General features: G+C 32.3%; 3 protein-coding genes across 4 annotated transcripts in view; 1 reads left to right on the top strand and 2 right to left on the bottom strand.

Annotated features, from left to right (window-relative positions):
• The window catches only part of LOC129968656 (carboxypeptidase inhibitor SmCI-like), a 40,517-nt gene extending 37,998 nt beyond the window's left edge, over window positions 1-2,519 (bottom strand). The window contains exon 1 of the mRNA XM_056082810.1: window positions 2,381-2,519. Coding sequence (XP_055938785.1) covers window positions 2,381-2,465 — 85 coding nt within the window. The 5' untranslated portion in view covers window positions 2,466-2,519. The remainder of the gene's footprint in view (window positions 1-2,380) is intronic.
• A 15,273-nt stretch (window positions 2,520-17,792) lies between these two features.
• On the bottom strand, window positions 17,793-43,450 carry LOC129978899 (venom peptide SjAPI-2-like). Of its 2 annotated transcripts, none has more exons than XM_056090671.1 (2): window positions 43,355-43,450; window positions 17,793-18,044 (listed from the first exon to the last, which is right to left on the bottom strand). In XM_056090671.1, exons 1-2 carry the CDS (start codon window positions 43,407-43,409, stop codon window positions 17,860-17,862), a joined length of 240 nt encoding a protein of 79 aa, XP_055946646.1. In that variant the 5' UTR covers window positions 43,410-43,450; the 3' UTR covers window positions 17,793-17,859. The 2 variants fall into 2 exon arrangements, with proteins under 2 accessions (XP_055946646.1, XP_055946645.1); XM_056090670.1 differs by lacking the exon at window positions 43,355-43,450 and adding an exon at window positions 29,190-29,388.
• A 21,170-nt stretch (window positions 43,451-64,620) lies between these two features.
• The window catches only part of LOC129969671 (kunitz-type protease inhibitor 1-like), a 14,113-nt gene continuing 12,022 nt past the window's right edge, over window positions 64,621-66,711 (top strand). Inside the window, exon 1 of the mRNA XM_056084332.1 lies at window positions 64,621-64,861. Coding sequence (XP_055940307.1) covers window positions 64,795-64,861 — 67 coding nt within the window. The 5' untranslated portion in view covers window positions 64,621-64,794. The remainder of the gene's footprint in view (window positions 64,862-66,711) is intronic.

Genomic DNA, 66,711 nt, shown 5'->3' with positions numbered 1-66,711 from the left:
AAATTAAATTGATAACATAAATGGCGGAAAGCGGATAAAATCTTAAAAATCTGAGGGAAAATTCAGTTTCTGATTTCCAAAAAGGAACCATGTAAAAGGGTAGAGTTGGGAGCATCTGGATCATTTTGCAATACATGGTGTTTTATAAATTTTGTAATCGTTCGGACTTTATTTTTAAAAAAACTACCTAATTGATCAATAATTCATATTAAAACCTAGATGTGATTGTAATTTTTTAAAAGCGAGCATCCACTAATTGATAACTGAATGCTAAAATTGGCGATTGATATTAAAACCAAATTCGATTGGCAATTTCCTTTTTTTTATCTAAGTGTTGAATGATCAATGCTTTATGTATTAAACGAGAAAAGTCCTCAAAGTATTTAAAAAAGATTGTAAAGAGCTCTGAAAAGTTAATAACTTTTTTTATGATTTCAAAAAATTTCACTTTTAACCTTTATAATGTTTCTTTAGGCCGGGATAGCCTGGTTGGTAGAGCGTCGGATTCGGGTCCCTTAGGTTGCGAGTTTGAACCCCACCGGCCGAAGATTCCCCGCGTGCTTGGTGGTTGACGCGCATTAAATCTGTCGTGGTCACAAAGTCCTCCATGTCGAGAGTAATACCACTGGGGGTACTGGATCAGGGGTGATCGTTCTCTGATTCAGGTCTAAATTGCGATCTGTGTTTGAGTGAATGAAATGCGTGAATGAAGTCCGCCCCGTAAAAAGGGTTGTGACGTGTGTGTAGGTAAGTCGTTCTCTTGGCCCTAGATGGCGCTACTATAGAAACAAGAGGCGCTCCCCCTCAGGCTAAAATCGGCTGTCTTCGAACAGCGGGCAGTAACATAAGAACAGTGCCATAAGAAACAACAATAATGTTTCTTACTTTTAGCACTCTGTAACTGTATGGCTTTAATTTTCTTTTATTGAAAACAAATGAATGCATATTAGTCCAAAATTCCCTATAATTCAGGACGAAACTTCTGAAGGTCGACAGGGTATAAAAAACTTCTCTTCACTCAAAAAACATTTTCCTATTCAACAAATTTTATATAACAACTTATTTCATATTTTTAATAAAGTTTTACAATAATTTGCTGAATTTTTTAACATTATTAAATTTTCTAATCCATATTTTTACATTCTTTGATACGCCAGGTTTTAAAATTTTATTCTGTTGTAACATTATCGATGCCAATATATTATTTTAATAGTACAAGAATTTAATTTTCATTTTTTCTATTCATTTGAATTGAATTTTGATTCTGTATATATGGCACCACCTGGTAGTTAATTTTAAAAAGATGGTTTACAAAATTCAATAACTTTTATAATACTTCATTATCAAATATAATAAAAGATAATATAAAAAAATATCAGAAATACAAAACAAGAACATTTTATTCGATTTGCTGAAAAGCAGGAATTAGCTTTTTGATCCCACCACTGGATCCAAAACAAAAACATAAAAATGTCAGAAGCTGAAAACGACTCGATACAAAAATCTCAGTTGCAAAAACTATCAGAAAAAATTTCTTATTCATAAAAATCTAAATATATTATGAAAATTTTTATATTTCTGTTTATTTCATTTATTTATTTTTTTCTTTTCTTTTAAAACATGAAATTTAAAAAAATTCAAGTTTTAAACAAATTAATATTCCTTAAAACCTTTCATGTTTCTTTTTATTAAAGAATGTATGTATTATAATACCCATTAAACATAATGTTCAACAATCCTGAACAACATGCATTGGGAAAGGTAATATCAAAATCAATTAAATATAGAAATTAGAAAGAATCTGATATATATTTTGCAGCATTCCTATTATATATATTTTTGTAATTATTAAAGATTTTTCTCAATTTTAAAAATTTGTTAAAAATTAAATATGTGGCAACGCTATGAGGGTTCTTGAACCATTGCATCTCATAGAAATAAAGAAAATTAAGGATTTGCTTTGAAGACTTGTTAGATGCGAACAAGATGCTTTGAGATATATGGTTGATTTTACACTAATCAAGAAATTTGAGGCTTTAAATAGTTAGCAATGCCACTGGCAATACTAAAAAGCGCAATTAAATTTTCTTTGCAGTGAAAAGAGTAAGCAGGGAAAACAATTCAAATTTTATCCATTTAAAATTTAAAATTATTTTATCTTTAAAAAAAATTTGTTTTATTTATCCCCTTATGGCTATAGTTATATTCAGTATATATTAAATTTGCATACAAATTAAAGGTAATTTATGAAATTTTTTTAAAAAGGACTGTAATGATAAAGAAAACAGATTATATAGAAAATTTCATGTCAGATATTGAAGTTGAGAAGCAACCACATCAAACAGAAAACTTAAATAGCTGCAATAAAAAATAGATTTACCTTGCAGAGCAAATGCACCAGCAACAAACGCTAGAAATACCACAATCATCATGGTGTATTTTTTAAAAATTGTTTTATAGTACATCTCTGTCGGAATGTCGACTTTTTATACTGTTTTATCAGTACGTTCTTAGTTCACAGTGATACTATGCTAATCATATTTCAAATCTATGGGAATCGGCACATGTTAGAAATTATCAATCAAAGTCAGGTTCGTAGCCAAGTTAATACTCGTGTAACCTTGAATTTTTCGTACTGTGAAAAATCTTTTTTGTTTGATAAAGGAATACAAATTGAAGATAGAAAAAAATAGATAAATTACTTTAAAACATTAAATAATGATGCAATAAGTTTAGTAATTCATGAATTGGGATTTCAAATTAAGTAATACGAAAGTGACCACGAAATTTTTTATGTTCTTTTCTGAAAACTCTCACATTTATAACGCTAAGTTTGAAAAAATAATTTTGAGTTGCATTTTATTGATTAAAGTTGAAGAAAAACTCTTTTAAATAGATAATATTTTTATTTATAAGGGCCGCGTAATCGAAAAGTGAAATGAGTCGTTCCTAAAGGATTTGAAAAGAAACTCTTTTATCCATTCTAAGTCGCTCGTCAAATGATTTTTAAATTGGGATTTGAAATTTCACTTCCTTCTGAGGAGAGGGATTTACAATATTCTCTTAGTTCTAAGGAATATCCTTATCGTATACGTTTCACATTTTAATATTTTTGTAATTTTAAATTATGTTTCTTAAAGGGTATTTATTGCTTGTCAGCAGCCTCTCTTAGAATGTGTGGCATTAAAAAATACAGAATTGAAATGGGTTTGAACGAAGAATTAGTACATACAATCTATTTCTACCTCCCATGCTTCCGAATTTCATCCTGATTCAAGTCCACAACCTCTTAATATCATAACTAAATATCAAATGCTTTAGTATATATTGTTTGAATCTGTCGGATAAGATAATGAAAATTAATTTTTTTTTTAAGTTCACACGATTAATTTTTTAAAAAGTTTTCGAAATTATTGTAGAAAATACTGAAGTTTCACTTGATTTAAAAAAAATGAATGTCTCTTTGAGGTACACATTCAATCCCAACAAAGTATATATGTACCAAGTTTGGTATCTTTAGGTCACCTGTATTTCCTTTAGAGCTTCACCACATACTCACATATTCATCTTTATTATTTGTAGATATAAAAATGTTCTTTCTGGAAACCAGGATTCTAAGAATCCGAAATTTCAGAATAATTAGTCCAATGATGTATTTCTAAAATTGATTTAAGCAAAATATTTCTTTTCTAAGTTTTTACATAATTTTCTTTGAAACAAGTTTAAACATCAAAATGTTCATTCAAAATTACGAAATAAAAAAAGTGATTACTTGTCATTGAAAAAGGTGATTATAACAAATTTTTAAGAATACTAACAATTGAGCACGTTTGAGTGCTTAAAAGTTTTTTAGTACTTAGTTTGAGTGCTTAGTGTGAGTGCTTAAAGTTTCTTAGTGCTTAGTTTGAGTGCTTGAAATTGCTTAATATTTAGCTTGATTGCTTAAAGTGCTTTGAGTCATCTATATCTTTAATATCTTCGTAACCCGAGCTTGACGTAAATATTTGCCAAACAGATTACAAATTCATACTCACAATAATTTTAATTGCATTTTTAAAAAGTATCCCAATCTGGAATACTTGAATAGATAAAGAAATAATAGTATATTTTTAATGGAGATGGTGTTACAAATGTTTAAATTAGTCTGTTGTATTTTGTATCTACTTGTGATTATTATACATGATTTCATCAATATTTTATAATATTTCATCAATCCCATCGTTCATTTTGCATTTAAAATGTTAAAAATTTAAGATGATAGCATAATTCTTGAACCATTACCCCATACTAAAAAGCCGAGATTTTACATATTAATCAAGCATATCCTATTATTTATATCATCAATTTGTCTTCCAAAAATGATATATATTGTTGCGAAATTTCCGGGGTTCGTTTGGATAGTGGATGTTATATGGTGTGAAGAAAGCTCAATCACCAGGCGGCAGTAGAAAATAAAACAACGACGTTTATTTACACGAAGACACACAGGACAGCAGAAAGACGACAACTATATACAGCACAGAAGACGATTATCTTCAGCCGAGACGTGCAGCATACAACAGTATACACAGCAGCTCTACTTCGTCGCTGCTCCGCTAGTTCCTGGAAGACGAGTTCTTCACCGTCGCTTCCGACTACTCTTCGACTCCACCGGTCCACGACTACTCAATTCACCACTCCCCGGCAGCTGCAGCTCCTTTTATAGGTCTCAGGAGGCGGGGCTAGAAGCCTCTCAACCAATCAGGAACGTTCGAGGCGTATCTCCGTTCCTACTGGACGGAGCGGGAAAATTCTCGATGCTTCGGATATAATCTATTTTGGCGCCAAAGTCGTCAAATGATCGCCAAGTTTGTCGCAAAGCTCTGGGACCTCCTATGGAACCAACTATGCTGGGAAGCGGCATCATAGGTTCGTAACAATACATTGAAAAAATACTTAAGGCAAGCATCAACAGAACACTTTTTTACCTCTATGGTAGTAAAAAAAATCTTGCTTGAATTATAGAATTTTTGAAATAATTTCACCTTAATAAGACTGAGGAGTAATAATGGGGGAATTCTCGTATGACGCTCGACACAACAATTAAGAGGTAAATAAGATGCTTTATGGGCACAAGTTGCTTTATGAGCAACCGAATGTCTTGAAGAGACAGAGAATATAGATTTAGGTTTCAGTTCATTTGTCAAAATCGCCTGATTAAATAGATATTTTAAAATTTCTTTTGTTGTTACAGTACAGGTAAAAGAACGGAAAACATTTTTTGAATTGTTTTATGCTGCATAAGAAAATTTTTAAACCAACAAACATACATCATATTGGACATCGGTAATGGACACTATTTTTGCCTAAAACACTAGGCAGATTTTTTTTTTTTTTTTTTTTTTTTTTTTTCATAATTTGTAGAAGGAGAAATTTTGAAGCAAGGACTCTGAAGAACTCCTGGAGAGATGCCATGAAATCAAAGAACTAATAGACTATAGATTAAAACTTCGTTGAATAGGCTATCAAAAAATAAAAAATATATTAACGTTTTACATCAAAATAACACTCTTAATACAGCATTCTTCCTGCAAATGTGTGCAGAAAAATCTTAACATATACTTGATATACCAAAATCAATCATCTATAGGATATATAGTTCTATTTATAGCTACCGAATTTGGCCAATAATTACTTATTGTACAGTATGTGATCACTAAAATTCAATTTTGCAGAATTTTAATTTGAAATTTGATTTATTACAATGGTCATTATACGATTTTACTTTAATAAATCAGGAATATGTCATTGAGCAGAAACTATTTTTGCTCTATTTCACAATTGAAAAATATTTTTTCGTTGATAGCAATTTTATTTCTGTATAGTTTGCTATAAATTTTCAAAAAAATTCCGCTTTAACAATACTTTCAAAGGCACTTCAACAGTTATTGTTAGAATGAAATTCAAAATATTATTTCAATGGCAACTTGCCTAATCATCAATCAACATTCTTACTTCATGAGATTATTTGTCTTTCATCAATCATGAGTTATCATCCTTCTTAAAACTGTGAGGAAAAAAAAATTTTTTTTTTGACATCGAATTCAAAGCAATATTTTCATTTCCTCCTTTATTTTCATGATAATGCTTTATGGTCAATAATATTTCAGAAAACTGCATAATGTAACCACCAAGAATGGTCTTCCCAAAACTTTCTTGCTTATGCTATGATAAAGGTGAATTATTATTTTAGACACATTGATCAGATTGATATTATTTTAGACGCATTCGTTTCACGTAATTTTGGTTCAAACCAAAATTGATAGAAACTAATAGAAACAAGATTACAGGAGTAGTTATATCATCCCGAACCAAATTTGACTTATTTTAAGTTATTGCGTTTTGGATTATCACATTTATATGTTTCTAAAGGTACATACAGACGGTCAACCTATCGTTGTATTTAGTTCAAGATTTGATTGGATTTTACATTATAAAAGCTCAACCTGTGTAACGAATTTCATTTATTTAGCTCTCTTCATTTTGTAGTTACAGTTAACTTAAATTCGAACAGCCATACAGACTTCTTTTGAATGGATTTTGTTCAAAAAATTTTATAGAAATCTACAAATTTAGTGAGAAGACTATACACCGAATTTCATCCGTCTAGCTGAAAGAGTTACTGAGTTATTTTTGTCATGGACGGGCAGGCATAATGCTAAAAATGTGTTTTTTGAATGTGGTGGTCTGAAACGGGGTGATTAGTCAAAATCTCGAGCTCTAATTTTTTGACAGTTAAAATGATTTCTCTATATTTAGTATACGTGTAAGTAAAAATCATAACCATTAGGATGCAACAGTTAATGCAATTAATCCATATGAATATAAAAAGGAAGAAACAATCCCAAAACATTATTTAGTTAGAGGTGTTTTTATTAATTAGAATTTCGTGTTTTTTTTTTAAATTTCAATTTCAATTTTTATTTTGATGTTATTTTTTTTAATACTAATGAAAAATATTCACAGCAGTATGTAAATTTAGCTTTATTATGGATAAAACAAACTGAAATATAATTATAGTTAAACTAATGAGTCTTAATATCATGATGGCACAAAATTTTGTTTCTTTGAAAGGTTATTCAAACGTATCGTAAAACACATATTTGAGAATACTAATTACATTGAAGATTTATAATTTTTTTAGGGACAGACAAAAATAAGTTACTCATGGGGAGGTCCCCCCGGGGGCAGCACTTCGAAATGAGGATGAGAATTTTCCGGCATGGTAGTTGGTTCTCGCCATACTGGAGGGTACACAAAAAAGTGGGGAATCTGGCTCCTCCCATCGATGACGGGACGTACTTCCTTAGGGAAGGGTTGTACCGTAGCCGATGGCAGCCTTTGAGACTCAACCACAGTGTTGCTGTAGCTGTGGTCCGGTCATTCAGCAATTTTTATCCGTGTGCCTTCTGGCGGGTCGGAGAATCAGTGGTAGGAGAGAGTAAACAAAACTTTGTAATAAGAAAACGAAGAAAGAGACATATTTATAAATTTTTCATTTTTTTCCCTTGAAATTCATGTTTAAATAGAAGATACTAACATTTCGTTCAAAATATTGTAAAAGAAGACGATGACGGGACATATTTTCCAATTTTTGACTTAAAACCTGTATTTCAATAGAAGAAATCAATATCTCATCCAAAACACTGTAAGAAGAAAACAAAAAGCGCTACATATCTACGCCTTTTCCAGTTTTTATCTTGAAATCTGTATTTGAATGGAAGATAATAATATTTTGACAATTTCTGATCTAAAGATGACATTCTGACCCAAATTTTAAAATAAAATTCTGATTCTGAGAAGAGGGCAAATGCATTTTGAATTAAATTTTATTATGTTTTATTTTTTAGCCAAAATCAAAGATTATTAGCCAAGAGTTTGGTTATTATGGACATTCTTCGGGCTTCACACATTTGCCGCTTTTGCCACTCTTGAAGATGTAACCTGTTTTGCAATCACATCTCATGAGGCACTGCTGAGTACAGAATCTCGGAGGGTTGGAACGGTTTTGGCAGTTCACTGGACAGGCGGTTCCACACCCGTTATAAAACTGATTGTCATCACAGGCGCCTGAAATGAATAAAAAAATTATTGGAAAGAAATATTAGAAGAAAACATTTAATAACATTACAAGGAAATTGCAACGTTCTCATTTTGTAAACATTTTACTAACTGCTTATACAGTCTTGGGGGAAAGCGATATCGATGTCAGTGGTACATAATTTTTAACTTTGCTTACCACAAAGTAACCGTTGCCACGAAAAAGTGAAGAAATTTGCTAAAATGAGATACAAGATATCAATCAAGTTTCTAACACTATGCTTTTATTCTGGTAATCGCAGGTCACTGCATGTTTGTAAACATGCCACTCTTAATTTGGATAATACAGGGTGTTCATTAATTATTGTCGGAGTTTCCGTGCCTCATAACTTTCGAATAAAAAATATTACGCAAAAACCGATTACGTATTCGTAAATTACAACTCAAAGAATTTTACGTGGCAACAATGCGATCTTAGCGCATTTGCAGTCTGGGTAATTATGACGTCATAAATAAAAGCGATCGTGCAAGAAAAAGCAATGTGTGTATTGAGGTTTTTCGAAACTAAATCAGTCATAATTACTCAACGTCGCTTCAGGATCACGTATAAGAAAGATCCTCCTTCGGATAATTCTATCACAATTTCAGGAAACTGGTAGCGTTCTACACCGAAAGGGAGCGGGAAGACCGAGCACCAGGTATAACACCACTGGACTTCTTTCTATGGGGGTTTGTCAAGAACATTGTGTACAAGACCCCTGTGCCCTCCCTTGATGAACTGAAGCGCAGAATTGTTACTGCGATTCAAAATGTTACCCCACAAATCCTGGAGAACACGTGGAGGGAAATCGAATTTCGTCTGGATGTGTTACGAGCCACGAAGGGCAGTCATGTGCTTAATCTTCATTAATCTTTTTAATATCATTAATAAAATTCTTTGAGTTGTAATTTACGAATACGTAATCGGTTTTTGCGTAATATTTTTTATTCGAAAGTTATGAGGTACGGAAACCCCGACAATAATTACTGAACACCCTGTATGTTGCACTGGCAACAAGATACTTACGATTTCCTTCTCCAATAAAGAGTTTAAATTTGAAATTTTTCAAGGACAGAATTGCGTTAATAGATTACTTATTCTTTCAAAATTTCTTTTGTCCATTTTAACAAACCCCATCAATAATGAGGGAGAAATAATGAAGGAAAAATCCCCAAACCGTTAGAACTATCGAAAGATGCTACAAATTACTAAACGTTTTTTTTTTTTTTAAAGAATGTTTTTTTTTATTCTAAAATTTATTAGAAAACTAGCTGGAGTAGTCTCTCCAAAACTTTCTCGCGTACTCTCTACTAAAGGGGTTATCCCAGTTATGCCATGCATGACATTCATGACTATTGAATGTCATGCATGGCATTCAATAGTCATGAAATACTACTTTGGCGTAAATTTGGCATTTTTATTGAGTTTATTTTGTTATCCTTTGGCAGATTTTTTGCATTTAATCCCTGGCATGTATTGATAATATCGAAAAATAAAATTTGTATTTTAGACACGTTTTTCTCAAACGATTCAAACAAAAAATTTCACACAAAACTGCATTATTTGTCACTAAATCCCATGCCATATTTGAAATACTTAAGCCATTGAATTTTTGAGTTATCGCGTTTGCATGCTTTTGAAAGTACAAACCGACAAACTGTCAACACCTTGTTGGATTCGAATGAAAATTTGAAAGGTGTCTACAATATAAAAGTTAAATATGTGTACCAAATTTTGTCTGTCTACCACTCTTCGTTTTGAAATTTTCGTGTTAACTTCTATTCGAAAAGACTTCTTCAGAATAGACGTCCTCCCTCTGGCGTGGTGTGGTGTGGAGAGGGGGGTGCCAGTTCAAGTGTCGTCCTCGTCATCTGACCGCGGTTCAAAATGACTAGGTTCGTTCCAAAATAGCCCTAGTGTTGTTTTAAACGGGACGTTAATATAACTACACTAAACTAAATCTTCAAAAAAGATTTCGCCCAAAATTCGAGAGAAATCTACAAATTTGAAGTAAAGATCGCATAGCAAATTTCAGTCATCTAGCTCAAGGTGTTTTTAAGTTATATTTGTCACAGACAGACAGAGGAACATTTTCAAAGATGTGTCTTTTGAGCTCAAGGAGATCTAAAACGTGAAATCTCGTAAAAATCTTGAGTTTGAATTTTTTTTTACGACTAAAATGCTTTTTCTATACTTAGTACATGAGAAAGAAAAAAAGTAAGAATTGATACCGTATATTTGTCATTCTTTCATAGAAATATTTCAAATGAATTCATTTTCCTTTAGGAAAATTCAGATTTTTATCAAATTTTCATTTCTTATTTTTATCGAATGTATCAGGGAATCGAAAAGAAACATTAGTACGACACAAGGAAAAGAATTCCTCTTATTTAAAAAGTTGTCTTGTAAAAGATTATGAAAAAAACCCATCTACATAAATAAAAAAGTATTTTTAGAAAGAAATCTTGTACTATAATGACAATAAGTAAATTTATATTAACATTTAATTTATGCATTTCAATATCAACTTTTATTGTTTGCCGATATGGAAACAGATTTAAAAAAATATATTTCTCAACGTATTTTTTATTTATGGAAAGAATCATGGGATTTGCAGATTTCTAATAAGCTGCATTCTATTCAGCCTGACATCACTTTGTGGCCGGTAGTTCCAGTACGCGAGTTGGACGTGAAATTGACTCGGCTTCGCATTGGCCATACTCGCCTCACACATAAACATCTTCTATTTGGTGAGCGATGTCCAGTCTGTAATGCGTGTGATGTTAATTTAACTGTTATTCATATTTTATCAGAATGTCCAATTTTTAATTCTCATCGATTACGTTTATTCGGTAAATCATCTTCAAACATTCGTGACTTGGTGGGAGAACATCCCCACCCAAATATTTTTGCTTTCTTGAAAGAAATTGGTGTTTTCCATTTTATTTAACTTGTTCAATTTTATCTCCACATTTCATGGTTTTTGCAAATTTTACTTTAACTTTTTAGAACTTCACTGAATATTTTTTAATCTTCAACCATATGTTTGGCGCAGCATAGCCAGATATGGCTCTTGTGCCACAAAATCAGAAATAACCTAACCTTGCCGATATGGAAAAACCTATGAAGTTTATTATGAATTCTCTGATTTTTAAACTCCAAATCTTATTACCTGAAAAAGTAATTAGGCAAAATTAAATTTTTAAGGCAGCTTGGAACTTTTATTAAAAAAATAAAATTAAGATTATTCACTTTCCGAAAATTTGCCTTCTTCGAATCATAACATATATAATACTCTACTTTGCTTAATGAACAGGTGATGAATAATATCTTGAAATTTTTTTACGTATAATTCAGATAATTCTACTAAAAACAAATATTTTAAAAGTATCTTTTTTTCTATATTAAACTCTAATTTACAACTTTAAAACCGCTATTTCATGATGAAGAATTTTCCAAGATCAAGTTTTATCTTAATAATCATGTAAATATCTCCACACTAGGGATTGCAATATCGGACCAAAATTTCAATACCGGTATTTGGTATTTTTTAGATCTTAATACCGGTATTAGAAATTTTAGAAAAAGAAAGAAAACACAGGTGTTTCTTTGTTTTATTTGCCAGTTTTATTAGAGAGTGTAAATATTACAAAAATAATTTATAACCTATAAATTATAACAGTATATAAAGAATCACAAAAAAGTAAAGGAACATCTTATTTATTTAAATCCCAAGAAAGTGCAAATATCACTATTCAGTCTGTGGTACTATAACAAATTTTTGAAAAGTGATCTTAAAAAACACAATGCATCAATTGTACTGTCATTAAGCCTGAAAAGTAATTTTATGCACAAATTACCAGCTGTCGAAAACGCTCTTTCGGCATCAACGCTAGTTGGTGGAACTGTTAGCAATGCGCGATATACTTTTTCTAAGTATTTACCTCTAAATCCCGCATCTTCAAATAAATCGATTTCTCGTCGGATGGTTTTGGATATAGCTGATTTCTGTATTGTATTTTGGTTCGTTGAAATTTTTTATTTTATTTATCGCGAATTCTATTATTTCTTCAAGAGACAAACAGCTCTGGATATTAAGTCGAATTCACTATCTGAAAAATTAATTTGCAGGTTTAAGTCGATTATTGCTTTTTGGATTGGATTTCTCAATTTCAAAAATCGTTCCAACATTAGGAGTAAACTGTTCCAACGTGTTTTAGAGCCTAATATTAAAATGTATTCTGTTTTACTTTCAGTTAGTATATATTTTAGTAATATGCCATTTTTTATAGGGGAACGTTTAAATATCTTAAAAATTTTTCGAATTTTATAAATTATAGAAAACAATTCTTGAAGGGTTGATATTTCATTCTCATTAGCAATATCTTCTTCAACAATTACATTGTCATTATCTTCATTGTCAATATCACTCACACTCTTACTCTCTTCAAAGTTGGAATCCGAAATTTCTATATCCACAGTATTTGGATTCTTCTGTTCTTTATTTTTTTGGTATAATGCATCTATTACTCCTAATTGAATTCCATGAGTGTAGTACAATTTCTGATTTGCACCAATCAACTTTCCAACTTTTTTCATATCTGTTGCTCCATCAGTCGTTATGGATACAATATCTTTCTGGGATAATCCATGCTTTGCTAATTTAGATTTAAGCAATTAATTAAGCCATTAATTAGCTAATTAATCTCGCCCGTTAGGGAGACATAAAAACAAAAACGTATACTATATTGCTATGTTCGCGATACCTGAACATATAGTGGAGACAATTTTAAAAATTTCTAGTAAATACCGAAAAACCGGTATTTAAACTTGTGAATACCGGTATTACGAAATTGTATAAATGGCTCAAAATACCGGTATTCGGTATCCCTGTATACCGGTATTGCAATCCCTACTCCACACGTAATCTGTACTTCATAAAAATGGAACTGGATATTGTAATTTATCAAATACCACTTACTAAATCAAGTTTCAAATGATTCGGCTCAGATAATTTAATTTTTATTAGTAAATAGTAATGATGAATATTTTTCTAAACAGATCATAAGCAAAATGGTGATATACTTCTTATAACTAATTACTTTTAGCAGAGATTATTTGTTTAATCCATTTCCAGTCTTCGATACATTCTTTAATTTTTTTTTCTTCAAATGAAAAAAACGCAACTAGTAAATAAATATCGGAATGTTCAGTACTATTTTGAAAAGTTTTCAGTCGTTATTAATGTTTGCAATAAAGCGAGATGAAGAAACAAAATTACCTAAACAATGGTGATGTAAAACAGTAAACTATACAAAAAAAGAGGGATTCTTTCTTCAAACCCTTTCCAGAAGTTTCTTTTAACAATGCTACATTATGAAACTGCATAAATACGTCCTAAATTGGTTTAAGTAGTATATAAAATATTAATTTTTATTGCTATAATATTATATTTACTTACAAAAATGACATTAATTATATTTTTAATTACAAAAAATAGCATAATAATATTCTTTATGTCATTTTCTGTAAATTAATAGATGCATAATGTAAGATGCATATAAACATTCTGCAGTGCATTCCTACAGAAATAGAATATTAAAGCGGCATAATAAAATTTTAGAGAATATGATGTTACTAAAAATTTTAATTAGAGATTTCTCAAAGACAGAAATTTCTAGATTTCTCTAAAAATTTGAGTTTTTTATTAATTAAAAGTGAATCAAAATTTTAGTGTTTTTCCACATCATCTTAAAAACATAGATTCCATTTTCGCTTCAATTTAAAGTTTAAAAGATTAGCTTTTCAGTCATGCCAATTTTCTCCGAAATTTTTCCTTTGCTTTTACTAATATTTCCAAGACAATTTAACTGCTTAATATTTAGTAATGCAACCTCTGATGCAACATGTTTTCAATATTTATCTAAAATAATCAGTAATATGTTTAATTGTGCTGTCGGCTTTCATATATGGTACCTAATTCAAAAAGTAACGGAATCCACATTTCAAGCATATTTTATTTTCAAGGCTTACTTGTGCATTTTTGTTTCCAGTTTAATAGAAAATATCTCACATTTTGTGTTATTTTGAAGAAAAAAAAATTAGCATTTCCAAACTTTATTTGGAATGGATGAAATGACGTCACATAATCGCAAATGATAAAAATTTGTAATGATTATAAACATAAAAATTTTATCTAACATTATAAATTTGTGAACTTGAACGCTGGTAGAACGGTGAAATAGAATTATAAATAAGCAAATGAACAGGCAAATAGTGCTTTTTAGCATGCTAACACTTTTAGGAAGATATTTTATCACCCAGGGGATCACTTCAGATGTGATGGATGTGAACCTTCCGGTATAGTGGTTGGTTCTCGCTGCCCTAGTGGGTTTAAAAACTGTGTGAAATCTGTTATGACTACCGATGCTGGGAAGTGCCCTTCTATTGGGGGAGGGGTTCCGTAACCGATGATGGCCTTTAGAACTCATTAAATTCTCTCATTGTGTTCTTTAGATGATTTCGCGGCGTCCAGTCCTGCCCTTTAAGGCAGGTAGAAATAATTATTTGTGATTAGAAAAGCATTATTTTGTAAATAGAATTATATAAAAGTCACAATAGAAAAGACATTAGCCAATGTAAAGAAATGAATTGCATCTAAAATATTACAATTCTAACATAATTTGAACCATGTTTCTGGCTTGGAATTCAAATTTCACTCATTGTGTGACATCATTTTCAACAAATATATTTATATGCTGCTCGTATATACAAGATAGTACATACTATGAATCATGTCAATAATCTAAACTTTTTATCTCATTTTACCATATGCTTGGCGCAGTATAGCCAAACCTGGCTCTTGCGCCATAAACATCAAACTCAAACTCAAAGTCAATAATCTAAATTCCTAATATTGCAGCATATGAAGAGTTTTCTTTTTTTTTTTTTCCTTATTAATTCTTTAATAATGATGCGTTTGAAGCAGTTTGGAATATAATTCAATTGCAGTTTCCATGCAACTGTCTAAATACAGGGTGTTACAGGAGTAACTTTAAGGGGTGATAGATAGTACACATCAAGACGAGTAATAGTAAATAGGAAACCAAGTGTCCCAAACGTCTTCCGAAGGAGGTAGGCGCCATCAAAGTTTAGGGCCCTAAATTTCAAATGATGATAAAAAACGGAAAATGGATCGATTCATTTGCGGTTTTCGCTAAAATCATTCTTTAAATTAGTATTTTCTTTAAAAAAATTTTTAAAGCCAAAGTTTAAAAAATGCCGATAGAGGGCGCTCTAGACTTTGAAGTACTGAACAACTACTTTTTACCAGTATTTTTTTTATTTTGTTAAATGTTTACTAAAGATTAGACTTAAATTTTGAGCGCAAAATTGAAACCGTCGGGAGCGGTTAAGTGGCGCAAATTTAACCGCGTTCAGGGGGTTAAATTTTAAACGCTTGTATCTAATGACCATCTACTTGGACCTTATCTTCTGCCAGAACGCCTGGATGGAAAAAAATATCTTACCTTTCTGCTACAGTTGCTGCCAGAAATAATGACAGATGTTCCCCCTCGTATCCGGCGTGTAATGTGGTTCCAGCAGGATGGAGCACCAGCTTATTATGCGCCAGAGGTGCGAAATTATCTAAACGCAACCTTTCCAAATCAATGGATTGGGCGAGGTGGTCCTATCCCTTGGCCAGCGCGATCGCCCGATCTTTCATGCCTGGATTTCTTTTTGTGGGGGCACCTGAAGAGTCTTATGTATGAGACTCCTATCGAATCTGCAGAAGAACTCGTCGCCAGACTTTGCCGCTGCAGGGGAGGTGCGCGATACTCCTGGCGTGTTTCAAAGGGTTCGTGAATCCCTTCTTCGCCGTTGTACAGCATGCATCGCCTCTAATGGTCAGTGTTTCGAAACAGCTATTGTAATCATTTATAATTAAACTTTTTTTATAACGTAAATGTTCTTTGTTTTATTTTTTGTCTCTTAAAACGAAATCTCTTTCAGCGCCCTCTATCACCTTCGGGTTAAAATTACGATTATGATTTCTTTGATGAATGTTGTTTGTTTTGGTGTTTTACTATCACCTATTAAAGTTTGCTTCATCATTTATTATTTTGCTCATTGGATACAAGCGTTTAAAATTTAACCCCCTGAACGCGGTTAAATTTGCGCCACTTATCCGCTCCCGGTGGTTTCAGTTTTGCGCTCAAAATTTAAGTTAAAGACTAAGCTTTAGTAAACATTTAACAAAATAAAAAAAATACTGGTAAAAAGTAGTTGTTCGGTACTCCAAAGTCTAGAGCGCCCTATATCGGCATTTTTTAAACTTTGTCTTAAAAAAAATTTTAAGAAAATATTAATTTAAAGAATAATTTTAGCGAAAACCGCAAATGAATCGATCCATTTTTCCGTTTTTTATCATCGTTTGAAATTTAGGGCCCTAAACTTTGATAGCGCCTATCTCCTTGGGAAGACGTTTAGGACACTTGGTTTCCTATTTAATATTACTCGTCTTGATGTGTACTATCCCCCCTTAAAGTTATTCCCATCATTTATGAAACACCCTGTATAATCTGTACTCTCGGATTAAAAAGGAAAAATGTTATTTTTAGTTTGTCTAGACTCAAATGGTAAAGGAAAGAAGACTTAAAGAAGAAACCAAACTCTAAATCGCATTAACTTTCAGGCTTGATAGGTCAGTTTTAATAAAACTTAAAAATTTATTCTTTAGTCTTTAAAGCATAGAGATACATTTCCTTAAGCATTTCTATCAAAGTATTTAATCCGTGTTAGTTCAATTACTAAACAATTTAATAAAGAAAGTATATATTTTAAGTTTAAAAATAGGCTTTTGTATTAAGTAGTTGGAAAACTAAAACACCAACAAGCTTTTTTATTAAATTCATTTTTTATATACAGTTTTAGCAGTTCTCTTTATTGTTGTGATGAAATTCAAACAAATATTATTTTTCTATCAAAACTTTTAATCACAAGTTAGTACCTCTATTAAAATTCGGATAAGAAATTGTTTCTTTCGTCATTTTAAAAAATTCCTGTCCCTTTAACATTTATACAATCAAAATTTCTATTTATATTGTCTACATTACTTTGTCTGCTTTCTGTCTGTAAGTTACCTGTTATAAAAATTATCTCACACAGAATTCTACGGTTGATTCAATAAGGTTAGGCAAAAGCGAAACAAGTGAATTCTAAAATACTTATTATTTTATGTGCCGAACTATAATTTCGATATTTTCCATTGTTTCATACCATTAATTTATTCAGTATAAATAGGACATATTTATATTAGTGTTTAAATTTAGTTTCATTAAAATAAGATATATAAATTTAATTGTAACAATATGGGTGTAAAAGTTATAAGCACATTCATTTACTAAATTTTTTTACGGTTATTGGAACATATCGTGAAATAAATATTCACGATGTGAAGAATTTCGGTATCTGTCCTTCATTATTACACTATTTCTATTGTCTAAATTTATAAATTTTAAGAGAGAGACAATAATAATAACTGTAACAATATTGTAAAAAGGGAACATATTTTCCAATTTTAATATTAAAATCTGTATTTGAATAGGATGTGTACAGTATGTTGTCCATTTCTGATTTCTAACTCGATAAAACCCTCATTTTCAAGAAAACATTCATTGTTATTGTATATTTTATTTTTCAGCCAAAATTAAATGAAGATTTAAGCAGCAGTTTTATTATCATGGGCAATCTCGGGGTTTCACACATTGGCCACTTTTGCCGCTCTTGAAGATGTAACCTTTTTTACAATCACATCTATTGACACACTGCTGAGTACAGAAACTCGGAGGGCTGTGGCGGTTTTGGCAATTCACTGGACAGGCGGTTCCACACTCATTAGGATACTGGTTGTCGTCACAGGCACCTGAAATAAACGCAGAAAATTAATATTAAAAGAAATAGCATGCTACATACGAAATCAGCAAAAATGCTCCCCTCAAAATTTTCTCTCAGACTTCCTAATAAGGAAGTAATATCCTTTCCCTCCTCCTTCTCCTGCAAAAACATACAGTGGCTCCCAAAACTGAGTATACACTATACACTTTCTTTTTTAATTTTATTCTTTTCAATCTTAACATTCCTATTTATGGCTAATATTTATAAGAACGACAAAATATACATTAACAAAAGCATTAGGCTAAAAAACAAAACGGAGGAATAAATAATATTTTTATTACAGTAATTTTTATGTCAAAGTTACAAATTCCAAAGTCACAAAATTGAGTATACACCTTATGAAATATGGGACTTGACTACTATTATTTATTTTCAAACGAATAATAAAATAGTTTTGTTACTTTAATTGGCTATCATTGATTTTCATTGCGAAAACAAACGTTTTGGTTATCATATTAAGCTCCAGAAATGAAACAAGTGTTATTGTTATAAACTTGTTATTCGATTGTCTGGGGATGGTAAATCTCTACGAGAAATTGCAAGGGAAATTCAACGCAGTCACGGATGCGTTCAAAAAATTATCCAGAAGTATAAATTGTATGGACAAATTGCTAATAAACCTGGAAGAGGAAGAAAAGAAATCCTCAGTGCCACGACCAAGAGAAGAGTTATTCGAGAAGTAGCAAACAATCCTAAGGTAAGTACTACAAAAATTGCTACATCTACTTCAAGAACAATTGGAAAGTGTGTTTCTGCAGAAACAATTCTAAGAGTAATCTGAAAACCAAATTATAATGGTAGCGTAACCAGAACAAAACCATTCATTTCCAAAGTAAATCGAAAAGAAAGAATTTCATTTGCTAAAGTCATATTTCAAAGCCTCCTGACTTCTGGAATCAAGTAATATTCAGTGACGAAAGTAAGTTCAATGTTTTTGGTAGTGATGGTAGATGTTATGTTTGGAGAAAGCCCAATTCTGAAATTCTTCCTAAAAACACCAATCCTTCTGTCAAGCATGGAGGTGGTTCACTTCTTGCATGGGGCTGTATGTCTGCAAAAGGAGTGGGAAATTTAGTTTTCATTGATGAAATCATGGACAAAATTAAATATTTGGATATATTGAAACAAAAATTTAAAACAAAGTGCCCAGAATTTGGGTTTAGGGTCAGGTTTTCTGTTTCAACAAGATAATGGCCAGAAACATATAGCTAAAATAGTTAAGTTATGATTGTTGCATAATTGTAAAATGCAATTGCACACCCCTCCTCAATTTCCAGATCTCAATGTGATTGAAAATTTGTGGGCAAAATTAGGAAAATCAGTTCAAAAACACGATATTAAGGGTAAGAAACACTTAAAAAGAGTATTACAAGAAGAATGCTCGAAAATATCTGTCGAAACAACTCAATCAAACGGTTTTAAACAACACCGTTTACAAGCTGTTCTAAATGCAAAAGGATATGCAACAAAATATTAATTTAACTTTTTTCTCTTTTTGTTGATAGATTTTACTAGATGTATACTCAATTTTGCGACTTTGCAATTTGTAACTTTGACATAAAAATTACTGTAATAAAAATATTATTGATTCCACCGTTTTGCTTTTTAGAACATTACTTTTGTTAATGTATATTTTGTCGTTCTTATAAATATTAGCCATAAATAGGAATGTTAAGATCGAAAACAATAAAATTAAAGAAGAAAGAGTATAGTGTATACTCAATTTTGGGAGCCACTGTATAGACTTGGGCAAAGCCCTATACGCCATGAGTGTACTTCCATTTTTTGTTCTTTTTTTTTTATTCACGAATCTCCACATTTCATAATACCATGAGTCTGGAAAAGACTTTGTGGCATTAAGTCAGCCTGTCAGTCCTTCAGTCTGTCTTTCTGCAAAACGAAATTTAATGCATCGAATTAAAACAACATTTTTGGATTTCTATCAATTTTGTCGTAAAATTTCTCTTACAGGATATCTGTTTGTCCAAAGCAAATGAACTAGAAAGATGCAAAACACAAACAACTACGTAAATAAAATTTAATACACAAATTTAGCAGCTAAAATATAGATATTAAATTTTGAACCAAATCTGTCAAATGTTTAACCATCCGTTGGTCTGTAATTCTGCATGCTTGTAAACACAATGATTCAAATTTTAAAAATTCGGCATGGTATATGATATAATGCGACTACTGCTTTAGCTTTTGTGACAAATTTTCGTGTTAATCGGCAGACAAAAAAAGTATCCAATATAAATAGATATTCTCTCAGCTGATACAGTAAAAATGCTACATTCTCTCCAATTATCTACATTTCTTAGTTAAAATTCACAGATGCCTTGCAAGATATTTGCTACCTAAGGAACAGAATTTTCTGTGGAGTAAAGGGGATTGCAAAGTATGTGAGAAAATTCGGGAAGTTCACTTCTGCTTGTTATTATTAAATTACCGCAAATAAATATTTCGTGCATCGCAGTATAGTAAAGAAAAACCGAGTATGGACTAGTGAAGAGTGTTAGTCAACCAATTGTAACAGAACTACAATTCTAAAAACAAGATCACATATCAAATTTAATTTATGTTGATGACATTTTGAGTTATCGCGTTTAGCATCATACAAATACACAGACCTTAAGAAGTCAAGCCCTCGAAAAATTTGGTTTAAATCTTGACGTATGTCTACATTTTAGTAACTAAAACTATATAGAAAATATCTACATTTTTACATTTTGAATTTATCAGTTGACTGGTATTCGAATACATACACAAACAGAAAAATTTTCTGAGAATGAGTTTCGCTCAAAATTTGATAACCCCTCAGGGGCTCACCTTCTTTAGGTGAGTACGGGTGTCCCAATCCCGAGGTACCTAGGGATCTTTACTCCCTTTCAGTTAACTCTCCTCTTCGCCTTTTGCTTTCTGCTTTGTTTTTTCTTTCCCTCGACGGCAAGCGAGGGAGCTCTCCATGAGAAGCTGTCGCCGCTCTGTTTGCTTCTTGCTTCTCGCTTCTCATGGACAGCTAATGTCCCACGTGTTGGCCGTGCGTGGCGACCCATCAGAAAGACGGGTGGTGCACTGTGGTCCCCGGTGTATCAATCGGCTGGTACCTAGTCACCTGAGTGGCTAGTCTGCTAGGGATCAAGCAAAGGGGTTACTCCTTGGGCTTGGCGTTAAGGGTGGTCACTGTCCCCGGGGGTAACTCCGAGCGTATAGGTTCCGGCTAGCACCAAGGTAAGCGCCGAGGCTGGGAATGGCCAGAGCCGGTGGCTGCCTTCCCTTGTTGGGCTCCGTGGTGGGCGGTGCCGTCGGGCCCGAATCTTCTTTAATATCGTATGGCTCCTCCTAAAAAGGCTCCCTTCGGTGGGCAACAAAGAACATTGAAACTTTCTCAAACTCTTCCTGTATTTGACATTTATTTCGTAATAAAACGATTATCGGACAATAACGAATCTTTCAACTCAGTTTCGCCTTTCCTTGTTCAGAAGGCTATCTCTGCAACAGTTGGCGAGGTCTCCTCAATTCGTAAAATGCGTTCAGGGGATTTGCTAGTGCAGGTTAGTACTAAGAAGCAATCTCATCAAATTTTAAAGTTAAAAGCGCTGGCCACAATACCCGTTTCTGTCCAACCACATGTAGCATTGAATTATTCAAAGGGCGTGATCACTTGCGGCGAATTGTTTAATGTGCCGCTTGAGGAAATATTGAAGGAATTACAGGGTCAAGGAGTGACACATGTACGCCGCATAACTATTCGGCGGGATGGACAACTCCTTGATACTAAGCACCTTATACTAACGTTCCATTCTCCTAAACTACCAGAATATATCTATGCCGGGTATATGAAACTTCCAGTGAGACAATACATTCCAAATCCCTTGAGATGCTTCCAGTGTCAGCGTTTCGGCCACTCAAAGGTAAATTGCCGCGGGACTGTCACATGCGCCCGCTGCGCCGAGAAAGGCCATGACAGCCAGCAGTGTACCGCACAAGAAAAGTGTGTGAACTGCGATGGCGCACACTCGTCTTTTTCACGGGCATGCAAACGATGGACTCTCGAGAAGCAAATCATAACACTTAAAATAAAAGAAAGCATATCTTATCCTGAAGCTAGGCGAAAGGTCTTAGCTGAAACACCAACACCAGGCTTAAGTTATGCATCTGCCGTACAAAAAACATTCTGTGCGAATTGCTCATGCCCAAACTGTATCAAAAGTAAACCTCAAACCAATCCACCTGAGAAACCATCCGACTCTGACACTGAAAAATCAACAGTAAGTGCTCCTGAAACTTGCAAACCGGAAACAAATAAACATAAAGTCAAATCTAGCAAATCATTGAAACTAAAGCTTGCAAAACGCGGGCTTAAACCAAACGACCTGCCAATAAAGTTAAAGAAATCGACATCAAAAAATTCCGTAGCCTTGGGATTAGCTACACAAGGTAAAGTCCACAAGGACCTGACGTCCATCTTTGGTGGCAAGCTGAATAACCCATCTATAAAATTACATCCATCTGAGGATGAATCTGAGCTTGAAATGAGTTGCGAAGACCTGGCAACTCCAACAATTGTCTCTTCCCATTTATCCTCTAAACCAGTCTCTTAATGGGTACCTTCCTCTCTTGGAATTGTCGCGGCATTCGGTCTAAACTTCCCGACATCAAGTTCATTCTAAACAACTTTCATCCTGCTTGCATTGGTGTTCAGGAAACCTTTCTGACACCAAATATTCCCATCAAATTGCGCGGTTATAACTGTACTCGGAAAGATGCAGACACAGGATCTCACAGTTCTGGAGGCGTCTGTATCTTCACTTCAAATCTATTTGCGAGCTCACAACTAAATTTACATACCTCTCTGCAGGCTGTGGCTGTGCAAGTTCACGTACGAACATTAGTCACAGTCTGCTGCATTTACTTACCGCCTCATGATGTCATCCATCAACAAGATCTTGATAACCTAGTGGACCAGCTTCCTTCGCCTTTTATTTTACTCGGCGACTTCAACGGACATAGTACCTTGTGGGGGTCGGAGAGTAAAAATTCTCGTGGGAGACAGATTGAGCAGTTTATTTCCAATAACTGTCTCTGTTTACTTAACAACGAAGAGAAAACATACTTTCACGAGCCCACACGAAGCTTCCATACTCTTGATTTGGCCATATGCTCTCCCGAACTTCTGCCGTTGCTAAACTTTACTGTTAGCAGCGATCTATATAATAGCGATCATTTTCCTATTATTGTCTCCCATGCTGATAGCGGCGGTGCGACTTATTGTCCTCCGCGTTTTCTATTCCAGGGGGCAGACTGGAAAGCCTTTTCGCAACTAGCAGATATTACTGAGTCTATGATCAACATCCCAGATATTTCTGAAGCTGTACAAAATGTCCTTGACATTATAATCTGTGCCGCAACTTCCACTATTCCAAAAAGTCCATCACGTCTAAGGAAATTTCGAAGACCGTGGTGGAATGAAGCCTGTCGCGACAGTCACAAACATCAGAAAAAGTTATGGAACATCTTTCGTAGGTACCCTACTACAGAGAACCTGGTTGCTTTTAAAAAAGCCAAAGCACTAGCTCGTCGCATACGTCGTCGTAGTCAGAGGGAATCTTGGATTCAATTCATATCCTCTATAACATCCTCTACTTCCAGCAAAGTCCTATGGAGAAAAGTAAAGGCTGCTAATGGTATATATCATAACTCTTCCCTTCCTGTTTTAAACAGAGGGAACGTGAAGTATTATGACCCATTAGACGTAGCCAACATTCTGGGCGAAACATTTGCACAAGTCTCCGCAATTGATTCTTATAGCCCTGCTTTTCTGGCAATTAAGAATCGCGCGGAACGGTTGCATTTAAATTTTAATGACCGAAATACTTCTCCATACAATTGCGAATTTAGGATGATTGAGCTAGAAATAGCATTATTTCATGCCCATGATACCAGTCCCGGGCCTGATGGAATTACCTACAATATGCTCCGCCATTTAAATACAACTTCCCTTTCGAACCTATTGTTGTTATTCAACAGAATATGGATCGAACAGAAGTATCCTTCGCAATGGCGGGAAGCTATAGTGATCCCTATCTTAAAACCTGACAAGGAAGCTTCTAACCCTCTGAACTACCGACCAATTGCACTCACAAGTTGTCTTTGCAAGACTTTTGAGCGAATGATCAATTCTCGACTCGTATATGAATTGGAGAAACAAGGATGCATCTCTCCGTTGCAGAGTGGTTTCCGTAGAGGCAGATCTACATTTGATAACCTCACATTGCTAGAAACCCAGATACGCAACGCATTTGTCAGAAGGAACCACCTTGTCTCCATTTTCTTCGATATAGAAAAAGCATATGACCGTGCTTGGCGCTTTGGTATACTTTCAACCATTTTTAACTTTGGCTTTAGAGGAAACCTGCCCATATTTTTACAGAACTTTTTATCTTATCGCACTTTTAGAGTTCGTGTTGGGAACTTTTACTCAAATCATTTTATTCAAGCTGAGGGGGTTCCACAAGGAAGTGTCCTCAGTGTCACCCTTTTTATTATTCATATTAGCCAGATTTTAACTTATTTGCCTTCATCTGTACATGCGAGTCTCTACGTTGATGATTTGCAGATTTCATATCAAGGAAGCAATATGAATCTCATCGAGCGGCAATTACAAAATGCCGTGAATAAATTGGTAACTTGGTGTAATAACAACGGTCACAGTATCTCGCCGGAGAAGAGCCGATGTGTGCACTTCTGCCGAAAGAGAAATATCCACTTAGATCCAATTATTAACATTGGAAATGTACCAATCCCTGTAGTGAATGAAATACGGTTTTTGGGAGTGATCTTCGATCGCAAGTTGACTTTCCTTCCGCATATTTTACATCTGCGGAAGAGGTGTGAAAAAACATTAAATATATTGAAGGTGCTCTCCAAAACATCATGGGGTGCTGATCGGACCTCCTTACTCCGTATTTACCAAGCACTCATCCTTTCCCGAATCGATTATGGTTGCATGGTGTATGGCTCAGCACGTCCTACAGTGTTGCGCCGATTGGACACCATCCACCACACGGCCCTGAGGATATGTTCCGGAGCATTTCGCACTTCTCCAATCGAGAGCTTATACGTCATATGTCACCAATTACCTCTTCATTTAAGGCGTACAAAATTATCAGTCTTGTTTTATTTCCGCACACAGTCCGTGCCTCATCATCCCATTTATCACAACAAGCTTCCAGTTGGTCTACGTAGACTTTACGATGCCCGTCCTGCTTGCATTCTGCCATTCTCTGAGAGAGCCAAAATGATACTACACGACTCGAACTTTCACGATGTAACAGTCAAAGTTCATAACCCTTTCATCTTTCCACCTTGGGATATCCCACAATTTTCATTTCTGAATCCATTCGCTGATTTCAATAAGTCGTCAACAGCTCCGGTAGTGTTCCAACAGCTCGTTTTACTCCATCGTTATCAGTATTCTTTGTTTGAGCCAATTTTCACGGATGGCTCGAAATCAGCTGGACATGTTGGTTGTGGTGTCATACTGCCATCTGATACACTGAGCTACCGACTTCATAATTGCTGCTCTGTTTTTACTGCTGAGTTGATGGCAATTTTCTCTGCTCTCCAGAGAATTCCGCCTGCTCCTCAGCGTAATTTCATTATTTATTCTGATAGCATGAGTGCTTTGGAATTGCTATCTAATTATGATAATCGGATACATCCTATCGCTACCCGCATTTTATTCACTTTTCGTTTACTGAAAAACAATGGTTTTAATATCATTTTTTGTTGGGTTCTGAGCCATGTAGGAATCTCGGGTAATGAAAAGGCCGACTCGGCTGCAAAATCTGCGACATCTGACTTAAGGACTGGAATACCGTATTGTGACATAAAGATGGCATTCTCCCGCCATATAATTTCCTCCTGGCAAGAAACATGGGATCGGCAGACGCATAATAAACTACACTCTATAAAACCTACAATTGGTTTTTGGCCCGTTCTATCTATACGTGAGATGGATGTCAAACTGACTCGTCTCCGTATAGGACACACACGATACACCCATAGGCATCTCCTTTTTGGTGAGAGGGCACCAGTGTGTCCTACATGTCATGTTGATTTTAGCATCAAACATATTTTAATTGAATGTCCTGTTTTTAACTCTGTACGTGTTTACCACTTTTCAACATCTTCAACAACTTTAGAGGACTTGGTGGGAGAAAAATTCCACCGAAATATTTTTAACTTTTTACGAGCCATTCGTTTTTATACTTGCATTTAGAACCTTTTACCGTTGGTTAGTTTTGCATGGTCTCATTGCTTTTCATTAAGTTTTCATCATCATATATTAACACCCATGTTGATATTATACTGCCAGAAATTTGATTTTTACAGTGCTATATTTTAACCAGTTTTATGTTGATATCATAGATTTTATATATTATAATCTGCTCTGATTTTACCGTTTGCTTGGCGCAGTATAACCAAACATGGTTCTTGCGCCATTAAACCACAAACAAACAAACAAACAATCAAAATTTGATAATGATTTAAATCTGGTGTAAAGACCACATACTAAATTTCATATGTCTAATTCAAAGCTTTTTCATTTGTCGTAGACATGGGCAGACAGATGTGATTCAAAATCGTGTACAAACCAAAATGCATTATTTGGTACTAGAAAGGATTGAAATGTAGAATTTCGTCAAATTCTGGGCTTGAATTTTTTGATTGTTAAAATACTTGCTGAAGAGTAAAAAGAATAATACCATTCGAAGAATTTTTCAACTTTTTAAAGAGCCTACAAAAGTGTTAGAGGGGGGGGGGATATTTTTGCCAGTGGCACGATTTTTTTTTTTAACTTTTTTATGTGGTATTGCAGAAGAGAAGTGAAATATTCATTATAATTGTGTCTTGATAGGTTCATGACATATATACTCTTTTCTAACGGATTTCTTCCTTAATTTAAAAACGCTCAGCCTTTCGGTATTCGCCTCATTTCACTCAGTTAGATTAAATTATAATGATAAAATGTTATTTTGGTTATTTACCTAACCTTCAAGAAGTTCCTATGACCTTTCTTAAATAATAACCTTGCGGTATAACAACAATAAATAAACTTATAATTAACTCCATATTTTCATCAATTTTCATTAACCTCCGATAATCAGAAACCCTAAAAACTTAATTCTCTAGTTTTCAATCTCTAGGCTAATTGAAATAAAGTTTTACAAAATTAGAACATCTCATTCAATTTTGAGCTTATATTAATAAAAGAAAATTATGATTATACATTTTTAATGTTCTTCAAATAACAATATGTTTACTTTAGATATCGGCAACAGGTGTTTTTTCATAGATTTTTTTCAGATTATTTTTTTACTAAACAAATGTTTTAATAGCCTTTTTCCTGCACAGAATTCTACGCCTTTAAACCCATTATCTGCTTTTTCTTATGATATAATCTTCCCAATTTCTCCAAAGTCAAGCTTTATCCTGATTCTCGGACCCGGTGGCCTGGTGATAAGATCTGGGCTTCGGAAGCGAAGGGTTTCATGTTCGAGACCCAATTCTACAGGATTCAAAATCCGTCGGACCAGACGTCTTCCCGTTAATGTGATTTGATGAAAGTTTGGATAAGGGTATGTCAGCTCAGGTACCGTCCTCGTTATCTGATCACGGTTCAAAATGACGGGGTCCGCTCCAAAATGTCCCTATTGTTGCTTTAAAACGTGACGTTAATAAAACTAAACTAAACTTATCCTGATTCTTCTGCAATTATTTTCGCAAACCTTTTATTTTAAAAGAAATTGACTAAATATTTTTAATTTATGGAAGAAATCGTTAATGCTGAATTATCAAAAAATCAACTCAATTTCGAAAAATAATTAATTATTTTCCAAAAGTATTATTTTTCTTAAGGTGTACATTTGAGAATTATCTTGGTGCTTTCTTAAAGAAAATTAAAATTTAAAAATATCAAAAACATTTATCGAATCCAATTCAAAATAATTCTAATTAAAATTTGAACGGATAATTTAATTTTTATGGAAAAAAAATCACATTGAATACAATTTTTAATAGGGATATAACAAAAAGGATAAAACATTGATTGCTATTTTTCTTTTCCTAAATTTAGTGTGATGTAAAAATCGTTATGCACAAAAGACAATAGATAATGTAATGAAATGAATCAAACTCAAACCACTATAATATCATGTTACCATGTTTCTGACTCGATATTCAAACTTACACTATTTTTAGCATCATTTTCAACAAGCATGTAGACATACAACTCATTACCATATTTTTCCTCGATAAATATTTCTTTTCGTATCATAAATCTAAGTTCCTAATTAGGTAATCTATGTAATATGTTCGGGTTTTTTTTCCTTTCTTTTCTTACTAAACTAGTGATGCACTTGAAGTATTTTGAGTCATGACTCAACAGTAGATTACTTTCAGCTGTCTAAATGTAAAAATGTGAATGTTGCTCAAAAGATAAAAAATAAATGCGTTATTACGTCGGAAAAGTAAAAACTGGAAAGAGACGAACAGTTGCACTCATTGAAGATTAAAACCTCTAATCGCATTAAGTGTTTAAAACTGTTTCCGATGTTATTATTAAACTTTTTTTATTGACAGCAGTGACAATGAGCACACAAAAATTTATTTAATATCAACACAAAGTCCGTGGAAATAAACGTAATAATTAAAACAATAAAGGCATTGTTTCAAAATACTCTTAAAAATATTACTCAAAATTATATTAAAAAAAAATTCACAGAAATAAAAGATCTATCACTGAAAGATATCGAATTAAAGTCAATTAATCTAAAAATGTACCTGATAGAAGAAAATCACTGCAATCCGATATTTTATTATTATTTTTTAATAAAATGATGCAATTCGAATATTTTTGCAAAAATTAAAAGCATATTAATCTAATATTCAATTACCAGTGCCTTTTAAAATAACATCGAGTCATCAAAATGTTGTTTTGTAGAGAAAAAATTAAGAATTGATTTTTTTTTAATATTAATGTTCATAAAATTTCAAAGAGCTTTCAAATACAAAATAACATGTACTGTATGTATTAAATTCGACTTACTTATTGTTTGGAACAGAACCAAAGCAATAAAACAAAATACAAAGACCGTCTTCATCTTTCCGAGAAGTGGTGGTAAACTCGTCATGAAATGATGTAAGAAACGAGTTTGCATTTAGTTTTGTTACTGAAATTGTGACGTGCGTGAAATATTTTGAACCAGAATCCACAAAAAGCAACCTCGCAGCTGCCCAACTGTAAACAAGCGGAAACTTTCAATAAAATAAAAAGAAGAGGGAGATTTTTAGTTTATTCTGAGCAAACATGCAAAGGAAGGGGAATTTCAAGGAGATTCGAAGCTTTTTTTTTTTTCTTTTCTTCCTCATATACGAAGTATAGAGAAAGTATTGTAATCTCTAAAAATGTGAACTCGAGATTTCAGAGAAACTCAACGTTTTAGATCTCTCTTAGTTCGGAAAACATGTTTTTGGCCGGAGTCCTGGTATAGGGGTAGAGCATCTTTCCCGTCATCTGGGCATCCAGGTTCGAGTCCCGGATTGGGCATGGTTGTTCTTCATATGCTATATCTGTGAGATGTGTGAATGTGCCCTCCTGTAAAAAGGGGTTGTGCAAGCGAATGAGTAATGCGTGAGTAGTCAAGTCGTGCTCTTGGCCCAAGTTTGCTCTACGATAAAAGCAAGAGGTGCTCCCCCTTAGGCTTAAATCCGCTGTCTTCGAACAGCGGACTTGTCCATGACAAGTGCCGTAAGAAACAACAGCATATTTTTGGCATTATGTCTGTCTGTCTGTCCATCTATCTGTAACAAATATAGCTCCAAAACATACTGAGCTGGACCGATGAAATTTGATATACGATTTTACACTGAATTTGTTACTTCTGTCAAATTTTGGGCACAATTAATTTAAAGGATATAAGTCTGCCCCGCTGTTCGAATTCAAGTTAATACAATAACTATAAAACAAAGAGAGATACATAGATAAAATTTGGTAAACAAATTCAACGTACATTGCATAGATACTCACAAACTTTTAGTCAAATCCAACAACGGGTTATAACTCAGTCTGTGCTTATAGAAACATGTAAACGCATTAACGCAAAAAAGAAATGACTTAAATAAATAAAATTTGGTTTGAGATTTTGTGATCCAGATTGTAGTTCTGTGCCAAATTTTGGTTTCAGTCGGTTGATAAAAACGTGTCTAAAGCACTATTTCGATTTTCAGACACTATTACCGACACGCCAGGGATTTACGACTATTAAACTCGCCAAGGATGACACGACAGATTTAGTAAAAAGGCTCACTACACGCCAATAATTAATATTTCATAATTATTATATGGTAAGGCCATGTAAGACATTCCCTGGCAAGACATGTTTATTAAAGAGTATGGGAGAAAAATTTTGCGAGACTATTCACGCTGGGTTTTGAAAATTAATGGCTGGGATGCAATACAAAATTACTTTTTTTTTTTTTTTTGCTGATGGTATATTATGCAAATTTCTTGATTTCGTAAGGTTGGGCTTTCATGAGACAAATTCGAAAACTGTTATTTAAAAAAGAATGAATAATATCATATATTAAAAGGAACAAGACGCTTCGATCATCCATTGTTTTCTCACAATATTATAGCATTGATTTAGTCATGCCAGCAATTTTGATACACTACATCTAATCCCAACACAACATAGAGTTATTTTTAACTATACTTACAAAATATGGATATAACATTTTAACTTATACGCTAGCTATGCTTGTGTTGTGATGAAATCTGTTCATTGTTGACGCTAAGATTTTCGTCAACGTTTTATTTTGTCGTATATCTATTAAATTGAGGAATATAAGGGACATGCGACCCTTTGCTCCATATTAGGAGTGTTGAGCTTTCATATGAAATTAAAATTTGTAGTATCTGTAAAGTGGCTGTGACAGGGGATACTTGGCAAGGTTCTTCTCCACAAATAATGCATGGGAAAATTCCTTGGGACAACTTTCAAAAACGGAAGGTGGTAGGAGGCAGTCGGCAATTGATAACTTATTTAAGAGCTATAAATTTTTGTATGAAATAAAAATTGGCGAAGTGGGTCAAATAGAAATGGGTGACAGTTTCATTGGTTTCACTAGTTCTTTTAAGTATATTTATGCATATCTATTCAGTAATACAGTTTGACTGTACTTCGTCTTGTGTACAACCGACGACCCCGCCACCACTGAATGAAGTCGCAACGAAGGATTTGTTGTGATCGTCTGCTGCCTGCTGAATCATAACTCGTCTGTAACACCGACCGAGTCAAAGAATTGTCACCCTGTTTGAGGTGGTTGGTTCCCAGCCACAAGGTGAAAAAGATGTGGGGAGATCATTTCCATCTCATTTCTACGTCATTCTTTAAGCTTGATTCATCTGTCTGAATATTATGTTTAAAATTTTCTTTGAATGATAGCAACGATAATTCAATTTCTTCAACACCGTAAATTTCGTTATGGGTACTGTTCTATCTTATTGGTATTTAATAGCTTCACTTCTCTGTTATTCTTCCACATTTTGCAAAAAAAATTCATTAGCGCAGTGATAGGGAGAACAGGGTAGGTTTTAAATGCCATGCGCCCATCTTATTGGCTGTCATAGCAACCAGGCATTAGTTTGCTTATGTTACTTTTAAAGTGAAATATCATTATCTAAAGAACAAAAAATAATGTCCATTTCCATTTTTTACTCCAACGAAGACAACTGCAGTACGAAACCAGCGGAAGTGGTCATTCCAAAAGTTTCTTGCATGGTCTCGAATAAAGATGTTATCCTAGAGCATTAGCATTAATTTATTCAGTATAAATAGGACATATTTATACTAGTGTTTAAGTTTAGTTTTATTAAAACAAGATACATAAATTTAATTGTAACAATATGGGTGTAAAAGTTATAAGCACATTCATTTACTAAATTTTTTAACGGTTATTGGAACATATCGTGAAATAAACATTTCAGGATTACACTATTAAGAATTTCGGTATCTGTTCTTCATTATTACAGTATTTCTATTGTCTACATTTATAACTTTTAAGAGAGAGACAAAAATAATAACTGTAACAATATTATAAAAAGGGAACATATTTCCCAATTTTAATATTAAAATCTGTATTTGAATAGGATGTGTACAGTATGTTGTCCATTTCTGATTTTTAAATCGATAAAACTCTGATTTACAAGAAAAGGTTCATTGTTATTGTATATTTTATTTTTCAGACAAAATTAAATGAAGATTTACGCAGCAGTTTTATTATCATGGGCAATCTCGGGGTTTCACACATTGGCCACTTTTGCCGCTCTTGAAGATGTAACCTTTTTTACAATCACATCGATTGACACACTGCTGAGTACAGAATCTCGGAGGGCTGTGGCGGTTTTGGCAATTCACAGGACAGGCGGTTCCACACTCATTAGGATACTGGTTGTCGTCACAGGCACCTGAAATAAACACTGAAAATTAATATTAAAAGAAATAGCATGCTACATACGAAATCAGCAAAAATGCTCTCCTCAAAATTTTCTCTCAGACTTCCTGATAAGGAAGTAATATCCTTTCCCTCCTCCTTCTAGTGCAAAAAATATAGACCTTGGGCAAAGCCCTAAACGCCATGAGTGTACTTCCCATTTTTTTTTTCTGACTAATTTTTACATTTTATATTTTCAGGAGTCTGGAAAAAACTTTGTGACATTAAGTCAGCCTGTCAGTCCATCAGACTATTTTTCTGCGAAATGAAATTTAATGCATCGAATTACGACAACATTTTTGGATTTCTATCAATTTTGTAGTAAAATTTCACTTACAGGATGTCTGTTTTTCCAAAACAAATGAGCTAGAAAGATACAAAACACAAACAAATAGGTAATTAAAATTTAGTCCACAAATTTAGCAGCTAAAATATAGATTGTTATTAAATTTTGAACCAAATCTGTCAAATGTTTAACCATCTGTTGGTCTGTAATTCTGCATGATTGTAAACACAATGATTCAAATTTTAAAAATTTGGCATGGTATATGATATAATGCGACTAATGCTTTAGCTTTTGTGACAAATGTTGGTGTTAATCGGCAGACAAAAAAAGCATCCAATATAAATAGATATTCTCTCAGCTGATGCAGTAAAAATGCTACATTCTCTCCAATTATCTACATTTCTTAGCTATCATTCACAGATGCCTTGCAGGATATTTTCAGCACAATTTTCTGTGGAGAAAGGGGGATGGCAGAGTATGCGAGAAAAATTCGGGAAGTTCACTTCTGCTTGTTATTATTAAATTACCGCAAATAAATATTTCGTGCATCGCAGTATAGTAAAGAAAAACCGAGTATGGACTAGTGAAGAGTGTTAGTCAACCAATTGTAACAGAACTACAATTCTAAAAACAAGATCACATATCAAATTTAATTTATGTTGATGACATTTTGAGTTATCGCGTTTAGCATCATACAAATATACAGACCTTAAGAAGTCAAACCCTCGAGAAATTTGGTTTAAATCTTGACGTATGTCTACATTTTAGTAACTAAAACTATATAGAAAATATCTACGTTTTTACATTTTGAATTTATCAGTTGACTGGTAATCAAATACATAGAATTTTCTGAGAATGAGTTTCGCCCAAAATTTGATAATGATTTAAATCTGGTGTAAAGACCACATATCAAATTTCATTTGTCTAGTTCAAAGCTTTTTCATTTGTCGTAGACATGGGCATACAGACGTGAATCAAAATTGTGTACAAACCAAAATGCATTCTTTGGTACCAGAAAGGATTGAAATGTGAAATTTTGTCAAAATTCCTGACTTGAATTTTTTCATTGTTAAAATACTTGCTGCAAAGTAAAAATAATAACACCATTCGAAGAATTTTTCAACTTTTTAAAGCGCCTACAAATGTTTTAGGGGGGGGGATATTTTTGCCAGTAGCACGGTTGTTGTTGTTGTTTTTTTTTAACTTTTTTATGTGGTATTGCAGAAGAGAAGTGAAATATTCATTATAATTTTGTCTTGATAGGTTCGTGACATATATACTCTCTTCTAACGGATTTCTTCCTTAATTGTTAAAAAACGCTCAGCCCTTCGGTATTCGCCTTATTTCACTCAATTAGATGAAATTTTAATGATAAATGTTATTTTGGCTATTTTCCTAACCTTTAGGAAGTCCCAATGACCTTTCTTAAATAATAACCTTACTGTATAACAACAATAAATAAACTTATAATTAACTCCATATTTTCATCAATTTTCATTAACGTCCGATGATCAGAAACCCTAAAAACTTAATTCTCTAGTTTTTAACCTCTAGGCTAACTGAAATAAAGTTTAACAAAATTGGAAATTCTCATTCAATTTTGAACTTATAATAATAAAAAAAAAATTATGATTATACATTTTTAATGTTCTTCAAATAACAACATGTTTACTTTAGATATCGCCAACAGGTGTGTTTTTTTATAGAATTTTTTAAGATTATTTTTTACAAAACAAATGTTTTAATGGCCTTTTTCCTGCACAGAATTCTAAGCCTTTAAACCCATTATCTGCTTTTTCTTATGATATAATCTTCCCAGTTTCTCCAAAATCAAGCTTTATCCTGAATTTCGGCCGCGGTGGCCTGATGGTGAGATCTGGGCTTCGGAATCAGAGGATTTCATGTTCGAGACCCAATTCTACCGAATTCAAAATCCGTCGGGACAAGACGTCTTTCCGCTAGTATGATGTGGTGGAAGTTTGGAGAAGGGTGTGCCAGCTCAGGTATTGTCCTCGTCATTTGATAACGGATCAAAAGGACGAGGTCCGCCCCAAAATGTCCCTAGTATTGCTTTAAAACGGAACGTTAGTATAACTAAACTAAACTTATCCTGATTCTTCTGCAGTTATTTACCCCTCAGGGGCTCACCTACTATAGGTGAGTACGGGTGTCCCAATCCCGAGGTGCCCAGGGATCTTTACTCCCTTTACGTTTTACTCTGCACTACGTCTTCTGCTGTCTCCTTTTTTCTTCTTTCCCTCGAGGGTAGGCGAGGGAGCTCTCCATGAGAAGCTGTCGCCGCTCTGTTTGCTTCTTGCTTCTCATGGACAGCAAATACCCCCACGTGTTTGCCGTGCGTGGCGACCCATTAGACGGGTGATGCACTGTGGTCCCCGGTGTATCAATCGGCTGGTTGCTGGCCATCTGAGTGGTTAGTTTGCTAGGGATCAAGCGAAGGGGCTACTCCTTGGGCTTGGCGTTAAGGGTGGTCACTGTCCCCGGGGGTAGCTCCCAGCGTATAGGTACCGATTAGCACTAAGGTAAGTACCGAGGTTGGAAATATCCAGAGCCGGTGGCTGCCTTCCCTTGTTGGGCTCCGTGGTGGGCGGTGCCGTCGGGCCCGAATCTTTAGCAATGTCATATGGGCAAACCTAAATCTGCTCCCTTCGGTGGGCAACAAAAGTCAGTAAACTCTTTCATCGCACATTTTGATAAATTTTTTATAATCAAACGTAAATCCACAAATGATGAAACATTTCACAATGTGTCACCATTCCTTGTTGAAAAGGCCATTTCAGGAGCTCTTGGTTCAGTCACTTCAACACGTAAACTTCGTTCTGGAGACTTGCTTGTGGAGGTCAATTCCCGCAAGCAGGCTCAGCAGATACTGAAATTGACATCTCTTTCAACAATTGCTGTCAGTGTTAGTCCTCACACAACACTAAATACCTCAAAGGGTGTTATAACATGCGGCGAATTATTTAACGATACATTAGAAAAAATCACTCATGAATTGAAGCCCGAAGGAGTGACACATGTGCGCCGTATATCTATTCGGCGAGATGGGCAACTTCTTCCTACTAAACATTTTATCCTCACTTTTAACAGACCTAAATTGCCAGAACGCGTCAAAGTCGGCTATATGAAATTGGCCGTAAGACCATACATTCCAAATCCTCTCCGCTGTTTCCAGTGTCAACGATTTGGACACTCGAAATCTAACTGCCGCGGGACACTCACTTGCGCCCGCTGTGCAGAGAAAGGTCACGATAGCCAGCAATGCTCCGCTGAAGAAAAATGCGTGAACTGCAAGGGCAATCATTCATCCTTTTCTCGATATTGCGAACGATGGATATTGGAGAAACAAATCGTCTCTGTGAAATTTAAAGAGGATATACCATACCCTGAGGCTAGACGTAAAGTCATTGCTCAGACACCCACACCTGGATTAACCTATGCTTCAGCTGCAAAAAAACAATTTTGCATAAATTGTTCCTGTACCAATTGTGCAAAGAATTCTGGTCAGACCAAACTCCCCGAAAACCCATCCGATTCTGATACTGAGAATTCAATAACAAATGTCGAAGAATCTGGAAAAAAAGATACATCCAGACCTAAATCAAAAGCTAACAATTCTCTGAAACTGAGGCTTTCCAAACGTGGCCTTTCTAAAAAAGATATACAACCAGTCTTAAAAAAATCATCTTTGAATAGCTCTGTCGCTCTGGGACTTGCGAGTCAGGGCATTGTCCATAAGGATTTGTCATCCATTTTTGGTGGCAGGCCCAAAAGTCCCGACCTCATTACATTGCATCCATCAGAAGAAGAGGATGAAGATGTGAAAATGAGTTGCGATCTATCTCCAACTCAACCTAACGTTCCTACAACTTCTCAAGCGACAGACTTTTCTTAATGGGTTTTATCCTGTCTTGGAACTGTCGTGGCATTCGGTCGAAATTATTTGAAATCAGAACCATTCTGAATGAATTTCATCCTGCTTGTTTCTGTCTTCAAGAAACTTTCTTGAGGCCAAATATCCCCCTAAAATTACGAGGTTACAATACTGTGCGGAAAGACGCCGATAACCAATCCCATAATTCTGGGGGCGTCTGCATTTTAACCTCCAATTCCGTTCCTAGCACACCTCTCACACTTCATACTGATTTACAGGCTGTAGCAGTTCAAGTGCATCTACGTACACTTGTTACAGTTTGTTGTATTTATTTGCCACCCAATGCTTCAGTCAGACAGCAAGATCTTGATAAGTTAGTGGATCAACTCCCTGCACCATTTATTTTACTCGGGGATTTTAATGGCCATAGTACCTTGTGGGGTTCTGTTAGTACAAATTCCCGTGGGCTACAAATCGAACGGTTTATCACAAATAATTGCCTATGCCTGCTCAATAATGAAGAAAAAACTTACTTTCACCAACCCACGCGTACTTTCCATAGTTTAGATCTTGCCATATGTTCGCCAGTGCTTCTGCCGGTTCTAAATTTTGCAGTTAAAAATGATTTGCATGATAGTGATCATTTTCCAATTGTAGTTTCCCAGGCTGATAGTGGTAGTGTTATTCAAAGTCCACCTCGATTTTTATTCCAGCGAGCGGATTGGACTTGTTTCACTCAACGAGCAAAAATTACTGAAACTATGATTAACAATGCAGATATCTCGACAGCAGTACAGTGCGTCGTCGACTGCATTATGAAAGCCGCAAACAAAAGTATCCCTAAGTGTTCATCCCGTATACGGAAATTCCGCAGAGCATGGTGGAATCAATCTTGCCATGACAGTTACAAGAAACAGAAGCATATTTGGAATAAATTTCGCAGGTATCCCACTACGGAAAACCTTGTCGCATTTAAGAGAGCTAAAGCTTATGCACGCCGAATTCGACGGATTAGTCAGAGGGAATCATGGATGAAATACGTTTCATCTATCACATATTCTACGTCTAGTAAAAAATTATGGAGAAAAGTCAAAGCAGCCAATGGAATTTACCCTGAATTTTCACTTCCTGTGTTGAAATCAGGAAATGTAATATCTTCCTCACCTCTGGAAGTTGCTAATATGCTCGGACGAGCATTTGAAAAAGTCTCCGCCTTTGATTCTTATAGTCCTACATTTCTAGCGACTAAGAATCGAGCGGAAGAAAATTGTTTGAATTTCACGACCCGCAGATATCTTGCATATAATAGTCCTTTTAGGCTGCTTGAATTAAAAAAAGCTTTGTCTCAGACCCATGATACTAGCCCAGGTCCTGATGGAATCACTTATAATATGCTTCGCCATCTGGATGAAGTCTCACTGTTCAATTTGTTAAAACTGTTTAACAGAATATGGATTGAACAAAAGTTTCCATCAAAATGGCACGAGGCTATAGTGATTCCAATCCTTAAACCCGGAAAAGATCCTGCCAACCCTCTGAATTATAGGCCAATCGCTCTGACTAGTTGTATGTGCAAAACTCTCGAGCGTATGGTCAATGCCCGACTAATGTTTGAATTGGAGAAACATGGATATATTTCGCCGTTACAGAGTGGCTTCCGACGAGGACGCTCAACTTTTGATAACATCGTCCTTCTGGAAACAGAAATTCGAAATGCCTTTGTTCGCAGGAACCACCTTGTGTCTATCTTTTTCGACATTGAAAAGGCCTATGACCGAACGTGGCGTTATGGTATTCTTCATAAACTTTTTAATTTGGATTTTAGAGGAAATCTTCCAATTTTTATTCGGAACTTTTTAACATCTCGAATTTTTCGTGTACGTGTCGGTAATTTTTATTCTGAACCTTTTATACAAGCGGAAGGAGTACCTCAAGGAAGTGTCCTCAGCGTCACACTATTCATCACTCATTTCAGTGAAATTATTTGTCAGCTTCCTCCATCTGTTCAAGGGACGCTTTATGTGGACGATCTGCAGATTTCAGCTCAAGGCTGTAATATGCGTTTTATTGAACGGCAGTTGCAGAATGCCGTGAACAAATTAGTTTCCTGGTGTGAAAAGAACGGGCACACTCTTTCTCCAGAAAAGCGTCGTTGTGTACATTTCTGCCGGAAGCGAAACATGCATCCAGACCCTGTAATTAATATTCGAGGAAACACCATTCCCGTTGTTGATGATGTGCGATTTTTGGGAATAATTTTTGATAGGAAGCTCACTTTCCTTCCACATGTTCTTCATATTCGGAAGAAGTGTGAAAAATCCTTGAATATCCTAAAAGTTTTGTCTAATACTTCTTGGGGTGCTGATCGCCCATCCCTTCTCCGAATTTATCAGGCCGTCATTTTATCCCGCATTGATTACGGGTGCATGGTGTATGGTTCTGCACGCCCTTCTGTTCTGCTCAGGCTTGATACGGTGCATCATTCTGCACTGAGAATTTGCTCTGGGGCTTTCCGCACATCACCCATAGAAAGCTTATATGCTATCTGCAATCAAATGCCTCTAGGTCTGCGACGTCAGAAATTAACAGCACAATATTATTTCCGAATACAATCGGTTCCGAAACATCCTGTTAGTCACTTGTCTCTCCCGAGTGGTCTTCGGAGACTATATGATGCCCGGCCCTCTCACATTCTTCCGTTTAGTGAGAGAGTAAAAATTCTACTGAATGATTCGGGACTTACTGATACTACAATTCAACCTATTAATTTCTTTTCTTTCCCACCTTGGGATACTCCAAATTTCTCATTTTTGAACCCATTTACGGGATTTGACAAATCCGCAACAGTCCCTATTATCTTTCAGAAGCTTTTTAAAGATCATCGCAGCCAGTATTATTCGTACACAGAAGTATTTACTGATGGGTCAAAATCTAATAGTCATGTTGGTAGTGGTGTTGTTTTACCTACTCAGACATACAGCTATAATTTACCCACATCATTCTCTGTTTTGACTGCTGAATTGGTTGCAATAATATACGCCCTTGAAGTGATTTCAACTTCTTGTACACGCACCTTTTGCATCTACACTGACAGCAAGAGTGCTTTGGAATCTCTTTCCAATTTTAGTTATTTAATGCATCCGGTTGCTTTGGAAATCCTGGTTTTTCTTCAATCCCTTGAAAACAAAGGGTTCGAAATTCTATTCTGCTGGGTTCCGAGCCATGTCGGAATACCGGGAAATGAGAGGGCTGATGCTGCAGCAAAAGCGGCAAGCTCTCTTCTTCACCGAGAACTTCCACATAGCGATGCAAAGACATTTTTTGCACGCCATGTCAGCATGTTGTGGCAACGATCTTGGGATCAGCAGATTTCCAATAAGCTGCATTCTCTCCAACCAATGATTCGCTTATGGCCTACCATCCCTGTGCGTGGGCTTGATGTAAAATTAATTCGGCTCCGCATCGGTCACACCCGATTCAGTCACAAACACCTTTTATTTGGTGAACCACATCCAACATGTACGACATGCCAGACAGTCTTAAGTGTACGTCATATTTTAATCGATTGTCCTGCTTTTAATCATCATCGGTTACGGTTTTTTAATGCAGTTTCTATAGACATGCGTGATCTACTGGGTGAGAAACCTCACTCTAATATTTTTAAATTTCTACAGAAAATTGGTTTGTTGCATTTTATTTAAGTTTTGTACAGTTTGTAATCTTTATTTCGAGTGTCGGTAATTAATGAAATTCTACTTTTTTCTTGAATGTTTATTAAAAACTTTTTTAATGCAACGGCTTGCGATTAGAATTTTTAATCTTGTCTAGTTTTTAATCGGAATAACTTTCTTTGAAATCTTCGCAATGCTTCTTACCATTTGATTGGCGCAGCATAACCAAAATTGGTTTTTGCGCCATAAAACCTCAAACACTCACTCACTCTGCAGTTATTTTCGCAAACCTTTTATTTTAAAAGAATTGGACTAAATGATATTTTTTTTAATTTATGGAAGAAATCGCTAATGCTGTCTTATCAAAAAATCAACTCGATTTCGAAAAAAAATTAATTATTTTTCATAAATATTATTTTTCTTAAGGTGTACGAATACATTTGTGAATCATCTTGGTGATTTTCTTAAAGAAAATTAAAATTTAAAAATATCAAAACCATTTATCGAATCCAATTCAAAATAATTCTAATTAAAATTTGAACGGATAATTTAATTTTTATGGAAAAAAATCACATTGAATACATTTTCTAATCGGAATATAACAAAAAGGATGACACATTAATTGCTATTTTTTTCTAAATTTAGTGTGATGTAAAAATCGTTATGCACAAAAGACAATAGATAATGTAATGAAATGAATCAAATTCAAACCACTATATTATCATATTACCATGTTTCTGACTCGATATTCACAAGCATGCATATATACAACTCATTACCATATTTGAATTCGACAAATATTTCTTTTCGTATCATAAATCTAAGTTCCTAATTAGGCAAGCTATGTAATTTGTTCGGGGGTTTTCTTCTTTTTTTACTAAACTAGTAACGCACTTGAAGTATTTTGAGTCATAACTCAACAGTAGATTGCTTTCAGATTTCTAAATGTGAAAATGTGAATGTTGCTCAAAAAAATATTTAAAAAATTGTTTTATTACGTCGGAAAAGTAAAAAGTGTAAACAGACGAACAGTTGCATTTAATGAAGATTCGGACTCTCATCGCATTAAGTGTTTAAAACTGTTTCCGATGCTATTATTAAACTTTTTTTATTGACAGCAGTGACAATGCGCACACAAAAATTTATTTAATATCAACACAACGTCCGTGGAAATAAACGTAATAATTAAAGCAATAAAGGCATTGTTTCAAAATACACTTAAAAATATTACTCAAAATTATAGAAAAATATTTCACGGAAATAAAAGATCTATCACTGAAAGATATCGAATTTTAAAGAGGTATGAAAATAATTGTTGTGCAGTATTATGCTCCGAAACAACCAGTAAAAAAAGTTAAAATTTTGGTTAATTTTTATTAAAATTTTTGAAATCTAATTAAAAAAATCCCTTTTAGAGTAATCTCTAAGTCCAACTATTTATGCTATGGAAGTCTTTTAACGAATTTTTCATCGCGCACTATCTTATCACACAGCTTTCTTGCTGTTTGCCATGTTATAAACATTATCATTATAAAATTTGAAATCAACTGTTAATACTTAATATTAAAGATAGAAAAATCGCATCTTTAAGCGGTTTCAGCATCCTTTTAATCGTTTAAATATAAAGTTACTCGTCAAGATCCATGCAATTTTATTTTATTCTGCATATGAAAATACCTCAACAATACAACAAATTATATACTACAATGTCAAAGACAGGGAACCATCGCAATTTTTCTCATTATTAAGTTTTTATAAATAACTATTCTTTCGTCCTTTAATTTTTCAAATTTCGATTAAAAATCGAATTTTTTAAATATGGTTTTCCTCCTTTCAATTTTCTTCACTAAATAGTTTATTTTTAATTATTTGCAGCTACAAATAAAAGAAAGCAAAAATATTTATATCTAAGATGTTTAAAATCAAAATTAAATTTACTTCTTTTTTCCTGTTTTAATGAGATGCATTTCATTAAAATTGGTTGACATAATTTTCATAATATTGAAAGAACCGTCCAGAATGGCGAATACTCATAAGATTGATTGATTTATGTCAAATAAAAATACATGTAACTCCAAATAAAAATGACTTTGTTTCAAATTTTTCGCCGAGGTACGCATGTTAACAATCAGAACGTGAAATGTGTGAACTGTTGCCAAATGAGGATTAACAAATTTGGTCTGATTTTGCGACCACTCAAGCGATTTATACATATAGATTCAAAAAAAAAAATTTAATTTCTCTGTATTATATATATATATATATATATATATATATATATATATATATATATATATATATATATATATATATATATATATATATATATATATATATATATATAAACGTCAAACTTTTACCTATTTTTATATTCTTTTGCAACTTTATACTTTTTATTACGTTCTAAAACAAATTCATGCAATTCAAAATAGTGTATTTCAAAAGCAAATCATGCTAGAATCTCATATTTTAACATTATTCTCCACAGTAAAATCATGGAACTGAAGACTTTTATTGCGAAAACAAAAGCACAGCAGTCTGGTATTCCATTATTATTACATTTTATTGTAAAGTCAAGCAATTTAAAACTGTGCAAAGCAGAAGAAATCACTTTAATTTGATATTTTATTATTAAATTGCACAATAAAATAAGGGAATTCAAGTATTTTTTGCGAAGAATAAAAGCTATATAGCCCGATGTCCTTTTATTTTAACATTTCAGAATGAAGTTATAATTGCAAAATCATGTTTCAAAAAGAAAAGAAATTGCAATCTAATATTTTAATATCTTTTTGTATAATTAAGTCATGAAATCCCGAAAATTTTTCAAATTACAAATATTATTATCATATGTATTGAATCAAACTTACTTATAGTTTGGAAAAGAACCACCGCAACGAAACAGAATACAAAGAAAGTCTTCATCTTACTGTGAAAGGTTTCTTTAAAGAGTCAGATAATCAAGAACTATTCTATATAAATAACCTTTCCAAGTAGCAATAAATTTTTGACGACATCAGCGATAAATTCTTATCGACATCAGTATAAAATGATTATTTATCCTTTTCATAATGAGATATTTTACGATTATTTTATCAAATAAGTATCTCATTTGATCACATATCAAAAAGCGACATAAAAAACTTATAGAGAAACTTTTTTTATATAAAAAGATGAAACGGACTTTTGCTAATTCTTTAGCAAATAATGTTTGCACGGAATCTGTTAGAATGCTCCGTTGTATTTCTAAAGAAATGATAATGGAAGAAAGTTTATCTTAATTTCCATATTCATCATTTTTCATGAGAATCTTGTTATCTTCATCATCATGAAACTCATGTTAACTTCTTCTTTATGAGATTCATGTTATCTTCATCTTCATTAAATTCATGTTAACTTCATCTTTAAGAGATTCTTGTTGTCTTTAACTTCATGAAATTCCGGTTAACTTCATCCTCATGAAATTCGAGTTATCTTCCTTTTCATGAAATTCATGTTAACTTCATCTTAATGAGATTCATGTTATCTTATCATGAGAGACACATTTTCACTTTTTTCAATTTTTCCATGCAAGACTTCTCTGAATCTTAAAACATAGCTTTGGAATAGATTGATATAAGGTATAAAAACGAAGTACATCCTAAAACAACTGAATCACCTTTTTTCACTTCAAAATATTGAATCCACTTCAGAAAAGCACGTGGTGGTGTTCTTAATAGTTCAAAAGATCTTGTAAGTACGTCTCTAACATGAACGTTTCAGCGGGCTGATTTGGCAAATAATGGAAATGCTAAGCCAGGTGGCAGCCATTTTTTTCCCACTTCAGCACTGTTATTTCAAATACAAATATTGATACACTAATCTCCATTTCCAAAGATACAAATTAAATTTGAAAAAGCTTTTATTATAAGATCTGTATTATTTTTTTCAAGTTTATATCACGTTTGTGTTTCTAAAATACAAATTTAATAAAAGAAATATATTATAAAGTTATTCTATTTATCCAAACATTTAATAAATTCTAATAAATGATCAGAATACGGTTTTAGAAGACAAAAAAATAAAATGAGAAACTGAACCGAAAAAAAACTTTTTTTCTGAGATCAAACAATGTACAAAGGAATTTGTGTTTAAAGATGTGATATGAAATATAGTCTGTACTTTTAACTATCATTTACAGCTTTAGAATTAATTGCGAGTAATTGTATTGGAAGGCGAATTCCATAGTTTTCAAAGACTCAATTTAACGGAATTTCAAACTAATGCATTAATAATTGTATAATATACAAACTTTAGAAATAAATATATCAAAGGGTTTCCAGACAATTCACAATCGCAAAACATTTGTTCCATAGATATACTTCCATCCGATTTACCTGTGCGTTAGTCAGATTTATGAAAGGACATTAAATTATTTCCATGTAAAAATATAAACATAACCTTTTATTTTCGAAATCAGATTGAAAACATCATCCATTCCTACTAAGGAAGAAAATCCTAGTTTGTGAAAATGCAAGATTGTTGATTTAACATCATAATATCGACAATACGCATACGCCCTTAACATTAGTCATATTCACAGACTTGAATGAATTTTGAAATCCATTGCACATCTGTTAAGAAGGTGAGTGATTTCGAAGAATAACAAACCACAACGTTCAATTAGACAGCATATACATTTACGAAATAACTAAACGCTATGTTCAGTTCCATGAAGCATGCAACAACATATTTCTGACGAGAGTGTGAACACAATGTACATTTAAATGCCATGCACAGATATGTTTGCTATGTAGCAGTGAATACAAATTTCAGTTAAATGGTATAGAGAGTTACGCTTGCCAAAGACTGTGACGTCACATGAAACGACTACATTGTTTGCAGAACGAAAAAAAAGAATGTAATAAGCCATAGATAACTGCTTGGTAAAAAATATATGAACTGGAATTAAATTTAAAAGATCGATTTAAATAATATCGATTTAATTTGGATTATTTAAAAATGCAATCCAATTGCTATAAAAAATAGTTATATTTAAAAAATTAATGCTATTTTTGCAAAATTAGTTATGTTTAAAAAATTAATGCAGTGAAAATATGAATGCTATGAAGCAAAATAAAGAAACTTTTTTCTTCTATTTTTGTTTCATCCATTCTTGTTAAAAAATATCTAAAAATTATTTTATTTAGTCTTAGTTTTAATGCATTATTTAGTATTTATTTGGTATGTACTCTCAACTTAAATGGATTCTAATTATTTAACAATGCTAAGGAATCAATTGTCTTTTTATGTCATGAATGAATTAAGATTTGAAGTCTGGAAAAATCTCATTGATAAATAAAGGCAGATTACAAGTAGTAAAATAAATGAATGAAAAGAATTTTCTTTATTTTTAATAAAAAAGTACTTTAATTTTAAAATAACAGAAGAAAAAAATAAACAAAACTAAAATTTGCTGGATATTCAAAATTTCGTTTTCATTATCAATTTTATTATTATCATTTTGTTATTATTATTTTTCATTATAAATTACGTCATCATTGGGTTAGAAGATAGTCATTTTATGGCATCATAAAACAAAAAATATATTAGCAACGCGAGAACAAATATTAATAAATAGAGAATTTATTGTTTCCTGAACAAACCATTCTTTTCATGAACGTCCATAAAATACATTTCCATTTTTCCCTCGCTGCACAGTTAACGTTTTGACGTATTCATTTGTTGAGAATAAACGGTTGGAAAAAAATGTAAACCTTGCAATGATTCATTCAACACTGGAATGGGTTTTTTATTTCCTTCTGAAATAATAATTTGTTTTAGAATATAAATGATTGTCTAAGTCAGGAGTGGGTATTAAGTCGATCGCGATCGACCGGTGGACCACCAAGACATTTGAGGTGAACGCCTTAACTGAGACTTAATACTCGCATACTAAAAGAAACTAATTATTATTTTCATGTTTTACCCATTTGGTAATATTGATGTGAAAGAAATAACTTAAAACATAAATTACATATCAAGAGAAACAAAGTTTTTCTCTTCCAAAATGGCAATTTTAAAAGAACGTAGTTCAGAGCCTAAGAATAACTTTTGGAATCTACTGGACGAAGTAAAAATAATCTAATTTTGAAAAAGTTGCTCATCATTTAACATCTTTCTTTGGCTCAACCTACCTCTTTGAATCTGCATTTTCAATGATGAATATAATTAAAACAACATATCGTACCCGTCTCACACACCCTCGGGGGGGGGGGGGACCTCGAAATGAGGATGAGATGCTTCCGGCATGGTGGTTGGATCTCGCCACCTTGGAGGGTACACTAATAGGTGGGGGATCTGACTCCTCCCATCGATGACGGGACGTACTTCCTTCGGGGAGGGTTGTACCATGGCCGGTGACGGCCCTTAGGACTCAAACACAGTTCCCGCCAATGTTGCTGTGCGGTGGTCCGGTCATTCAGTTTTATGGTTTAAATCTGTGTGCCTTCGTGCGGGGTCGGAGAGTTAGATGGTTGATTTACCCGTCTCACAGACGACCACTTAGAATCCAGTGCAATATTAGCAGTTAGCAATCATATGCCGAGATATTCAAGACTGGCGGATAGTGTGCGGACTAAGTCTTCTACTTTAAATAAAAACGATTTATTTTCTAATGCATTTTGAATTGTTTATTAAATGAATTATTTGATATCATTATATTTGTGGTTATTATTGTAATGTTTTTAGATATGTAGGTAAGTACATATTCCGTATTTATTATTAAATTGTAATAAATATTGTAGACCATTTTTAGATCACCGCACTTGCACCACCAGGTGGACCGCAACACCTTGAAAAATTTAGAAGTAGCCAGTACAGTGGAAAAATCTGTCCACCCCAGGTCTAAGTAGTAAAAATTTAATGGGGTGAGTCGAATAGATTCTTCACTTGCACCAACAACTAAAGTAAAACCCCTTTAGATTAAGAGAAGTGATTGAAAATTCATTTCATCAGTAATTATTGCGGATAATCGACAGGCTGATAAAATTGAAAAATATTTCAAGAATTGGTGAAACAATTTTAATACCATTGGAATGAGGGTTGTAGATCTACAATCAAATTTTAGGTGAGTTGTAGCTATTTTTTCTTCAACAGGATATGGTGTATGCGAAAATTGTGCTTTTGCAATAGATAAAAGCCATATCAGAGTCCTGGTGTGAAAATTCCTGGAATGAAGGTATATTCACTTGAACATGTATCAAAATCACGATGATCTTTTTTTAATAATCTTCATCCAGTAATAAAACAAAAAAATTATGAAATAGTCAACATTTATAGAGCATTTCATAAACTTTCACTCAATGCTTCTAATAAACACATTGATTCAGATACTCTTGCAATACATCTACATTTTGTTTTATTAGTGTTTTCTTTATCAATGATCACTAATTTTATTGGTAGTCGCATATGTGTCCGTTGTAAGTAACAATTTTTACTGTGAACTCATGTTGTAATTATAAATAATTCCATTCCACTCCTATATCAAGCCATCCTATTGTTTTGCCATTTATGTAAAAGTTATATTTCTTAAAATTTCGAGAATGGAACAATAATATGGTTTAAGTTGTACGTACACTCTAGAAGATTCTTTTTTTTTTAATTTTAACTTTAAAAATCCAGATTTTTCACAGTAGGTTATTAATATATGTTTAAACGCATTTCAGTGAGAAAAAAACCCATAAAAGACTAATTATTAATTAATGAAATAATATTTAATGAGCTAATTAGCATATTTTTTTGAAACATGATATCTTAAATTCTAATTTGTACAGACACACAACTCTAGTTGGAAATGATGCCTAATATTAATCTTCATGTTGTCTGCCTCAAACAAGTTATAAAAATATATAGTTTTTTTAACAATTTTTTCATCAACGATGAATAGAGAAAGCGAGACTTTTTCTGTCATTTTAACTTTTAAATAGCTATTAAAAATTTATTTCTATAAATATAACTTTAATTGAAGCACAAAACATCCGCTATTTCATACAGATTATTTTGATATATAAATAACTGTATTTGGTTCATTTCTTGTTGAGTTATGATTGTTTGAATGAAGCAACATAATGGAAAAATATTCTTCATAAAATGAGTTTAAAAAAAACCGCAACTAGAGTTTTTAATGAAAGCACTTCTAGAAAAATAATTATAACTCGAGAAATATTTCCAGTATTGGCAATATATTGGTATCGTTTGAAAGCTAAAGGATCAGAGAACATAATTAAGCAATAAAAAATATTCGATATTGTGAACGGTTTTCGAAGTTTCAAGTGTGTACTTAAAAAGTACCAAATCCGAAAAGTACAAAAGTGCTATTTTCGTTCAAAGAAGATGCATTGAAATTTTATAAAATCCTAATCTAAAAGTTAAACAAACTTTAAGGAAAAGTTAAACCACACATTGTAAGAAATATATATAAATCAGCGGAAGTGGTCTTCTCAAAACTTTCTTGCGTACTCTGTAATAAAGGTGCTATCCCACAGAATGCTTTGCATGACACACATTAGCCAAGAAATATTAACCTCTGATATGAATTTAGTATTTTTATTGAATCTATAGTGTGATTCTTAGCGAGAGGGTTTTTTTAGATTAATCACTAGTATGTCGTTAATAGTATCAAAAAATCGAATTTCTATTTTAGATACGTTTCCTCTAATCGATTGAAGCAGATATTTGACTCAGAATTACATTTCTAATCTAAAAATCCCAGACCAAATATTTAAGTCATTGCGTTTTTCAGTTATCGCGTTTACATGTTTCTAAAAGCATAGGCCTATAGATGATCAGCCTTTACTAGATTTGGCTAAAAATTTAACAGGTATCTACTATAGATGATAAATTCGCACTGAATTGTATCAGTCTAGCTCTTTTCGTTTTGTATTATCTTGTTTAGTTATATTCGAGCAGCCGGACAAACAGATAATTTTTAAATAACAGATAAATTTTCTCTGAATGGGTTTTACTTAAAATGTAACAGAAACCTACAAATTTGGTATAAAGATCATATCAGTCAAGCGAAAATGTTTTTTAGACATTTTTGTCATAAAAAGATAAATATATTGCCAAAAATGTGTTTTTAGAATTCAGGAAAGTCAAAAACATAGGAATTCGTTAAAATCTCGAGTTCAAATATTTTTGGTGATTACAATACTTTCCCTATACTTCGTATGCGGAAGTAAAAAACATGCAAATCAAAAGCAAATTAATCAAAAATTGATTTATTGCAATAGCAAAACAAAACAATGGAAAAATACTTTAAGTAAACGAATTTTTTTAAAGTGATAAATGTCAAATAAGAAATACCAAGAAAAGTAAAAAACACATGTGCACATTTTTGCCTTTTTTTATTTTACAACTTGTATTTGATTTTAAAAAATTACACTACACTCCAGCAACTGAATCTCATTTTGGGCACTCTTCGGGTCTCACACATTTGCCTCTATTTCCTTTCAAAAAGATGTATCCCAACTTGCAATCGCATCTGCGGACACACTGAAAGGTACAGAAAGTTGGAGGACTCAAATAATTCTGACAGTTCATTGGACAAGCAACCCCGCAGTTATTAGGATATTGATTGTCATCGCACCCACCTGCAATAAATAAAATATAACTAAAAGCAAATTGTGGGATATATTGGAGGAAAATACGAGACATGAGAAAAGAGCAATGGTACTATACGTTTAAGATTAAAGAAAAGGTTTTTATGCATTTCATCCAATATGTAGTTTGTAAATTTTATCCAACAGACTACGTATTGGAAAACGATATTTAATTCCACAAATATTCTCCAGAATTGATTTCCCCAGATTGTTGAATTTCTAATTAATGTCTAATTACACGCATATTTCTTTTTATTAATAAAACAAAAACATTAATTTTAAAGTATTATTTAGAGGGATAATGTTGTATTCCATTTAAGGACTTTAACAATTCCGCGAAATCGAAAGAAATTCTTACTTTTGAGTTGATATAAAACGTTTATAAAACGTGACAAAAAGGTTTGTGTAATATCGAAAAATATAAGAAAAAGAAATATTTCATTCAGCATTTAAACCACTCAAATGTTTTGGAAAATTTAGTGAGAAATGTGGTGAACTACACTATATTTATTTATCCTAAGCATAAACTAATTACCAAGCCCATATATTTTTTTAAAAAAATTAATATTTTCATAATGTGAATGAAGTATATCATTTCTCGTAGAGCAAGCGAAAAGTTTCATGTGACCAACCAATTACGGCAAGTACCATCCAATTCAAATAACTATACACATTCACATAATGTACATAACACGTGATAATAAGCATCTAAAACTGCCCATCTTAAGAAAGACTAAGTTGAAAGGATTCCATCACGAATAGGTATTTACTCAAAGGTCCTAATATCAAAATACCTATAAAAACGTCATAATTTGGTACTTTAATAGCCATTATTTAGTGTAATAATTTTTTTAAAAAATAATAAAAAAGTGAAAGATGGGCAGAGGAAAGAAGTAAGATGCCAAACAGGAGCTCTAATAATTTTATTAATGACCACTTAACGGGTCATTGCCAGATATACTTGTTTAGATTATATGCACTATTTAATCGTATTGTAGCTCATAATTCATTACAAATGTTATTACGCCCTGATCTCAATCCTATTTATTTTTAACTTGAATGAAAATTTTGCTTAAAAGGCAATGTTTCCCGATTTGCGATAAAATGTAACGAAAAGTTTCGAGGGTTTTGGAGAATATGAGTTTCTGACAAGCTTTTAATTTTGTATTTATAGCTTTGTATGAAAAAAAATGATGAAAATGTACAATTGTGCAGCAAAAAAATGTACCTATCTATTTATTCTAACATAATAAAATAAGTTCCCAAACATTATAAATTCAAAAAATTGAAAAATAGGTGGGATGTTATATTTTTATATCATTAAAAATTTTAAAAATTGATATTGTTTTTAAATTCATAAATTTTAAATTGTTTTACATTCAAAAAAATTTAATAAATGGTTGTGTTATCAATCAAATCTAAGGAATCTTTTTAGTTCATTTGTTAGTTCACTTATATGTATGAGATTTTACTTAGTTCACTTATATGTATGATATATACCAATTCAACTGTCATCCATTTCCACTCAACAAAATTCCCCAATTTTTATTTCATACAAAAACTCGTAATTTTTTAATAAGTTATCTTATCAATGCTTGACTGCCTCCTACCTACCGCCTTCCATTCCTGAGAGAAGTCACCAGGACTTTATATCACACTACATTATTTATGAAGAAAAACATTGACGAGTTCCACAGTCACAGTCACTGCATTAATTTGGGAAATTTGAATTTCATTTGAAAACTCACGACCTCTTAGATATGCAATAAGGGGTCTCATGTCCCTTTACCCATCCATTTACTACAGATACAACAAAATAAAACTTTGATGCAAAATAAAACCTTAGAGTCAACAACTGGACAGATTTCGTCGCTGCACAAGCAAATTTTGTCACACAATTTGACAATTTCACACCAATTTTCTAGCGCTAATTGAATGCTAGTGCCAAAGAAAGTGGTAATGATAATTTACTTTCTTTTAAAGATTCAATAGACTCCATTCAAAAACTTCGATTTTATTTTTTCTTCGAAACATTGTAAAAAATATTTCAATGAATTATATATATATATATATATATATATATATATATATATATATATATATATATATATATATATATATACAGGGTGGTCCAAAAAAAACTTCCCCTATATATGAAACCTTAGCGGCCTATCCGCTCAACCAATCGAACCAAAATTTCAGACATGGTTGTTTGAAGGTATGCGCTGTTGATTGTGATGATTCTAAACAACACAGAGCTCACGGTTACGGTTACAGTGAGAGAATTTCGAAATTTTCGAATGGCAATACCCACTTTTTCCTTGCGCAAATTGATCAGCGTATTGAAAAACCACAAATGGCGTTGGAACGATTAGCGTGTGACTAAAATTAGCGGCGTAAATCATTTACAAAGAAAAGCATTATAAAGGACTAATGACAACACAGAGAGGAGGAGCTTTGACGCACTTTGCATAATTCCCAGGGTTAAACAGTAGCAACGAAATGTCATTAGTGACATTGTATGGATGCAAGATGGGGCTCCTCCACACGTCACCCGATGTGTTCGATCAGTGCTGCAACAACACTTTGGTGATAGAGTCATCTCTCATAACTTTGTGGCCACCGCGATCCCCTGACCACACTTCTATGGATTTCTGCTTCTGGGGTTATCTGAAATCTAAGGTGTACACGCCTGGTCCACGAGATGTGTCAGAATTGCAAGATGTCATAACAAGTGTGAAGTTATGCAGATTCCTTTTTTCATGTTATGTTCGACATTGTTGTCCACAATCTTCCGAATGCAATGCGCTGTCGCCTGCGAAGGCGAACGCGTTGAAAACCTGTAATTATAACTTTCCACTCCAATAAAAGCTTTTTTTTCTTTCCTCTCTGTATTGTCATTAGCCCTTTATAATGCTCTTCTTTGCAAATGCTTTACGCCGGCAATTTTCGTCACACGTTAATTGTTCCAACGTCATTTGTGGTTTTTCAATACGCTGATCAATTTGCACAAGGAAAAAGTGGGTGTTGCCATTCGAAAATTTCGAAATTCTCTCACTGTAACCGTAACCGTGAGCTCTGTGTTGTTTAGAATCATCACAATCTCCAGCGCATACATTCAAACAACCATGTCTGAAATTTTGGTTCGATGGGTTGAGTGGATAGGCCGCTAGGGTTTCATATATAGGGGAAGTTTTTTTTGACCACCCTGTATATATATATATATATATATATATATATAATTCGTACACATTTAGTACAATTTTTTTTTATTTTTGGGATTTTTTTTCTTATTATTAAAGAGGTATGACTTTTATTTTTATTTTGATAAATATTTAAGTTTAAAATTTAGGTTTTATTCTCACTGTATTGTAAAATATTGCAACATTATCTTTAAAAAAATTTTAATTATTACTTTTAAATAAATTTGAATTAATAACATAAAATTTTTAATAATCAAAGTTATGTATTACAGTTTCACGTCTTTTCATTTCTATGTCGACTTGAGTTAGTATTTTGAAATATAAATAAACGATATTTTGCTACATAATAAATCGTGCAGGAATATGTGATATCATTCAACAGTAAGTGCATTTATATATCGTACGGCATACCGAAAGATAAATAATTATGCAAGGCTCTGCAATTTAATTAAATACTAAACTTTGCATACTTTTAAAAAAAAATTTCTCAGCTGCCATATTTCAAATTTCATAAATGAGTAACTTAATAAAAAGAATTTTTCAGGAATAAGACAGTTTTTAAAATTTTAAAAATTATCTTTTTATTGTGATCTAAATGATTGTCGTGCTATTTTTTATGAATTTTTGACAATTTTTAAAAAAATATTTTTTACATATATTTTTTAGTATTAGTTTTATTGCTGCAATGAAATTATAACTTTTTTCAATATTTTATCCAAATATTTAATCAAATGATTTTTTTCTATTACATAAAGGTAAGAAATGGTTTTATTTATTATATGCGCACTTTGTATGAGATATAAAAGGGAAATTAGAACCGTTTAAGTTGCAGCATTGTAAAAGTCACAGTGCCATCGGAAGATATATTATTAGTACAGTTACAGTTAGTTTGTGATATCCTGAGACTTTCTTAGGAACGCTCAGATGCGCAGTAAGAGACGAAGTGCAAGTCTATTAAAATTTGCAGCTCTATATCTATCAAAATGCAATGCTTAAAATCGTTGTGTTGACAGCATCATGAACAAGTTAAACAAAAGAATTTTAATTGGAATTACATATTTATAACATTCCTGAAGCTAGTTGATCGTCTTAGAATAACTAACAGAATAACTTAGAATAATAATAATACATAATGCATTTATATATATAATGTATATAATACATTGTATGTATAATATATATATATTATTTTCTTTTATTTAAAATGTTATCTATTGTTTATCTAAGGTCTGGAAGGTTCTAGATCTTTCTTAAATATTCAGAATGGATTGTTCTCGAACATTCTACATGTGTATAAAAGCCGAGTCCCATTAATAAGGGGTAAGGTTTCAGTCTCGTGAGTTACTTCATTCTAATAAATTTGTTTGTTTAAACTAACGGCGTAGTTCTTTATATCTTCGTGATAATATGTATATAATGTATAAAATATAATTATAAATATAGACGGATAAAATATCGTTCGTTTATTAGCTCATTATATTTCGCACAGTTTGTCGAAATGCAAATAATTGTGCGTGGCTCTATGAGTTTATTAACTGTGAAACTTAACATTTTTTAAGGTATCTGAGATGCTACATTTTGGGTGTCGAAATCAGAAAACATTATAAAAGAAATTTTAGAAAAGGAATTAAAATACTTATCAATAATATTATAAATACTTCCAGCACTTTTTCTACAAGTTAAATAAATACCACATTCTCAAAATAATAATTATTTTTTGTGAATTTTAGATATTTAAATGAAAAATAGATGACATAGAGTGTAAAGTAATGTCTATATGAAGTGATCATCTTAAGTTTAGCCATTAATTTTCCTGTGATGTAAAATGGCATGAAATTAGTATACTTCATAATAAATTTTATTATTAGGTATAAAAAAATCTATTAGCATAAAAATTTCTATAAATCTTTTTTAATTAATACTATCTGAAAATATACAATGATCAATTAATATGAATGATTTTCAAGACAATCATTTGAAATGTGTATATTTTAGAGAATTGAAGCTATTGGAATTCTTTCAAAATATACATAAATTTAAAATGAATAAATTCATCTGTTCTCTATCAATAAAATTTTGTTGGAATGATTATTTCGATAAGTATAGAGTGCAATTTTTAAAAAAAAAACTTTAACGTCTTCAAATGTTTTTGGTCCTTACTATTTTTATTTTGCTGTTGTTCAAAATTTCATTACTCAGTTCCGAAATAAAGTTACTTAAACAAAAATTTTATTTTGGGGAATAAGATCTTTAAAAAATTAATCACTACTTACTTATTGTTTGAAATAGAACCAAAGCAACAAAACAGAATGCAAAGAAGGTCTTCATCTTTCAAAAGTGGTATTCTGAAAATCGTCAGAGAGTCAAGAATCTTCAATATAAATAATGTTGCCAAATGGCAATAAATTTCTTTCTTATCGACATTCAGCACAAAATATTGATTTATTCTTTCCTTGTAATGAGATGTTTTATGTATCAAATAAATCCTACATTCTCGTACCTACAAAATCGTTTAAAACGATATAAATTGATAGAAAATGTCATCCGAAATAAATTTTAAGAAAAATGAACAAAGTGTGATGGTTTGCGAGTCAGATAATGGTGCCATTATGTCCGTTTCAGCTGTGCATCTAAATTTGGAAATACTTTGTTTAACTTTAACCTGACTGTAGCAGAAGAAGTTAGAAAGTTAATTATATAGTTCGAAATGTGGTCACAAATTAGAAATGTAGTTCGTTTTTTTTTTTTTTGAAGAAAAAAATTTGAAAATTAGAAAAAAATCCTAATTTATTTTCAAAAATATTAAAATGATAAAAAAAAAGTAATTCATCCTGTTTACAGCGACACTCCTTATTTTGCAGTGTTGGGTTGGTTTCATTTTTTTTTTTTTCATTTAGAGGTAAAAAAGAAAAACTTTTACAACGTCGTTATATTTATTCGATATTTTCCCATTCCTTTATCTGCACTCTCAACGCATTAATTGTTTCTATTAGAGTTCAAATAAAAATACCCTCCCTTCATCCCTCCTTTCTCCCAAACAGACCTCGGGAAATTCAGATTCTTATAAGGGCTGTCTAATAAGTATCCGACCGTTGGCCAAGAAACATATATTACTTACATGACGAAATTGGGACCCTATTCCCCTTCAAAGTAGACCCCTTTCACCTTTTCTCACTTAGTCACCGATTCTTCTACTGCCGATAATACTCATGGAAGTCTTCTTTTGGAATGGTGTTCATCTCCATTGTAGCGTTCTGCATTATCTCTTCTTTACTCTCAAGACGATATCCTTTCAACGGCATCTTCAATTCGGCAAACAACCAAAAAGTCTCAAGAAGACATATCTGGAGACTAGGGAGGTTAGGAGACAACAGGAATTCCGTGTTTCACCAAAAAAGTTTGGATCAATTACGACGAATGAACTGAAGTATTGTCATGATGTTAATTGCCAGTTTTTCGTCGTCCAGAGGTCTGGTCTTATTACCAAATTGCATCTCTGAGACGGCATAGAAATTGTTGATGGTATTCTTTTGTTACTGTTTGTCCTTCCAGTGCTTAATCGTGATGCATTCGTGATCGTCCCCATCGATGTGTAGCCATTTTTGAGTCGATTAAACCATTCCTTCACTTGTGTTACTCCCAAAGCATCGTCTCCAAACACTTGCAGAATCTTACGAATTGTTTCGCTTTGAACAGAACGCCGTCTCATACAACCCGTATCCGTGACCATTCTGATCACTGAACGGTTTGGTGGGCATGTTACGGGAATTTTATTTAATTAACAAAATATTTACAGTAGGAAAACGAAACAAAAATAACTATTTACAAAATTTACAATTATATAAGAAATTATATTATGATGAGACCGTATACATAATTTTTCAACTTAGAAATATAATTTGTAGTAATAAACTTAAGAAATATAATGCAGATTGAGAGATAAAATTTGTAAAAATATACATATAATCTGTGTTCACTTATTTTTTATGTTATAATAGATCAGGATGCAGTTAAAAAAAAATCAGATGGAAAATGATTTGAGAAATGGAAATGAAGACAATCTCTGTTTGATTGAAATGTGTGACAGGAGACTGCAGTGCTTGTTTTTTTGTGTTTCGCTTTGAGAATCACTAAACATTTGACAAAATTTGATGCAGTATCTTTGCGCAACTCGTTCAGTCATCTTGAGAGAAATCAAAAATCCGATGAACACTTATAATAGCACTCAACTCAGCGGCCAGCAGGCAGTGACAGACACACTCAAATACAGAGAAAAAATTCAAGCGTGCGCATTAAGTTGTCTTCTACCATTGTGCACAGTGGCTCCACTCTAGCATCATTACCGTAAGCAGGAAAAATTCAAAGTCGGATACTTTTCAAACAGTCCTCTTATTGCGGGTGTCTTGAAGTTGTCTAGTACGGTAGGAGCTTCCAAATATTTCTATTCTCGGGTCTCTTGTTAAAACCAGATTTTTCCAAGGACTCTTTAGAAAAACAAGTACATAGTTAGTTGTAAATAATTTATTTCGCTCAAATAAACACCAACGGGAATGGTCACCCCTAAACCTTCTGAAATATTCTCTGTTATTTCACCCTCATTTCCTTAAAATTATATGTAAATTCTCTAGCAAGAAAGTGCGAAGCTTTGTAACCAAAGTAAAGTTACTGCATATGAATTTACCCCTTCTGATCGTGTTGAAGTAATATTTTTCCTTAATTCTTTTTCTTAATACTTTTTCTTTTTTCTTCTAAATAATAATAAAACTGCTAATAGAAATAAGCTGCTTCTAAATAGTAATAAACTGGATCTGAACAAGATTTCAAATAAAGCTTTTATTTGTTTTTAACTTTACGATTCACAAACGCATAGAGTGATTTATGAACAACAGATTTTTTTCAGCTCTACTAAACCGACGAATTTTGTTTCAGTTTTTGATGTGATTTGAAGTTTATTTGCACAGTGTTTAACCTCCAGTTTAAAGGAGTTTCAATTCAAACGTTTGTTTCGTACGTCATAAATAAGAAGAAAATTTCAGTCAAATAAAATTTCGTCAAGGCATTTCACCTATAAATAAACTAAAATACTTTGGCGATTTCATAAAACAGCCGTTTTTGTTTATTTGGTATCAACTTTATGGAAAAGTGAAGGGGTTCTCTTTGCTTTCATCGAATAAAAAAAAATCATGAATTCCAAATAAAGTTATAAAGGTTTCGTGACAGACTTAGTTCTAATAAATGACACATTCTTAAAGCTTGGAAAAGAACTTTTGGAACTGCCTGTATAAAGGATGATTCCAAATTCCTCATCATGCAAGGAAGGTAGCGAACAAAGATACGAATAATATTCACAGATCGCAACCCATTTCTTTAATTATTTCGATTCAACTGAAAAAGATGTTCAGTTTCTAATTTACACGATTTAATATTAAAGGATCGGATCAATGTAATTACGGTGAAATAGGCGATCCACTTCATCATGCCACTAGCTGCCCTCTCACCACATCTTTCCATCTCAGTAAACCCACCCACCACCTCGTATGAAACTGATGGATAAATGTTATGTGAAACAAGATCTCCAAAGTCAAAATTAGAAATCTTGTGCGGTTCCTGCAAGACAACGAGGAATTCATCTCCCCAGACCCAAGCCCTGAATAAATTTTCGTCGCATACCTCAATCAAGCCCTTCTCCAGGAAATATTAACTTCAATAGAATTCTTCAACTCATACTTCCCAACCGAACACTCCCTTTATCATCATAGTATTTTATATAGTTGTGTGTGTGTGTGTGTGTGTGTGTGTGTGTGTGTGTGTGTGTGTGTGTGTGTGTGTGTGTGTGTGTGTGTGTGTGTGTGTGTGTGTGTGTGTGTGTGTGTGTGTGTGTGTGTGTGTGTGTGTGTGTGTGTGTTCCTCATAACTATTTTTTGCAAGTTTTTGTAACTATGAAATATGTATTCTTTTATTTTTAAGCTAATTGAATAACCATTTTTTTTTCTTACGGTATTAAAATATCGACATATTTATATCAACTACTGTTTTATAATACAGGGTGTCCCTTAAGATATGCAGCGTCTAATATTTACAAATTCAAATACAACACGTTAAGGCGATTATTTTGATATATGACATGTGGGGTAATTAAATTATGACGCTATGTTGGGGGACACCACGAGTTATACATCAAAATAATTGTCTAGACGTGTTCTATACGAATCTGTAAATATTAAATGCTGCATACCTTGTGGGACACCCTGTATATAAGGATTTGTACTCATTGTATGCGTGGCTTGTTTCTTACAATTGCACAAACTCTAATGTGTTTCGTAATAGATTACTTTTTATACAATAATTTAGTCTCAAACAATTGAATTAATTTTTATATGATTTTGGAAAAAAATGCTCTGTCTCAAATTTTGCGCCATACAGTGAGTTTTAATTATATAATTACATCCTCTCTTTACATGGTTTTAAATTAATTTGTTCGATATTAATTAATATGGAAATTTTGAAATCGACTTTTTACGGTCCGGATTAAGATACTAAAACTTCGCAAAGTATTGCATTCCCAATTACAAATTAATATTTATATATTTTCAGAATTTAATATTGAATTAATAAATTAATTTTAACTAAATTTTGATTCATATGACTGGTTTAATCTGGTATGAAATCTGAGGAGATAATTGATTTCAATGCCCCATAACAATTACAATAGGGAATCAAGTAAGATATTCAAGAATAAAATGTAGGAAATAACGATTAATAAAATTAAAATTTCTAAGAAAAATAACTTTTTAAAGTCTTAAAAAGATGGAAATAATTTTTTAACAAAAATCTTGGTGTGAAAATAAAAATCTAAAATGCATGAGGTACTAAAAACAAAAGGTAAGAAAATGCAGCTAGAATGAATACATCGAAAAAAAATCCAAAATTTTCTTTAAATATTAAAAATTATAAAAATTATTTATATCATCACCTATTTTTTTTTATCCTTTTGTTTTTTATCTAGCATTGAAAAAAATATTATTTTGTAATATGTGGTATACTTTTATGATAATATTTCTTAAAAAAACTATTGCTTTTTATTGATTATCTTTTTATCTTTTTTAAGTGCCTTTACTTTATTTGTATAAACTTTGATTTAACTTAATTTGTTTCATGTTTATCAAAATAGAATTTTTTCATCAATTTTCCTTCACTTCTTTATGTGCGTAAGATTTGAAACTTTAGTGTAATACAATCTCAGTGATAATTCATTATTTTAATATTTTTAGAACTTAATTATTAAATAATCAATTCATTTAATTAATTTTTTTATATAATGTAAAGGGCACCTTCTGATGATGAATCTGAGTAAAAATCAATTACAAAATAGCATAATATGTATCATAATATAATATAATTTAAATACAAATCTATAGAAAATTAAAATTCTGTTTAAATTTTTTTAAACCTCTTTTACTAACTTTTCTTGTTAATATGGAGGTTTCAGAACCTGCGATGTTATTAAAATTTTCCCTTAATCAATGCCTTCTGTATTCTTCCAGCTCGTGAGACAAATTGTGTTGACAAGCCTAAAAAGGGCTTGTGTAAAGGATCATTTCGTAGATGGTACTTTGACCCCCCCCCTGTGGTGAATGCCATCAGTTCATCTACAGTGGTTGCGAAGGCAATGGCAACAATTTCGAGGGCTATTTTGAATGCTTCGAAAATTGTGCAGGCTTGAAATGATATTTATTTAAGTAGCAATACTGTAGAATGTTTATAAACATAAACTATGATATTTTGCATATACAGTGCACACCCGAGTATCCGGTTCACAACTATCCGGCTTCCGTACTATCTGGCCTAGTTTCCGTTCATCATTATTAAATGAGGAAGGCAAGGCGCTGCATTGGCAACATTGCCAAGGCATAAGAAGCGAGCATCTGCTGCGATCCTCCTACTTGCCGCGTGCAAAATACAAGTTGTGACAAGAAAAGAGCAGCGTTCTGCTCATTGTTCATTGTTTCGTCAATGTGTAACGGACCACAAATGCTGCAGCTGCTCCTGATTATATATGTGTAACCATTTATCAGTGAAAAATAAAATAATTTTGAGCCAATTTTCCCCAGAATTAGGCCTACGATTTACGTCAATGTTTTGTTCATGTTCTCTGCATTTTAAGTTAGGCATTATAGAATTTATGTTAAAATGTGAACAATTTACATCCTTTAACTTACTTTATCTTAAATAAATTTTTGAATCGTGCAGTGCAATATACCCACATATACAAACTACCAGTATAGAGCTATTTTAATTGGACACTATCGCCAATTGCTTCTATGATTCACCGGGCAGCGGCTGCGTTCACATTGAGATAAATGGAAGACTTAGTACTCAATGAGAAGTAAAAAAATAAATATTTATAACAGTGAGTTTTGGATAAAAATTTTGTCTTCTAGTATTGCTGGATAAGGAAATGAATTCACAGAACTCCGGTCTCTCCGGCTTTTTTATTATCCGGCCAGTCCTAACTCCAAATTAAGCCGGATACTCGGGAGTGTACTGTAATATATTGCAATAAAAACAATTTGGAATTAACCACTATATAAATAAATATATATATTATGCATTTTTTATGAATGTATAAAAAAGGTAATTTTTTATAAACATTTTATAAATGTATGCATATGTATTTTTTTATAAAATTTATTCTAAAACTTTTTTTTCTGATACTCCTTTACCATTTTTCCCTCTATAACTATTCCCCCTATAAAAAAATTCAACCATGAAATATTTATACCGATATCAATAAATTTGTGTCTATTATTTTATAACACGTATTTATAATATATTTCAATCATTAAATTAATGTCATAATTTTTATTTCAGCTTGAAACTACTAGATCCAATCGACAGAAGCTGAAGATTACAAAATTTATAATTTTTATCAAAGTACTGGCAGTAATTAAGATTTTGCGAATACTTTTCTGTGTCTTTATTATTATTATTATTATTTGGAATTTTTCAAAAATAAACATAACATATTTTATTGAATTGACTTGAAAAGTTTTTAAATTATAAAAGAAAAAAAAGGCAAATTTTATTCTTTACATAGTTTGAAAAGGCATGAACATTTCATCAGTTTTTGTCATTTAAAATTTAATATGATTTAGAAACGTGTGCATTAAAAATTTTGAAATGGTACAGCAACCTTAATGAATGTATATTTTATCTCCATATAATATTCAAATATATTATTGGATTAAAATATATATTAATGGAATAACATACTTTTATCAAAAAATTTTAAGAATGGAAAATTCAAAGAGTTTGAAATTTTTTTGAATATATCAATTTGGAAAAGATTAGAAAAAACATTTCTTATCAATTGAAGATTTCAAAATATAAAATGAATCAGTAACATCACAGCGTTGAAATTACTTTGAAATAAAATCGATATTTATATTAAATTTGTAGAGAGTAGTATTTTCTTAATTTAAAATAGCACATTATTTTTAAACTATACTAATCATGCAATCTATTATTCAGGGTATCCATTCAGACAGTTTTTATCAACTATTGGGTCAATCTTTGGCCAAATAGTAAATTTCTAAACTGTTAGAGATACACATACACTTCCAGTTGAGTTGAGTTTAGATATATTAAAGTCCCATTTAAAAAGCAATATTAGGGCTATTTTGGGAAGGACCTCGTAATTTGGAACCGCAGTCAGAGGACGTGAACGATACCTGAGCAGGTACCCTTTCTCCAAACAACACCAGCAAGAGGACGCTTGATCCCTACGGATTTAACGGGCACCAGGCCCGCTTACACGACGATTCTTCGATGGAATCGGGTCTCGAACTGAACCCCTCCGATTCCGAAACCGAGATCTAACCACTTGGCCTTTGCGGCTCTACACAGCTACCTGAAAAAATACTCTAGCTCATGTAAGGAATTTTATTTTATGTTGTTTCAATCAATAAATGTATTTCTAAAAAGATAATGAACTCCTAAATATTTAAGTTGTCCTCTGCTCTTGGTAATCAAATTTTTTAATGTGTTTTTGACACTCTACCATTTTAAACAAAAAAATAAAAATTTCATTGTTCTGTGACTAAAACAATGAATTGTGAAATGTTGTATTTCATTATTTTATACCAATAAACAGCTACCTCATGCAAACGCGATTGTCGATTCACCGAACTTTCTTAGAGGCGGATATTGAAATAGTTTAAAAACGTGTCGGAAAAAAACTAAGCTTCTAAAGAATTTTTTATGAGGGATTTATGAATACACATCGATATTATTAAAAAAGGCCTCAGATTCATATATATCATTATATTATGTCTCAAATATTATCTCATTTATATTATTCATTATTATGTCATTCACATTATTCATTATTATATCATTCACATTATATATGTCATTCATATTTTTGATTATTAAGTCATTCATATAATTGATTATTATGTCATTCATATTATTGATTATTATGTCATTTATATTATTCATTATTATATCATTCATATTTTTGATTATTATGTCATTCATATTATTCATTATTATGTCATTCATATTTTTGATTCTTATGTCATTTATATTATTTATTATTATGTCATTCATATTTTTGATTATTATGTCATTATTAAGTCATTCATATAATTGATTATTATGTCATTCATATTTTTGATTATTATGTCATTATTAAGTCATTCATATTATTGATTATTATGTTATTCATATTATTCATTATTAAGTCATTCATATAATTGATTATTATGTCATTCATATTTTTGATTATTATGTCATTATTATGTCATTCATATTATTCATTATTATGTCATTCATATTAATCATTATTATGTCATTCATATTATGTCACAAAATCATAAAATTCACAATCCTTAATATATCTCATAAATTAAATTCAAATTTAAAAATGTTTCACTCTTTATTTTATTTTACTATTCTCCTTAGTAATTGAAATAAGTCAATTTCATCTATTTCATGCAACTTTGTTTTCAATGCTTCATTTTTTTAATCTATCTCCCATATTGTATGGGATCTTACTAAATAGAAGCAACAACTTAACAAGAGTCTGTTTAAAACACTTCTATAGATTACATTTCATCATCTGATAGATTCTTAGCTAGTAAAATTAAACTTCCTGCTCACCCATACACTGATTAGTTTTAACTTAATTAACAGCCAACTGCTGTTAGATAAGAATAGTAAACTTCCGCACATGTGTTATCTTTCCTTTTTCTTCCCTCTTAATGCAAGTGTTACTTGAAACTGCAGTTAATCAGATGTGCTAAATAGAGAAACAAGCCTGCAACTTGGCTCTATAATTGTAATAAATAAAACAAAAACATAATATACAAATAAAAGCAGCTGTGCTTATTATTCCCCTCCCCCCCCCACCTCCCCACAAAAAAAGTTGCTGTTTTTTTACTGCTTTTATTTACAAGCAAAAGTATGAAGCTCTTCTTTGGGTTTCTTTTAATAACAGTGGCGACAGGAGACAAATTCAAGATAATACAAGGTAAGATTAAGATTCTAAATTAAGCTTGCAAATTCCGTTTAAAATATTTCACGTGCTGTTATTTACTGCTATGATTTCATGTATAATACTCAGAGTTGATAAATAAAAAAAAAATGAAAATTCCTTATATGTTAAATAACATTTTTATTTGTTAATTTTTAGTGATTATTTTACAAACAAAAAATATTTTCTTCATTATTAATTATTTTTTGGAGTTTAATAAATAAGATAAAGAAAGCATTTTTGAAAAATAAAGAAAAAAAAACATTTTTCTCACTTTTGATTAAATACTTCAAACTTTTTCTCATTTTCGTCGTGGAATTTAATAAATATGGCATGAGAAGATTTATAGCTTTACAAGTTTCATATGTCTAATTTGAATTTAATAATTAAGAAAACACTAACGAATTTCAATTTCAATATTTATCATTTAACTTTGTGATTTTTCAAGTTTTTATCATTTTTTATAACTCAGATCTGCATTCGAAATATAATAAATATAATCTAGCAAAATTTATCGCTTTCAAATTTTATGATTCGTAATTGAAATTTGACAAATAAAACACGAGGAAAAAATTCTCAAACAAATTTCGAATAATTAATTTCATTGAACTAATTATTTTGAATTGGATTAATTCGACGTAAGCGAGAAAAGGTTTAATATATTGAATTTATATTAGAACTAAAAAATAGTTACATTTATATTATATAGATCTTAATTATTACGAATTATATAGATCTACAAACAGTATAAATAGGTTTTCAGCGTAAACTAAAGGATTTTACTAATTTAAAATAGGGAAAGCTTTAAATTATAATATTAACACAGAAAAAAGGTAGTAAAATGCAAGAAACGTACATCTCTTTTAATTTTTGTGATATTTCTATCCACTGTTTTAAAAAAACCAAAACAATACAAGTTTTAGATAATCTGTTGATCAAAAATAACGAAAACACGAAAAATGTACTGTTCATTCTCTTCTATCAAGCGTATTGTTAAAACATTGTACTGATTTCTCTGTTTTTATCTAGATATATAGACTGCTGAACAAAAATTATTTGTAAGAGCACAAGACAAACAGAAGCATTTTTGCTATTTATGAAACATAACCGTGTTAACCCTTTCTAGGGCCGTAGAAAGTATGCTTCCCACCAAATTTATCAATCTTTGTATGAATTTATGTAGGTTGGCATAAGTTCTGACAATTTTTTTTAAAAAGACAGAAACTTAGATGCTTAAGTTCTTTATCTCACACAAAATGATGCGTCTTGAATTGTTACTTAATTATTAATTAAACAAATTAATTAATTAATCAAATTAAATTTATCTAATAAACTAAATGAATTCCTTTTCTTATTCTAATTTCAAGCCTAAAAATATTTTAACATAATATGACTAGAGAAAAATGGCCCTTTAAAAGGTTAAAATAACCTAATAATTACTGAAAAAAGTAGTACAAAACTGAAAAAAGTAGTATTACTGAAAAAAATAGTACAAAAGATAATTTTCCAGTTTCCAGATTGTAAGAAAAAATTCAGTAAGATTCAAAGATTATTGGCCACATTGAAGCATTATTTAATGAAATATTAAGCTATTCATGTTTATGATATGCACGTAAATTGAATTACGTGCATGTCATGAACTCCAATGCACGTAAATTGAATAGCGCGCATATCATGAACTTTTCTTGCTGCATCAATTTAAATTTAGACTTTATCGAGAAGTTTTGAAGCGATAAAAAGATGCCACATCCAGCTCAGTGACAGATAAAGTGAATTATATGCTAAATTACATGCGCTATTAAAATCTTAACAATATTAAATATAATAGGACAAAAAATGTATCCAAC

This window comes from Argiope bruennichi, chromosome 1, assembly GCF_947563725.1.
Source record: "Argiope bruennichi chromosome 1, qqArgBrue1.1, whole genome shotgun sequence".
Lineage (NCBI taxonomy): Eukaryota > Metazoa > Arthropoda > Arachnida > Araneae > Araneidae > Argiope > Argiope bruennichi.
Note: the sequence above shows the minus strand (reverse complement) of the source record. Positions and strands in the feature narration are given on the sequence as shown.

What these genes read in the sequence shown, in the direction of transcription:
- LOC129978899 (XM_056090670.1), bottom strand. Translation starts at nt 29,301, where the DNA reads ATGCAAACTCGTTTCTTACATCATTTCATGACGAGTTTACCACCACTT. An exon ending in GGTTCTGTTCCAAACAATAA is followed by an intron (nt 18,045 to 29,189) that starts GTAAGTCGAATT and finishes CGTTTATTTCAG; the next exon opens with GTGCCTGTGACGACAACCAG.